Below are 72,089 nucleotides of genomic sequence, written 5' to 3' on the forward strand. Positions count from 1 at the left end.
TGCTGTCAAAGTTTTCAGCCGCTAGAGACTAGAGGGGCACCATAGAGCTTCACTGCAGAATGCAATACTTTGAGAAATGTGAGGCACCGCAATCTAGTTCCTATCCTCACTGCATGATCAAGTATCGATTCCGAAGGAAATGATTTCAAAGCTCTAATATACGAATTCATGCCAAGGGGGGACTTATACAGATTGCTATACTCAACCGGAGATGATGAAAACTCTTCAAATTTGATCCACATTACATTGGCTCAAAGGTTAAGTATTATGGTTGATGTATCAGATGCATTGGAATACCTGCACCATAGCAACTAAGGGTCTGTTTGTTTCAGCTGTTGTCAGAGGATTAACTCATGTCACAGGGATCCTGAGAGACCTCTTTTTAGAGATTCGGCCGGGGGGATGATCCTGAATAAGTTCGTCGGAGAGATAAATGAGAGTAAATGCAACGACCGGTGGTGGGGGTGATAATCTAGTGCAAAGAGAAGTAAATGCACCGGAATTTAGACAGGTTCAGGCCGCACGGGGGCGTAATACCCTACTCCTGTATGGATGTAATAACTGTCCTAAGGAAGTCCCTCAAGGATGTGCTGGTTACAAGAATATTTTTCTAACTAAGAGCTTGAGGCTCCTTGTTCTTGGGCAGGGACTGTCCTTTGTGCGTTGTGTTCGTCTATGGTTCCGTTCTCGCTACTTGGGTGCTTGCGGTCTCTTGTTCCCTTCTTCGATTCTTTTCTCTTCTGTGTTGCTGGCTCTTTTAAGCACTTGTCGGCTGTGACATGCCCCGAACGGGAAGGAGGGGGGCACAAGTTCCAAGATGCCATGACTGGGAAAGGCGTCATCATTCCTTCTGGGTGAAGTGACCGGGGGTGGAAAACGCGGCGCACGCCTGGTCACCTGTCACCATAAACGCCCTGGCAACGGGCGCCTTAGAGAGGACCCACCGGGCAGCCGCAGAGCAACCGACGTGCCTGCCCTATCTTGTTCCTCTGCCATAGTAGGGCGGCAGACGGAACGCTTTGATCCTGGCGATGTTATCCCGAGACACGCCAGATGATACGGGACGGGACCCGTGCAAATAATAACCCCACGCCTCTCTGCCAAAACATGGCAGGAACTGACACTGCGGCGGGGGCAGTTGGGGATGTCAGGCCACGCACGCTCATTAAATGTGGCTTCGGACCTCTGACTGATTGACACCTCATCGGCGGGTGCCTCGGGGGTCTTTCTGGGTTGTCGGGGCACCGAGTGCTTGGGGGTACTGTTCACCTCCCCGAGCACTCTCTCCCGAGAATGCCTATCCTTGTCCTCGGGGCACCGGGTGCTCGGGGTACTGTTCACTTCCCCGAGCACTCTCTCCCGATCACTCTTGCACAAACCGGGTGCTCGGGGGCTGCCACGTGCAACCCTGAGCACTCTCTCCCGAGCACTCTTGCCCGACCCTTCGGGGAACTGCGTGCTCGGGGGCTACCACGTGCAGCCCCGAGCACTCTCTCCCGAGCACTCTTGCGCGGATCCTCGGGGAACCGAGCGCTCGGGAGCTACCACACGCAGTCCCGGGCACTCTCTCCCGGAACTTGGCTCTTCTGATCGTCGGGGGACTAGGGCGCTCGGGGGTGACCGGGCACCTCCTCGAGCACTTTCTTCCTGGTACTTAAACTCCGCGGATCATCAGGGAACGGGGGTGCTTGGGAACCACAGACTGTGGCCCCGAGCACCTTCTCGCGGGACTTGAACTTTCCTCACCCCACAGGAGGGACCTCGCGGGATGGCGCCATGTGGCGGATGGCTGGCCTGGCCTCGGGACTCAGGGACCTCCGGTTCTTGATACACCGACAGTAGCCCCCGGGCCTATTGGTAGGCGACGGCACGGAGACTACGGATGGGCCCTTCGTCGCGAACGAGGCTGGGGCTATCGTGGATGCCACGTGGCAAGCTTTCAACAGGTGGCCCTTTAGATTCGGACCCTTGGTACGGCCCAACGGGGAGACGATTGGACGCGTTGTCCACACAACTCCTGAATGGCATGACAACGGGACGGGCGGCACGCGCGGCTGCCGTCCAGATCGAGGAAAATACGCCTGGCAGCCGCTGACGCTACACGACCAGTAGGAGATTCACCTGGCGGTTGCGTCGACCGAGGAAACCGTCCCGCCGAGTGCGCCGTTGGTAGGAGACATTTGAATTCTCTGAGATATAAGAGGGGGAGGGGAACAATCCGCCCCCCTCTTTACGCCATCTTGCGACCTTGCTCTTGCTTCCTTCGCGCTCCTGAGCCCTTAGAATCCCTTAGGCGATCAAAGCGCTTCTCTCTTTCTTCCTCTCCACCACCCAGACAACCTCCCCCTCCGACGAGATGCCGAGAGCCGGGGGAAGCTGCCGCGACAGGACTCCGGACAGCGTGCTAACGGAGTCTCGCTTGAAGAATGAGGAGGCGGCGGAGAAGGTCAGGAAGCTGCTGGTCCCCGAGGGCCAGCAGGGGGCCTCGGTGGTGACACCGGCGAACTTCTCGCTGGCGACGACCATCCCCGGTCGCATCGTCTTGTTCACATCCTTCGTGGCGGCCGGACTGGTGCCGCCGTTCTCGACATTCTTCCTCCAAGTCCTCGACACCTACGGCATGCAGTTGGTGCATCTGAGCCCCAACTCCGTCGTCGTGCTGGCGGTGTTCGCGCACCTACACGAGATGTTCGTGGGAGTGGCACCGTCAGTAACGCTTATTCGACATTTCTTCGTCCTGCGATCGGCCGGGAAGAAGAGAGGGTACTCAACGGCGGACGTCGCGGGGTGCTGCAATCTTCGGCTGCGAGACAGCATGGTGGAGTGGTACATCCCCCAGGTGCTGCGAAGCAAATGGGAGGAGTGGCGGCGGGACTGGTTCTTCGTCGACGTCGACCCCCACGACCGTCTCGCCCTACCGGAGGTGGCGGCGAAGCCCCAGAAGTCGACGTGGGAGGCGCCGCTGCCGGAGGATGCGAGGTTGGAGCTGGTGTTCGAGCGCATCAGATTCCTGCGTGACGCATGGCTGACCTCGGTGATGGTGGTGGAGGACTTCCTGCGCCGCCGCCTGGCGCCCCTGCGGGAGCGGGCCCGGCCATGCTGGCTCTACACCGGGCCCGAAGACATCACCCGGACCCAAATCGGCGCAAGCTGGGACCTAGGCCCGGCGGAGCTGAGGGGCATGATCCGGGTGGTGACCGGCGTGGAGGACACGAGCTGGGCGGAGCTCCCGTGGAGGGAGATGGCGCTCTGCGCCAACCCCGAACGCACGACGATCCAGGCGAAGCTCCCGGAGTTTGATGTCCAGGGGCTCGTCGACCAGCCGAGGAGCCGGAGCCTTGAGGCCCCCAAGCTCCCAGGGTTGGATGAGGCGGCCAGCAAGGGGGCCGCGAGCAGTCTGGTGCGGACCGGTGGCCCGGGCGCCTCGAGCAGCGAGCCGCAGGCCAGCGGTGGGGCCGCTGCGGGCAGCAGCCATCGCACCGAAGAAGGAGACACCACCGACAGTGAAACAGCGGCGGCGCGGGAGGACCGGGGGAAGCGCCCCCGGCTCTACATTCCCGTGCCGGAGTCCCCGCCATCGCCATCGGCGGTGGCGGCGTTCCCGGTTTTGGAGCCGCGCCTCGTAAGGATGGGGCCCGCCCCGGCGCCCGGAGACTGCGCAGCAGCCCCGCCGAGCCCCCGACGGAAGAGGGTGAGGGAGGACTCCGGGCCGGTGCCATCGGGCCCGGAGTTCAGGATCCCGGCGGCCAAGTGGCAGTACCGAGGGACCAGGACCACGTAAGTTTTGCCTTTCATTCCTTCTTGGGCGTGCTTCGCCCGAACTAAACTTTGATTTTGATTTTTCATTCTTCTACAGGCCTCCTTCGGGTGCCACCGAGGTTCGAGAAGCGCCGGCGCCGACGCTAGCACCCGAGCCAAGCCGACCGGCGGAGCCGGGGCAGGCAGACGCGGCGATGGAGGCGGGGACGGCGGAAGTGGCGGGCGTGTCGGGGCCAGCGGATGTGGCGGCCGAGGTGGGCATGACGGAAGCAGCGGCCATGCCGGAACTGGCGAACGCGGCGGCCGAGAGGGCGCCGGTAGACGTGGCGGCAGAGGCGGAGACGCAGCCGTCCCCCGAGTGCCCAGCGCCGGTCGAAACTACCCCGGGCGTGCCGAGCCCGGGGCGGATGATGGCGTTACGACCTTTGAGAACCCCGAACCCCCCGGAGGGGGCCCGCGGGGAACCCAGCGCCCAACCAGCGCCCGGCCGGCCTGCCGACCCCCTCTCGGTCACGATCGAGAGCGTCCGGGTGGCGGTCGAGCGGCTGGGCGCGGTGGTGGATGGGGAGGTGGCGCAGCTCGAGGCGGAGCACGCCACGCTGGCCACGGAGAGGGCGCGGCTTACGATGGCCTAGTGCTCCTTCGAAGCTCGGCTCGTCAGGGCGCGCGCCGCCAACGAGGAAGAGCAAAGCGCCATGGATGAGGCCCGCGCGGCGGCCGCGCGGGAGCAGAAGCTCTTGGAGGATACCCGTGCGGAGATCGCGCGGGAGCAGGAAATTTTGGAGAGCGCCCGCGCAGAAGTTGCGCGGGAGCGAGAAGACATCGCTCGCCTGACTGAGGCGTCGCGGCAGCAGGCTGCCGCGGCCCTTGCCAGGGAGAGGCGGGCGCAGGAGTGGGAGGAGGCGGTCGCGAACCGCGAGTGGGCGGCGAAGGCCCTCGAAGGTGACCTGACCCTTCGGGAGAGCGAGGTCGATCGGGCTCACGCCAACTTCCAGCGTTGGGCAGCGGAGCTCCAGAATACTGAAGGGGATCTCCGACGCTGGGAGGAGGACGTCGCCATCTGGGAGTTCGACACCGAGATTACGGCGGTGGACCTGGGCGCCCGGGAGGACTTGCTAACCCACCGAGAGGGTGAGGCTGCCGAGGCGGCCGCCGCCGCCGCTGTCAAGGAGGAGCAAAACGCTAAGCACGAGGCGGAGCTGACCGCCCGTGAGCGGGCTCTGTCCGAACTGGTGGCGCAGGCGAAGCAAGCCACCGGCCCTGCACCCGACGCCGGCTCTTCTGGCACGGCCCGAGGCCAGGGTCTCGAGGAGCAGCTGCGGACCGCGAAGGAGAAACTCGAGGCCGCCTTTGCCGCACAGGCTAACCTGCAGCAAATGTTGGAGGACACACTCCGGCGGATGCGGCGGTCCGTGGCGAGGGCCGGCTTTGGGCGACTCGTCGTGGACAAGAAGGGCGACGCCCCCGGACGATTCGTCCTGGAACTCCATCCAGGAGCTTGCCGCCCGGGAAGGACGCGGCTTGGCCCAAGCGGTGGCCGAGCACGTCCTGGCCTGCTACCGGAGCAGAGACTCAAACTTCCCGCTGGAGCCAGCTCGGGAAGGAGTAGTCGAAGCCGAGGGAGAGGCCGCCCGGGAAGCGGTTCGGAGCACTGCCGCCGAGGTGGCGGCCAGCTTCACTCGGGAAGCGCCGCCGCCGCCAGCCCCCGGGGGTGGCCGTGATGACTCTGACGCCGACTCCGAAGCCGACTCCGATTAGGCTTTTTGTAGCTTCTCCTTCTTTCATTTGTCTTTGACTTGATGTAAATACGGGAGTGATCCCTTAGAAACGCTTGTATTCCCCTTGTAAATATAATGCAAGCTTTGCTTTGGGCTCGCAACTCCGATATACTCGAGTACTTAGTGCTTCTTCTGATGTTTTGCCTTGATGCCCCGGGGAGTACTTAGTCGGTCCGACCCCGACCTTTCCGTCCCTGAGAACGAAGTCGTCCCGACCGTCCTTCTCGGCGCGTTCAGCCCCCGAGCCCTCGCGAGTCCGCATCGACTAAGTCAAGAGACAAAGACACGAACTTCCTTGCTCGGGAGATAGATCGATCCAGCACGGAACACGCCATGACCGGTGAACACTTTTCCATCTTGCGACCACTCAGTCAGCAGACTGGAGACACGTGCGGGCGGGAATGTGACCAAGAATCCTCATGGTTCGGTGGTGCCCGGGCTTAAGACGGACCGGACCAAGCACCGATAGCCCGCCCCTGAGGCCTAGGCTCCGGACTACTCGAGCGGCTCGAGCGGTAGGATTACCCAGGGCGCCCAGGGACTCGGTAGTGCTCGGGGCCCTAAAAGCGGACCGAACACCACGACCACCATGAAAAACTTCGATCGGACATTACCGCACGTACGGTACACCTTTCTATGGACCGTTCTGTCGTTCTAGGAAAAAGTGGACGCACGGTAGGGTTTTGTGCGCGAGGAGACCATCTCACCGGGCAGATTAGAATGCGAGGGCCCCCGAGGATGACTCGGGAACTAAATATTATTGAACGTAAATTCGTCTGAATTTAACCACTCACCGAACAGCCGTCGGCCTTTCGGCCAACCGATCCAGGAGGGGCGTGCGCTCCGAGCTCGGGGTGCCCGGGGACTTGGTTCCCTCAGCCGGGGTGCCCGAGCATCAAGGGGCGCGTGAGGAGCCCGGGGCCGGGTGATCTCGACCACTCATGCTTAAGCGGTAGGACCACCCGAGGACCCATGGGGCCGAGCAGCGACCTAGGCATCGAGGCCCTCGCGATCGAGCTGCCTTTGCTTTAGTTGTCGATCTGTGACTTAAGAGAGAATGGAAAAAATCCTTGTTTGGTGCGCTCTGTTAGTGCGGTACTTGTTATAGACTGCTCTCATTTTTGACCCGAGACGTCTCGAATACCCAGACCAGCGGACAAGAGCAGGCAAAGGCATAACCCAGAGGTCCTATGGTTCGGTGGTGCCCGGGTATGACAGACCAGACCGAGCACCGACAGCCCGCCCCTGGGGCCTGGGCTCCGGACTACTCGAGCGGCTCGAGCGATAGGATTACCCAGAGCACCCAGTGACTCGGTAGTGCCCGGAGATCTGCCACGACACCGAACACCACAGCCTACCACATCGGACGTAAGTCAACAGCAGCTGCCCGCGCGCATACCGATCGGGATTCTTTTATTAGCGGGGAAAATGAGAGAGCGAACTTTTCTCGCACAATCGAGCATCTCACCAAACAGATTAAACATATGAAATCCAGAAAAACGAAAATGACACACGATTGTACATTAATATTCATACTGAATTGACAACTTTTTACAAGGTTGGGTGACTTACCCAGCTAGTGGTAGCCCCCGGTCAACTTGGGCGGGGGGGGGGGGAGGGGGAAGCCCCCGACCTGGTTGACCTGAGCCGCGAGCATGGCCATCTATGGGTAGAACTTGCGCAGGTGCTCGATGTTCCACGGGTTGGGGAGCGGCTGCCCGTCTTCTGCTGCCAACCTGAAAGAACCTTCTCGCGGGACCCCGATCACGGTGAAGGGACCCTCCCACATAGGGGACAGCTTATTCTTTCCTTCGCGTGACTGGACGCATCGGAGAACTAGGTCCCCCACCTCGAGAGACCGGGCCCGGACATGGCGCTGATGGTAGCATCGCAGACATTGCTGATACCGAGCCGCCCGGACGGCGGCACGCCGCCGGCGCTCCTCCAAGTAGTCGACGTCGTCGCGCCTCTGCTGCTCCTGTTCGCCTTTAGAATAGGCATGCACCCGAGGGGAGCCTAGGGTGAGCTCGGAGGGGAGGACCGCCTCAGCGCCGTACACGAGGAAGAATGGAGTTTCCCCAGTGGCGTGGCTTGGCGTGGTCCGGTTAGCCCATAGCACGGCGGGCAGCTCGTCCACCCATCCCTTCCCGTGCTTTGCGAGCACGTCATTGGTCCGGGTTTTGAGGCCCTTCAGTATCTCCGCGTTGGCGCGCTCAACTTATCCGTTACTCCGAGGATGAGCGACGGAGGCGAAGCAGAGCTTGATGCTGAGGTCTTCGCAGTAGTCCCCGAACAGGGCACTCGTGAACTGGGTATCGTTGTCAGTGATGATCCGGTTCGGGACACCAAAGCGACTGGTGATGCCGCGGATAAACTGGAGCACCGTGTTCTTGGTCACCTTGATGATTGGGAACGTCTCCGGCCACTTGGTGAACTTGTCGATGGCGACGTAGAGGTACTCATAGCCCCCGATTGCTCGGGGGAATGGACCCAGAATGTCCAGCCCCCAGACCGCGAAAGGCCATGACAGGGGGATGGTGTGAAGAGCCTGAGCTGGCTGGTGAATCTGCTTTGGATGGAATTGGCACGCCCTGCAGCGCTGAACCAGCTCGGAAGCATCCTGGAGGGCTATAGGCCAGTAGAAACCTTGCCGGAAGGCCTTCCCGACCAGCGTGCGGAACGATGAATGGCCACCGCACTCGCCCTCGTGGATCTCAGCGAGGAGCTCACCGCCTTCTGCCCGGGAGATGCATTTCAGGAGTATACCGCCTGCGCTACGCCGGTAGAGATCCCCATCTACTATGGCATAGCGTTTGGACTGCCGAGCAACTCTTTCGGCAGACGCCTCATCCCTGGGAAGGAACTTTTCCTTCAAGTACCCTCGGATGTCGTCCATCCACGAGGCATCTTGAGAATATTCAGCAAGTGCAGCACACTCACCGGACAGCGGCACCCTGACGGGGCTTCCCACTGAGGGCACCGCCGGGGTCCCCTGAATTGAGTTCGAGGTTTCCCCTTCGTCCTGTTCGGCAGGCAGGACGGAAGGCCGTGTGAGTCTTTCTTCAAAGACTCCAGCAGGGACGCGCGCATGGGAGGAGCCCAGGCGGGAGAGCTCGTCGGCCAGAGTGTTGTCGCTGCGAGGGATGTGCCGCAGCTCCAGGCCATCGAAGCGCCTCTCCAGCTTCCTGACTGCTGCCACATACGCCGCCATTTGAGGATCCGTGCACTGGTACTCTTTGGATACCTGGTTGATCACCAGCTGGGAGTCTCCCTTGACCAGGAAGTGATGAATCCCGAGGCCCACCGCGGCTCGGAGGCCAGCGACGAGACCTTCATATTCCGCCATGTTGTTGGATGCGCGGAACTGCAGCTGCACGACGTACCGGAGTTCTTCACCAATTGGGGAGGTGAGAACCACTCTGGCCCCCGCGCCTTTCAGCGAGAGGGAACCGTCGAAGTGCATGATCCAGTACCCGGGCGCATCGTGCCCGGGATGTGCAGAAATCTCTTCTGGGACGACCTCGGGGACGGGTGTCCACTCTGCCACGAAGTCAGAGAGCACCTGGCTTTTGATTGCCTGGCGATTGACAAAGTGTAGGTCGAATTCCGCCAGCTCCACCGCCCATTTGATGACATGCCCGTTTGCCTTCTCGGTTCCGGAGGATGGATCCTAGTGGATACGTGGTAACCACCGAGACCTTGTGCGCTTGAAAATAGTGGCGCAGCTTCCGGGAAGCGATGAGCACGGCGTAGAGCAGCTTCTGAGCCTGGGGGTACCTTGTTTTGGCCTCCCGGAGGACTTCACTGACGAAGTACACCGGTCGTTGTACCCGGCGGGCCCGGACGGCGCCGTCACCTGAGGGGTTGTCGCAGCCCCCAAGCTCGGTGGTGTGGTCGGGGCTGACCGAGTGCTCGGGCTCTACTCCCTGGTTGGGAGGAGCCGAGTGCTCGGGCTCGACCCCCTGCTCGGGGGGAGCCAAGGGCTCAGGCTCGACCCCCTGCTCTGGGGGAGCCGCGAGGATGGGTGAGTGCCCAGGGGCGGCCGGGAGCTGGGACCCAGCACCTGGCCCTGCGCACTCGTCGCGCTCCACCACCAGCACCATGCTTACGACCTGGGGAGTGGCCGATACGTAGAGTAGTAGGGGCTCGCCTTCAGAGGGAGCCACCAGCACGGGTGGTGAGGTGAGGTACTTCTTCAGATCGCGGAAGGCCTGCTCGGCCTCCGGCGTCCAGTCGAAACGACCGGTCTTCTTCAGAAGCTTGAAGAGGAGGAGCCCCCGCTCCCCAAGTTTGGAGATGAAGCGCCCGAGGGCCGCCATGCAGCCGGTGAGACGCTGGACCTCCTTGAGTCGAGCCAGGGGTCGCATCTGCTCGATGGCCCGGATCTTCTCTGGATTGGCCTCGATTCCCTGCCTGGAAACCAAGAAACCGAGGAGCTTGCCCGCGGGTACCCCGAAGACACATTTCTCGGGGTTGAGCGTCAGGCGGGTAGTGCGGAGACTGTTGAAAGTCTCAGCAAGGTCGTCGAGCAGGGTGGCGCGGTCTCGGGACTTGACCACGAGATCGTCGATGTAGGCCTCGACGTTGCGGCCAACCTGCGATTCAAGGGTGATGCGAATGGCGCACTGGAAAGAAGACCCAGCATTGCGCAAACCAAAAGACATTGACATATAACAATAAGTCCCCACCAGGGTGGTAAAAGCGGTTTTTTCTTCATCCTCTACGGCCATGCGAATCTGGTGATACCCAGAGTTTGCATCTAAAAAACATAGAAGATCACACCCCGCAGTTGCATCTACAATTTGATCTATGCGGGGCAAAGGAAAAGGATCTTTAGGGCAAGCCTTATTTAGGTCGGTGTAGTCCACACACATGCGGAGCTTGCCGTTGGCCTTCAGGACGATAACTGGATTTGCCAGCCATTCGGGGTGGAGGACTTCTCGGATAAATCCGGTGTCGAGGAGCTTGCTGACTTGCTCCCGGATGAATTCCTGGCGCTCGGGCGCCTGCCGCCGAACTTTTTGCTTCACCGGGCGTGCGTCCGGGCGCACAGCCAAGTGGTGCTCAATCACCTCCCTAGGGATCCCGGGCATGTCAGACGGTTGCCATGCAAACACGTCGGTGTTAGCCCGGAGGAAGGTGATGAGCGTGCTTTCCTATTTGCCTTCCAGGCCACTGCCGATGCGGATGACCTGGGAGGCGCCTTCGCCCACCACGACCTCCTTCGTAGGAACAGAGGCGTCGGCGGTGAGTCGGGGTTTGGACAAAGAGGGTCCAGGGCCCCCTGTGCAGCCTTCGGCCTCGGCCTGGGCTGAGACCAAAGCCATGTACGACATCTCGGCGCAGGAAATGGCGCCGCCGGAGTCGGTGGTCATGGAGATGGGGCCTGCTGGGCCCGGTATCTTGACCGTGAGATACGCGTAGTGCACAGCCACCATGAAATTGGCGAGCGCCGGACGCCCGAGGATGGCGTTGTAGGGGAGGGGGAGCTCCGCGACGTCGAAGAGGATGTTTTCCGTGCGGAAGTTGTCCCGACTCCCGAAGGTTACGGTTAGCTCGACCTGCCCGAGGGGCAGGGAGTGCCCGGGTGTCACTCCGCAGAATGGAAGCGACGGCTTTAGACGCCTGAAGGACACCTGCAGCTTTTCGAAGGCCTCCTTGGAAAGGAGGTTGAGGCCTGCACCCCCATCGATCAGAACCTTGCCGACCTTGACATTGCAGATGGTGAGGGACACTACCAAAGGTAGTCGCCCCACGCCTGCAGTACTGGAGGGGTGGTCGACTATACTGAACGTGATCGGAGCGTCCGACCATCTCAGGGGCCTCGTGGCCTCCTCGCTCGGGGTTGCCGAGCACACCTCGCGCCGCATGGCCTTGATGCCACGCCGCGAGGAAGGCGTGTAGGCGCCTCCATCGATGAAGGCGATGGTATGCTCAGGTTCTTGGAAGCCGAGATCGGCGTTGCTGGGGGCGGCCTCAGCGTCGCCTCCCCCGTGGGACTCATCGCGCTCCCGCTGGCGCTGCTCGACGAGGCCTTTGACCGTACGACACTCCGTGAGATCGTGCCATCTGGTCTGGTGGATGGGGTACCATTTGCCTGGCTCGGGCACTACGGGAGCGGGGGCTCTCGCTGGAGCAGGAGCCTGGGCGGGTGCCGGGGCTCTTGCGGGTGCTGGTGCCCTTGCAGGTGCCGGGGCACTCGCGAGAGCTGGAGCCCGAGGAGGGGCCCTGGCCGGGGCCCTTGTGGGCGCGGGCCGTCTGTCGGCGGCCGCCCGGCGTTCTTGCCGGCGATCGGGCTCTTGGGTCGGCCTATAGGCGGGGCCCTGGGCCGGTTCGACAGGAGCGGCTTCGCGCTTTCTTCTCTTTTTCTTTTCCCGCCTGTCAGAGCGGGAAGAACTTGGCTGGTCGGCGGCGGGGCGCGGAGCATGCCACGCCCGGGCCTCCGCCGCCTTGGCGCACTTGTCGGCCAGTGCGAAGAGTTCCGCAGTGGTCTCGATTTCGTGCGTACCTAGCTTTTTGAGCATCCGCTCGTCGCGGACACCCTGCCGGAAGGCGATGATGATAGCGTGGGGGGCTATCTGCGGAATGGTGTTGCGGACCTGGCTGAAACACTGAATGAAGCGCCGTAGCGTCTCCCCCTCCTGCTGCTTGACGGCATGAAGGTCGCACTCCAAGCGGGGGCACGTGAATGTGCCCTGAAAATTAGCCACAAACTGGTGGCAAAGGTCATCCCAGAAGCTAATAGATCCTGGGGGTAAGTTCATGAGCGAAGAACGGGCGGAGCCCCTCAAGTCAACATGGAAATAATTTGCCATCACCTTTTCACTGCCTCCGCCCACCTGGACGGCCGTAGTGTATATTTGGAGGAACTCGACGGGGTCGATGGACCCATCGTACTTCTCCGGCAGCTCAGGGCGGAACTTGGAGGGCCATTTGACCCGTCGGAGCTCACTAGAGAAGGCACGGCAGCCGGTGCCGTACCCCGTAGCGCGGGCGGTGCTCCTTGGCGGAGAACGCCGGCGAGCCAAGGAATCCTGGCGATCGTGGGCCGGAAAAGAGGAAGCTTGGTCCTCAGCCTCGGCCTCCTGCCGGGTTTCCCGCTGGCGCTCGAGAGTGACGCGCGTATCTTCGTGGCCCCTCTGCTCATTGAGACGCAAGCGGAGGTCCTGGGCTTCGGACGCGGCCAGGGGGGTGGCACTCCGCCTAGAGGCCCCCCCGGCCTGTGCGAACGTTGCCCATTGATGGGTCGGTTCGGGTGGCACCACGCTGGGTGGTGGCGCGAGAATTCTCGGCCAGCACCTGGCGGCGAGCGGTGCCGACCAGGGCAGCGACTTCTTGGATCCAGCGTCCTTCCGGGGTTTCCGGAGTCGCCTGAACAGGCGGATGCCTGAGGAGAGCGTGCGCCGCAAGCAGCGTGCTCCCGGGGCCGGCCTCGCTGAAAGCGAGCCTACGCCGAAGAGGCACCTGGCGTTGTCCAGAGGCGGACCTGGTGGCCGGAGTTTCGGCCACCTGCTGGGGGTCGAATGGTGCGTCGGCGGCGGCTGCGGCCCTGCTGGGCCCAACGCCTTGGTCCCCTTGGGAGGGAAAGCCGCACGTGCAGATTGCGGCTGCTGCTGGGACACAGCAGCAGCTAGGACCTCCTGTGCGAGGGGCTGCATTTCCTCACTGGAACTGGAGCCGAAACACTGGAGGCGGTGTCCACTGGCCATTTTTTCTGTGGAAGAAAACAAACAAACAGATTCAGGGATGTTCCCCCCTACCTGGCACGCCAGCTGTCGGAGGATTAACTCCTGTCGCAGGGATCCTGAGAGACCCCTTTTTAGAGATTCGGCTGGGGGGATGATCCTGAATAAGTTCATCGGAGAGATGAATGAGAGTAAATGCAACATTCGGTTTTGCCGCGCGCCGCCCTGCGCCTCGCCGAGTGCCACCGCGCCTGCTGCGCGCGCCGCGCGTTGCCGAGCCGCCGTCGCGCTGTGCTGCTGCGTTGCTGCCGCGCGCCGCCGTGGTCTCCCGATCTCCCTGTGTACTGACCGAGTGACAGAGAAGAAGCAAGCAAAACCAGCACAGGAAGAAGAAGCCAGTAAGAAAAGGAAGAAAGAGAAAGAAAAAAAAAGAAAAAGAAGAAAAGGGAAAAAAATTTGGAAATTTCGGATTTTCGTCGGATTCGTCGTCAATCCTTCGCAGGTGGTGCAACCTCACGTCACGACTAGTGCCCGGCTTCATCGTCGGTAAAGGCAAGTGATTGTAGTGAATGGCTACGCTTTAACCTCTTATTGGATTGCCTACATTCCTTAATTACAATGCATTCATCGAATCTGAATAACTGATGATGAGATGGTTACTAAGTTGTTTACGTTTCCAGAAGTTTACTCGATGATTGATTTAAGAAGTGCAGTAAGCACGATATGCCATTATGCAGTTGTTCATTATTGTTTTATGCAATGTTTAATTTCGAAGTCTCAAGCATATTCCGGAAGTTATGATAGTTATGCTTGAAGCACGTCATACATATACATCTCATGCATTGGAAGTTTGTCGTCGTCTTCTGGCCGCGACCGTACCGGTACAGTACCGTATGTTACCCGAGGAGGGGTACGGTGCACACCCTTACGTTACCCGAGGAGGGGTAAGGGTGAGGAGAGCATGTCATGTGCATGGTTATGTCTTCTTATGAAATTCAATGGGTTATTTGCATCAAATCTTATTTCCTTTAATTAGCTTGTATATAGATATATATGCGGCTCTGAAGGCTTATACCAACCGAATGTTAAATGATTAATGTTATCGTTGGACTTGCTTAGTCATAATTGTTTCTCCTAGTGTTGGCGGTCTGTTTCATTACTAGTTTCTATTTAGAATTGTTAGCACATTCATCTGTGGCTAATAGCTTTTGCAAAGTACCTTTCACTTGCTGAGATTTTCGAATCTCACCCGTGTTTTCTTTCCAGGTTCCTTTTGAGGTGTCAATCGCTTGCGGGATGGGTAGCTACACGTCGCCTGCACGTTTACCTTCTCTCTTGGGCTAAACTTGATGCTCTGTTAGATTTTGTCTTTTGCCCTGTAATGTATATAATGAGTTTGATGGTGGTTCAGTTGTTTGGTCGAGGCTTGTACCTCGTTGCTAGGATCTTTGTTTTGCTAGTGTGATATTCTATATCTGTTCTGTCTGGTGTTGTTGCCTGTTATACCTCCACTTTTAGGGGGGGTGCTGCTGAAATTTTCCCGCAGCTTTCGACAGATTTTGTAGGTTGGCCTTAGTGACCCTCCGGGCTTGTTTTGGTCCCCGGGGTGTTACAGCATGTTAAAAGTCTGTAATACCATCAACTGTTTTGGGTGCACTGTTTACCATTTTGTAGCACGTTTATCATCCGATTAAACTTGTAGCATATTTCTAAAATACTAAAATACATAATTAAATAGCAAAAGATACATCATCTCATTTTATAGGATCACATCTCATTAACTAGATGGCATAGCTAAATCGCTAGCCAACAGATTTGATACAAAGAGATCACATCTCATTACCTTATCTGAACAAACCTAGCAGCCTAGCTAATTAACATCATTGCATTTTCAGAGAAAGAGATCATGTTCAACCAACAGGACACCGTCAATGTACTGTCACCAACAAGACAAAAGAACTAAAGAAGCATTAAGCAATCCATAACTCGATACAGTAACCAAAATGACAATTATGTCGTCCATCAATACATGCATACATGTCTTTTAGAACACTATTAAATTCTTCCATTTCAGTTTGATACACGTCATGACTATAGAACTTCGTCATGTAGCCTTCTTTTGCTTCTTTGCAGCAGTCCATATGAGCACTACAGAACTATAGATTTCCTACAAGTGTGGAGCATCCGATTCATTCAGACTCATCAGGATCAGAGTTGATCTGCAGCAGTTCATTCAGAAGGGAAGAGCCATGTTGGATTCATCAGCCTGCCATCTGGTGGCCGAAGGTTGCCCTCTGATATTTCTGCAGCAAATGGGTAGCAGCGGAAGGAGGCGGGAGACGAACAACATCCCGGGAGAAAGCATTCATCAAGAAGCACCGGCCATCATCAAGTATCGATTCCGAAGGAAATGATTTCAAAGCTCTAATATACGAATTCATGCCAAGAGGGGACTTGTACAAATTGCTATACTCAACAGGAGATGATGAATACTCCTCAAATTTGAACCACATTACACTGGCTCAAAGGTTAAACATTATGGTTGATGTATCAGATGCATTGGAATACCTGCACCATAGCAACCAAGGAACTATTGTTCATTGTGATCTGAAGCCTAGCAACATTCTTCTAGATGAGAACATGATAGCTCACGTAGGAGACTTTGGCCTTGCAAGATTCAAAGTCGATCCGACAGCATCATCTCTCGGTGATACAAACCCAACCTCTTCGATTGCAGTACGGGGAACCATCGGATATGTCTCCAGGTAGTGGCTAATTTCATCTTGTATTATGTTGCCGTATATTTTTATTTACACTCTTACTTGAACATGTGAATTGGAACTGAACTCTTCATATATTACACTATCTACAGAGTGTGCAGGGGGTGTCCAAGTCTCAACAGCCGCAGATGTTTACAGCTTCGGAGTTGTTCTCCTTGAAACATTCATCCGAAGGAAGCCAACAGATAACATATTTAAGGACGGATTGAACATTGCAAGGTTTGCAGAGATCAACTTCCCTGACAGGGTATTGGAGATTGTTGATCCCCAGATGCTACAAGAACTGTACCCCGGCCAAGAAACTCCAGAAGCTGTCGAGGTAAAAGGTGCACGATGTCTGATCTGTGCGCTTAACATTGGATTGTGTTGCACAATGCCATCCCCCAGCGAGCGCATGAGCATGCAGGAGGTGGCTACCAAGCTGCATGGGATCAGGGATGCATATCTTAGAGGAAACTGAAGGCGCGGTTCAGTAATTTCTGAACAATTTACCGAAAAGTTATCAACACTCACATCACATAGAATGTGTGTGCCGGTTGCTGTTTAGTGAGATCGATCATTACTCTTTCGGATACACACGTGGTGGTTCTTTGTATTGCGTACGTGACAAAACAAATAGCAAGGTGCTGCGGTACATTTTATGTAGTGTCAGTAGTACTGCTGATAAAGCAAACTGAAACGTGTTTGCTAGTTTGCTTTTACAACATATATGTATTTGTTCCAGTGCTTACCCTGAAGAAGATAATCTGTAACCATTCATTGGTTGGGAGGTGAGCAAAGTATGAGCATGATAAAAACATCGCGATCACATATTTGGTTTTGCAAACTACAGATTAGGAATGGCAATCCTGCCCGTGAGTTCGGGTACCTTTGGGTACCGCGTACTATGGAGTTGGGCATGGTCATTTGCCGACGGGCATAGAGGGTCGGGTACCCACGAAGTAGTGAGTCGGGCATGAGTTTTATAATCTGCTTACAGGTCTACCCGATAACTTACAATGTTTGTCTAATGTCCCGATACTCTCTAGCTCAGCCCATTTATCCGGCCAACCCTAGCTTTCCTTTAGTAATTCTAGGATAGAGTATTTATGTGGGCATTGAATAAAACATATTCTCGTTAATATTATTGTTCTGAGTCATGATTTGTTTCTCTTGAGATGATCTTGGAAAATGTTTTTTCTGGGCTGGCCAGGAAACCCACGGGTAGAGGTGCAATTGGTTTGGATACAGACAGATATCATTGATCCTATATCTTATCCTATTTTTTTACTCGAAGTTGAAGTCGGGAATGGATAGTGCCGAATACAGATACGAATATGGCTAGTTTCGATCACGAATGCAGATTGATATGAATCAAATATGTGACGATTCGAATACAGACAATGTCGGATGCAAATACTTCTTCGGATATTAAGTAAAAGTAATAATGTATATATGGCATATGTTATGATTGCTGACTATTCCACATCTCCAGCAAGCCGAAGGAGCTCCCGTGGTCAACAAGGCCCAATTCCGTCCAATCTCTACTAGGACTGAGAGAGGAGGCCTAACGAGCGTCGAATCTCGCCGCCGCCGCTGCCCGCTCCCCTTCGGCGACCCCACGTTCGATCAACACCAGCAGAGACAACTAGGTCCTTCCTCTCTACCCGCACCATCTGATCTCTGACGCGCCCTATCCCGTATGGGCATGGCTTCACGCAGCAGTAGTAGCAGAGGGTGAAAGAGAGGGGGAAAATGGGTGGACTCATGCTCAGGACGGAGGAAGGGAAGAAATTGTGGCACTTTTTCCATCTCATCCGCAACTTTTCAGGTCAAATGCTTGATCCCTGAGGTACATAGGACCACAAGTCTATTACCTATATACAATACCATTAGAGACAACTAAAATAATTTTGGGATGATAGTCTTTGTCTATTTTATTTTTTCTTTCTTTTTGTGTAATTTGTTTTTCTACTACAACTATGGATTTCTAATCAACTTTTGAACACAATCCTCTCTGTATTAACACTGGTGATTGGTTTGAATACATGTGTGGGTTCAAGGAGAAAAATGTAGTTGGACAAATCGTTGTACTCTCCCCTTTCAAGATCATCGGAGGACATCAGCACACTATATTCTCTAGAGCTAATTGATTGCTGCTCTGCTGTGTATGTGTGCTCGCGCGCGCGCATGGCAAGTCAAGCCGCCTCCACTTTCTGTAGTACCTTGTCAATAACAGCTGTGTTGATTGGGAGGTTACCATGTCAACAGCTCATCGTCTAAATAGCGGAATTAAAATAGGCCCGTGAAGTTTACGCATCAACGGAGCTTTCATCTTTGGCAATAGTCTCATGGATGGCGCTTTCTCTCTTTTCTTCGTGGAAATTGGGTCACCACGGCAACCGTCTTTGACGAGTTTAACTGAATTAAAATCAAGGAACACCTGCTGCATCTATCTATCTACATATATGTAGCTTCCTCATCCCGGCATGATGCCCCGTTGATCACCAGCAATCTCTCTATCGGTGCTTGCGCCACGCGGCCGTTCGGGTCACTGAACCGCTAGCTTCTCGGAGCGATGGTCGCTGCATGCACCAACAGTACTAGCTGTAAGCACCTCTTGTTTACTTCCTATCCCCGGCCGTTTTAATTTGTTGTCGAGATAGCACGGCTTCGTTGATTTTCCTCCCTAGCTAATAATCTAATTCGTTTAGCTTTAAGCTTTAATTTTGTTCACAAACTGCACGTGTGTTGCCGATCGGATGCTATTTGTGTGCTACCTATCTAGCTAGCTATTTGTATATGATAGTTAAACTTTATGTAGTAACCGGCAGTGTTACTTTTGTGTTCTATCTTGTTGAACAACAGAAATTTCAAGTCTTCAGACAAAGGAAAAGCTCAAGTAGTAGAAATGAAAAGAAAAAACACCGCCGGGTACTTCACATTCAAAGAATCTGAATGTGTACTTGCTGGCAATAGTTCCTTATTAATATTTATCTGAAACTTTCCCTAGTTTTTTCATCTGTGCATGTTGTCATGATCTGAATTCAACCAAGGCAGCTAAACTAGCCAAAGGTCACTGCAATTTGAACAGAACTCTTAGTGCTCACGGCTTGCAGTGCGCAGTGCACTAGTGCAGAGGCTGTCAGCTGATCAGAAAACTAGTTTGTGTCCTGGAACTGATTTGATCAGCTGCCGCTAGATGTCCCCTTTCTCTGATTCTTTGATCCTTGAGGCTCCTTTTTTTTGTTCTTTCAGCAATGTGATCCTTGTACTACAATTGTAAGGTTCTGAAGCAAATTCTCATGTCAACTCTGAATGGCAGGTCATACATAATATTCATCCTGTAGTGGAGACTTCCACTTTGTGTTCAACACTGCTGAGCGATCGAACAGAACGTGAGTTCCCACAAGGGAAAATCTGGGGTAGAAAAAAGGCATCGAGTCATTCAGGTACTGCACGAGGATTTTATTTTTATTTTTTCCTAAATGTGAATGTTTATGGACTATCTAAAATTTCACTCCGGTAAGAAAAAATATTCTAAAATTTCACTTCGTTCAATCAGGGTAGCTAAGCAGCCATGACGGCTAGTGCTATGGTCGGACAACTTCTTTTGGTGCTCATGGCTTCAAGTGCACAACTCATCATCTGCAGCTCCTTATATGGAAACGAGACCGATCGCTTGTCACTACTTGAATTCAAGAAGGCAATCAGTCTCGACCCACAGCAAGTCTTGTTGTCTTGGAATGATAGCACCCATTTCTGCAATTGGGAAGGTGTCATGTGCAGGAGGAAGATCCCGCGCCGTGTCACTTCTCTTGACCTTGGAAATCGAGGTTTAGTCGGGCACATCTCTCCTTCACTCGGGAACCTAACGTTCCTAAAACACCTATTCCTAGCGACAAACATATTCAGTGGAAAAATCCCTCCCTCCCTTGGTCGTTTACGTCGCATCCGATATCTCTACTTGAGTAATAACACATTTCAAGGTGAGATACCTGACTTTGCAAATTGTTCCAATCTCAATATGCTATGGCTGGATGGCAATCGCCTTGTTGGACAACTGCCTACATATGCCAATCTGCCTCCTCGCCTTCATGACTTTCAGATTTTCAAGAATAATCTCACTGGAACCATTCCCCCTTCCATGTCTAACATCACAACGTTAACTCGGCTCAATATCGCTTTTAATCAGATTAATGGAGAAATCCCGAGTGAAATTGGGATGCTGCCCATGCTACAATTATTTGACTCTGCTGGAAATAAGCTATCGGGAAGGTTTCAACCAGCCATCCTTAATTTATCTTCTCTTGTTAAACTAAGTCTTGCCTCCAATTATCTGAATGGAGAGTTGCCATCCAATCTTGGTAGTTCATTGCCCAATCTACAGTTTTTTTATTTAGGTGACAACCATTTTAATTGGCATATCCCAAGTTCATTGACAAATGCGACTAAGCTATTCGCGGTGGACATGTCATCTAATAATTTCACTGGGGTGGTGCCTAGTTCTATTGGAAAGCTAAAGGAACTCACCTGGTTGAATCTGGAAAACAATCAATTCCAGGCACATGACAAGCAAGACTGGGATTTCATGTATAGCCTAAACAACTGCACTGAGCTGCGTGCGTTGTCATTGTATGGGAATCAGCTCGAAGGAGAGATACCAAGTTCATTTGGCAACTTTTCCACGGGGAATCAGCTTCAAGAGTTGTATATTGGAAGCAATAGAATATCGGGGGATTTTCCTACTGGTATAGCAAACCATCGTAGCCTGAATATTATATCGTTCGGGGAAAATCAATTCACAGGTGCCATTCCAGAATGGCTAGGAACTTTGAAAAACTTGCAAGAATTAGACTTATCTGACAACTTATTTACTGGGTATATTCCATCCTCCCTCTCGAACTTATCTAAATTGGCACAGCTCGCTCTAGACTATAACCAGTTGAAAGGGAAGATACCCCCAAGTCTGGGAAACCTCAAAGCCCTCGAAATATTGAGAATTTTCAATAACAATCTCTATGGTAGGATACCAAAGGAGATTTTCAACATTCCTACAATAGTATATATTTCGTTATCTTTCAATAGCCTAGATGGACCACTCCCTCTTGAAATAGGCAATGCCAAACAACTACACTATCTGTTTCTTTCGTCAAATAACCTGTCCAATACTATTCCTGACACGCTGGGTAATTGTGAAAGTATGCAAGGTATTGAGCTGGACCAGAATTATCTTATCGGCAGTATTCCAGCGTCACTAGGCAACATGCGCAGCTTGGAAATACTCAATATGTCTCACAACCACTTATCAGGATCCATACCACAGTCTATTGGTAGTCTGCAGTATCTTGAGCAACTAGATTTGTCATTTAACCATCTTGATGGTGAAGTACCTGAAACAGGTATATTCCAGAACACAACTGCTATCAGGATTGACGGAAATAAGGGGCTTTGTGGAGGGCCAGCAGTTCTTCACCTTCCAGCATGCACTGTTACACCTCCAAGTTCTACAACTAAGCACATGCGATCGATAGTTTTCAAAGTAGTGATCCCATTAGCAAGCGTGGCGTCACTTGCTATGGTCATTACAGTTGTCTTGTTATTGTGCATGAAAAGACAAAAGAGAAAATTTATGTCCCTCCCTTCTTTTGGTAGGAATTTTCCCAAAGTTTCTTATAATGATCTTGCAAGAGCAACTAATGGATTCTCCACATCCAATTTAATCGGCAGAGGAAGATACAGTTATGTGTACAGAGGTGAGTTGTTTCAAGATGGAAATGTGGTTGCTGTCAAAGTTTTCAGCCTAGAGACAAGAGGGGCACAAAGGAGCTTCATTGCAGAATGCAATGCTTTGAGAAATGTGAGGCACCGCAATCTAGTTCCTATCCTTACTGCATGCTCAAGTATCGATTCTGAAGGAAATGATTTCAAAGCTTTAATATATGAATTCATGCCACGAGGGGACTTACATAAACTACTATACTCAAACGGAGATGAGGAAAACTCTTCAGGCTTGTGCCACATTACTTTGGCTCAAAGGTTATGCATTGTGGTGGATGTCGCAGATGCATTGGAATATCTCCACCATAACAACCAAGGAACTATTGTTCATTGTGATTTGAAGCCTAGCAACATTCTTTTGGATGACAATTTGACAGCACATGTTGGAGACTTTGGTCTTGCAAGATTCGAAGTTGATTCGACAACATCATCTTTCGGTGACTCAATCTCAACTTATTCGATTGCAATAAAGGGAACAATTGGATATGTCGCTCCAGGTAATGATGACCATTTTTTTATCTTGTCTTGTGTAGCTGCATGTGTTATTTAAAATTGTTTGAAACATGCATATTTGAACTGAAATATTCTTATACACCATCTACAGAATATGCAGCGGGTGGTGAAGTGTCAACTGCTGCAGATGTTTACAGTTTTGGTGTTGTTCTCCTCGAATTACTCATCCGAAGAAGGCCAACAGATGACATGTTTAAGGAAGGTCTGAGCATTGCAAGGTTCACAGAGATGAACATGCCTGATAGGGTGTTGGAGATTGTTGATCCCCAGCTTCAACAAGAGTTGGACCTCGGCCAAGAAACTCCAGCGGCTGTCAAGGAAAATGGTGTACACTGTCTGATCTCGGTGCTCCACATTGGGCTGTGCTGCACCAAGTCGTCCCCGAATGAGCGCATCAGCATGCAAGAGGTGGCTGCAAAGCTCCATGGAATCAAGGATGCATATCTCAGAGGAAACCGAATAAGCTGATCAATGATCTTAGTTTTTTCCTGAATAATTTACGGAAATACATCAATTCTCTCTCTGGTTAAGTGATCTCTTATTGTCTATTTTATTGAAATAAACAAGTATTTCTCGTACTATTAATTACGTGAGAGATGGCTCTGTAAGATATTTGTTCTCCTTGATGCAGATATGTAAGGTACTACACTGCATTTTATATGTTGTCAGTAGTAGAACTGACAAAACAAAGGACTCAAATTAAATCGGTGTTCGCTGGTTTGCTTTTGCAACATGTATTTGGTTGGTCATGTGCTTTTATAACGAACAGAGTCTCTATATAATGGTTCCTTTTACAGTGACAGATCAGGGTGGTAAGATTCGGGCCGTCGTGATCTTAGTGGGGGTTGGGCCAACATGGCCCAGTGCTGAAGTCTCCAGCAGGCCGAATGAGCTCCCGTGTTCAACAGGGCCCAGTACCGTCCACCGTCTGCTGGGCCTGAGAGAAGAGACCTAATGATCATCGAATCTCGCCGCCGCCGCCAGCTCACCTCCGGCGACCCCGCGTTCGATCAACACCACCAGACGACTAGGTCCTTCCTCTCGCCTTTTCGACTTCATTCCGCTACTTTTCAGATCAAATGCTTGATCCCTGAGGTACGTAGGACCACAAGTTTATTACCTATAATACCAATGGAGACAACTAAAACACATAGATGGCTGGGTGAGATTCCAAGCCAAGAAGGAAGGGAATTGCCACCTACCGCTCTTGATCATGCCTCACCAAATCCGATGATGGTCTTTGTCTATTTTATTTTTTATTTCTTTTTGGGTAATTTGTTTTTCTACTACAACTATGGATTCTAATGTGCGTTTGAACAGAATCCTCTCGGTATTAACACTGGTGATTAAAATAGGCCCTTTCATCGACGGCGCTTTCGCCCTTTTCTTCGTGGAAATCGGGTCACCACGGCAGCCGTCTTTGACTTCTGTATGCCTTGGAGTTCGACTGAATTAAAATCAAGGAACACCTGCTGCATCTATCTATCTCCTCGATCATCCCGGCATGGTGCACCCGTCGATCACCAGCAATCTCTCTATAGATGCTTGCGCCACGCGGCCGTTCGGGTCACTGAACCGCTAGCTTCTCGGAGAGATGGCCGCTGCATGCACCAGCAGTACTAGCTGTAAGCACCTCTTGTTTACTTCCTGTCCCCGGCCGTTTTAATTTGTTGTCGAGATAGCATGGCTTCGTTGATTTTCCTCCCTAGCTAATAATCTAATTCGTTTAGCTTTAGGCTTTAATTTTGTTCACAAACTGCACGTGTGTTGCTGATCGGATGCTATTTGTGTGCTGCATATATAGCTAGCTATTTGTATATACGCTAGAGTTACTGGAATAAACGATAGTCAAACTTTATGTAGTAATCGGCAGTGCTACGTTTGTGTTCTATCTTGAAAAATTGAACAACAGAAATTTTAAGTCTTCAGACAAAGGAAAAGCTCAAGTAGTAGAAAAGAAAAGAAAAGGCACCGCCGGGTACTTCACATTCGAAGAATCTGAATATATGTGCTTGCTGGCAATAGTTTCTGAATATTTATCTGAAACTTTCCCTAGTTTTTTCATCTGTGCATGTAGTCATGATCTGAATTCAACCAAGGCAGTTAAACTAGCCAAAGGTCACTGCAATTTGAACAGAAATCTTGGTGCTCACAGCTTGCAGTGCAGAGGCTGTCAGCTGATTAGAAAACTAGTTTGTGTGCTGGAACTGATTTGATCAGCTGCTGCTAGATGTCCCCTTTCTCTGATTCTTTGATCCTTGAGGCTCCTTTTTCTTTCAGCATTGTGATCCTTGTACTACAATTGTAAGGTTCTGAAGCACATTCTCATGTCAACTCTGAATGGCAGGTCATACATGATATTCATCCTGTAGTGGAGAACAACACTGCTGAGCGATCAAATAGAACGTGAGTTCCCACAAGGGAAAATCTGGGATAGAAAAAAGACATCGAGTCATCCAGGTACTGCACGAGGATTTTTTTTTTGTTTTCCTAAATGTGAATATTTATGGGCTATCTAAAATTTCACTCCGGTCCGAAAAATATTCTAAAATTTCACTTCTTTCGATCAGGGTAGCTAAGCAGCTATGACGGCTAGTGCTATGGTCGGACAATTTCTTTTGGTGCTCATGGCTTCAAGTGCGCAACTCATCTTCTGCAGCTCCTTATATGGAAACGAGACAGACCACTTGTCACTACTTGAATTCAAGGAGGCAATCAGTATCGACCCACAGCAAGTCTTGATGTCTTGGAATGATAGCACCCACTTCTGCAACTGGGAAGGTGTCATGTGCAGGAGGAAGATCCCGCGCCGTGTCACTTCTCTTGACCTTGGAAATCAAGGTCTAGTCGGGCACATCTCTCCTTCACTCGGGAACCTAACATTCCTAAAACACCTATTCCTAGCAACAAACAGATTCAGTGGAAAAATCCCTCCCTCCCTTGGCCGATTGCGTCGCCTTGAAACACTCTTCTTGAGCAACAACACGTTCCAAGGAATCATACCAAGTTTCGCAAACTGCTCCGACCTCAAAGTGCTGTGGCTGGATCGCAATAATCTAGCCGGACAGTTTCCTGATGTGCCTCCTGGCCTTGTGCAGCTGCAACTTTCAGCCAACAATCTTGTTGGAACCATCCCTTCTTCGCTTGCCAATATCACGACGCTGAAAGGGTTCAGATGTGCTGTAACACCCCGGGGATCAAAACAAGCCCGGAGGGTCACTTAGGCCAACCTACAAAATCTGCCGAAAGCTGAGGGAAAATTTCAGCAGCACCTCCCCTGAAAGTGGAGGTATAACAGGCAATAACAAACCAGACAGAACAGATATAGATGTTTCGCGGATTCGAAACGTCAAGCGTTTGAAATTGTATTTGAAATTATGTATGTAATATTGCGGGCGTGCCAGTATACAGAGTATACAAAAGACAGGAGAATGTAATAATCGAAAACATGTAACTTTATTCATTCATGTCGAAATCATAAAGTACAGTTTCTCATATACATTTTTACTCCACAACGCACACGCTATCTGACTATCTTCACGATCTAGCGATTGCTTTGTCTTGGTTCCCGGGGCTTCGTGAAGCTCTCCGGTTAATTACGCCCGTCTTCGGGCTACCTCCGATTAAGTGCGCTGGCGGTCGTCATACCGAGATCGTCTCCGAGTCTGCAAGGCTGTAGTCACACGCAACAAAGACCAAGCAAAGTAAGCGTTAGCAATCAAAAGTAGTAAATAACGGGATCACAGTCTAGCATGAGCTTTTTTGACCGTTTTATATATCCCGGGTCATCATCGGCCACATAGGCCTCAGAATTGTGTTTTTATGAAGAGGTGGGCTAGGAGCGCGACACGACGCATAGCTTCGACCGAAAGCAGCAGCGAGGCCACAATCGGGAGCTCCGACGTTGTGCTTGACTCACTAACTCACTCTTCGGGCCTCGGACTTGTCCTCATCAGCCGACCGAAGGCAACGTGCCACAAAGGCTGGGTAATAACATGTGAGCCACAAAGGCATCAGCCATAGCACCGGACATCCTTAAAAAGGATTAGGTCTCTAGCAATATCATAACTTAATACTGGGGCAACCTAAAGAAACCCACACTTCGAATTTTCTGCACCATATGATCACCAAGCAGCCGGCCAACAACCCATTGACCATGCCATGGATTCGTCTAAGAGCATAAACATTGCCACCATACCATCAATTCACAAAAAGGTAATCTCATCTGGTGGTCATCGGCCAAGCTCAAAATCAGTAAAGCCATCCTACCATCAGGCCAGCCAACAACAGCAGCATTGGGCAATGATCGGGACAAGGGCAAGCCCGTACTAACCACATATCAGTGGCAACAATTATCGCATGGTATGGCAACAGCATATCGATGAAGTGGACGAGGGCCTCAGTTTTATCATCACCGGCCTACGGCAAGAAGCACAATGGCACGAAGGCCGGGCTATCACAGAACAGCGACGAAGCAAAGATGAATCACAGCGACCGGCTGGAACATGTTTCGAGATCGACGACACGGCACCGGCACTGTCAGAGGCTCGCCGACTTGGCCATGGCCAGGGGTCGAACGGAGCATGGTGCCTGATATCAGTACACATCAGTGGAATGCGCAACAGCCGGGCCTCGGAGGGCACAACGGCAAGCAGTGGTAGCCGGGCTCATACATAAGCACAACGGCGACATGCATCCAGAGAACATGAACACAGCGGCATGATGGCCGGGCATCAACACAGAGCAGGAGGAAGGAAGCACACGGCACGGCCGGAGCACCGGCTACGACGGCACGGCCGGAGCACCGGCTACGACGGCACGGCCGGGCTAAACTTGACGGTGTGACGGTATTACCACACTGGTAGCGGCGGCCATGTGACTCAGCACGGCGTTCGGCAGGCAGGGAGCAACGGTGCGGGCATGGCCCTCCGGCCAGCAGCATAGGCTTTATCGACACACAGCCGGGGCACAGGCTTCAACGACGCGTGGCCGGAGCGCGGGCATCCGTCGGCATGCGGCCAGAGCACAGGCGTCAGCGGCGCGTGACTGGCACAGGTCATCTTCACAGCGTGACGGCCGGACACAGGCAGCCAAAAACAGCAGCCGGGCCTCGGTTTTAACCTCATCGGCCATGGCAACACAGGTGCACGGCACAAAGGCCGGACAGAGCACAAGAGAGGATCGCTACCGGTCGTGCCTCAGATTTCATCACCGGCCACGACGACGGCACGAAAGCATCCGCATGGCACGATGGCCGGCCATCACATAGCATCAAAGGGGAAGGAAATCACAGCTGGGCCTCACCTCGGGGCGCAGACATGGTGATGATCGCGACCGATCGGAGACGCGTCCTGGCAGCACGGCTTTGACGCAGCAAAACTCCCCTCTCTCTCTCTCTCTCTCTCTCTCTCTCTCTCTCTCTCTCTCTCTCTCTCTCTCTCTCTCTCTCTCTCTCTCTCTCTCTCTCTCTCTAGCTCCCTCTCTCTAACGAATCGATGCATCTTCTTATATAAGCACCAACCATGAGCCACTGGATGCGAAAATCCCGCGATTCGGTTGGGGATTCGGCTCAAATCAGTTGGGATTCGTGGGGAAATTGTTGGAGATAAGATGGGGATCCCGTTTTAAGTGGATTTGGGGGCGATTTGGTGGAGATAGAGGGGGGCGGCTACCGTTGGAGAGAGAGGCGGCTCTCCTGGCGTGCGTGTGCTGCTCAGTCTGGAGGAAGGAGAAGGCCGATGGGGCACCTGGGCCGGATCGGCTAGATAGGAGAGGGTCCGGTGTGGGCCAGCTGGGCCGGAGGAGAAGAAAAAGGCCGGGCCGGCCGAAACAAAAGGGGCTGGCCAGGCTTTCTCCCCCTTTTTTTTTATGTATATGAGTATGTATATTTGTATGCGGGTGCAAGTGTATGTCAAAATGGCGTCATACAATAGAATATCACACTAGCAAAATAAAGATCCTAGCAAACGAGGTACAAACCTCGACCAAACAACTGAACCACCATCAAACTCACTATATACATTACAGGGCAAAAGACAATATCTAACAGGGCATCAAGTTTAGCCCAAGAGATAAGGTGAACGCGCAGGTGACGTGTAGCTACCCATCCCGCAAGCGATTGACACCTCAAAAGGAACCTGGAAGGAAAACACGAGTGAGATTCGAAAACCTCAGCAAGAGAAAGGTACTTTAACAAAAAGTCATTTAGCCACAGTTGAATGTGCTAACAATTCTAAATAGAAACTAGTAATGAAACAGACCGCCAACACTAGGAGAAACAATTATGACTAAGCAAGTCCAACGATAACATTAATCATTTTAACATTCGGTTGGAATAAGCCTTCAGAGCCGCATATATATCTATATACAAGCTAACTAAAATAAATAAGATTTGATGCGAATAACCCATTGAATTTCATAAGAAGACATAACCATGCACATGACATGCTCTCCTCACCCTTACCCCTCCTCGGGTAACGTAAGGGTGTGCACCGTACCCCTCCTCGGGTGACATACGGTGCTGTACCGGTACGGTCGCGGCCAGAAGACGACGACAAACTTCCAATGCATGAGATGTATATGTATGACGTGCTTCAAGAATAACTAACATAACTCCCGGAATATGCTTGAGACTTCAAAAAAAAAAACATTGCATAAAATAATAATGAACAACTGCAGAATGTCATATCATGCTTACTGCACTTCATAAATCAAACGTCGAGGAAACTTCTGGAAATGTAAACAACATAGTAACCAGCTCATAATCAGTTATTCAGATTAGATGAATGCCTTGTAATTAAAGAATGTAGGCAACCCAATAAGAGGTTAAAGCGTAGCCATTCGCTACAATCACTTGCCTTTACCGACGATGAAGCCGGGCACTAGTCGTGACGTGAGGTCGCACCACCTGAACAAACACACCATTAGTACAACGATGCCACAACGACGAAGTAGAAGAGGACACACGCTAATACGCCAAAAGCACCTAAATCAATTACCGAAAAAGAATAACGTCCACGCCATCGGTACGCCTATATTTCGGAAAACTAAACAGAAAATTGTATCACATGAAATGATACACTATTTCCAATTCAGAGTCGAACCAAAATTCTCACTAATTAGACTTTGCTCCGATGAACGAAAAGAATACTTCGACTCAGATGGCGTATCTTCGAATCAACAACGATTATCAAAACGAATCAAACTATTGATCACATGAAATGATACAACACGAATTGCTTGATTTGATTTAATCCAACCACAAATGTCCAGAAATTACCGAGAAATCGCCTTCGAAAGATTGACGACGAATCCGACGAAAATCCGAAATTTCCACTTTTTCCTTCTTTCTTCTTTTTCTTTTTTTCCCCTTTTTTCCTTTTCTCCTTTTTTTTTCTCTCTCCTTTTTCCTTTCTCTTTCTTCCTTTTCTTCCTGCTTCTCTTCGTCCGGCTGCTGGCTTGCCTCTACGGCAGCTGTAGCGACGCAACAGGGGGGGGGGGGGGGGGGGCGGCAGCGGCGCACGGCGCAAAGCAGGCGGCGCCGCCGCGGCAGGAGCAGCGCGCAGGCACCGCACGGCGACGGCGGCGTGCAGCGCCCAGACGCGCGACAGCCCGGCGCGCGGCGGACGGTGGCGCGGCGCAGCGGTAGCTCGGCAGCGGTGGGAGCTCGGCGACGAGCTCGGGCGCGCGCTGTGCGCGAGAGAGAGAGAGAGAGAGAGAGATGATCGCGACGGCTCGAAGTGTCTGGATGGATCGGGTTGAGGACGGATCCATCCGGCAATTATCTCTTTTTTTTTAAACAACGAACGGTCTAAATTTATTGGACTTGCTACGGGTCGCAAAGTGCCTGGAACGGACATATGAATAGCAAAATGGGTTCGTCTCGACGAGATGAACGCAACCACGGTCTCCGATCGTCCATACGAGTAACGGATCAAAAGTCAACTTTTTGGTCAAAACCTTTTTTTTCTCTCTCAAAAAAAATTCAGTATTACATGTGCCTTCAATAATATCGAGGGTAGTATCCCGAGTGAATTTGCAAGGCTGCCAGAACTACAGAGGCTGTACGTGGGTAGCAACAAGTTGGCAGGCAGGTTTCCACAAGCCATCCTGAATCTTTCAACTCTAATTGGCCTTAGCCTTAACACGAACCATTTAAGCGGCAAGGTTCCATCCAATCTCGGTAGCTCTCTACCCAATCTCCAATTGTTCTCAATAGCCGGCAACTCCTTCCATGGGCATATCCCTTCTTCATTGATAAACGCTTCGAATCTATATGATATTCGTTTGTCAAATAATAGTTTGACAGGGGTGGTGCCTAGCTCCATCGGCAGACTTGCCAACCTCTCAGAGTTAAATCTTGAGAGGAATAGACTCCAAGCACGGAACAAGCAAGACTGGGAGTTTCTGAATAGCTTAGCCAATTGTACTAAGTTGCAAGTCTTGTCGATAGCGGGGAATCGGTTAGAGGGCCTGGTACCAGGTTCGTTGGGTAACCTTTCCATTCAGCTTCAGAGTTTATATTTGGGGGGGAATCAATTATCAGGGGGCTTCCCTTCCGGCATAGCAAGCCTTCGTAACCTGATCCTTTTGGGATTGGATTACAACCAATTTACAGGTGTGGTTCCAGAATTTCTCGGATCTCTCAAAACCTTGCAAAAATTGAGCCTATCAAACAACATGTTTACAGGGTTTATTCCATCCTCCATTTCCAATTTATCTCAATTGACAGAGCTCCTTCTAGACTCAAACCAATTCGTTGGGATCATACCACCAAGCTTGGGAAACCTTCAAGGCCTAACAATAGTCAACATTTCCAATAACAATGTTCATGGTAGGGTGCCAGAGGAGATGTTTGGAATTCCAACACTAGTGCAAATTGGCTTATCATTCAACAACCTTGATGGACAACTTCCTACAAAGGTAGGCAACGCCAAACAACTGGTGTACTTGCAGCTTTCATCAAATAAGCTATCTGGAGATATTCCTAGCACTCTGGGTAATTGTGAAAGTTTGGAAGACATTGAACTGGACAATAATATTTTCAGCGGAAGCATCCCCGCTTCATTAGGCAATATAACAACCCTAAAAGTTCTCAATTTGTCTCACAACAACATAACCGGGTCGATACCAACATCTCTTGGAAACATACAACTTTTTGAACAACTAGATTTGTCATTCAACAATCTTGAGGGTGAGGTCCCAGCTAAAGGAATCTTCACGAATGCGACTGCTATGAGAATTGATGGAAACCAGGAGCTTTGTGGTGGCCCGCCCGAGTTACACCTACCTGCATGTTCTGTCAATCCTTTGGGTTCAGCTAAGCACAAGCTATCAATTGTACTGAAAGTAGTGATCCCAGTAGCCATCATGGCATCACTTGTGGTGTTAATTTCTATTCCATTGTTCCTCTGGAGGAGAAAACAGAAAACAAAATCTGTTTTTTTGCCCTCTTTTGGTAGAGAATTCCCCAAGATTTCTTACAATGATATTGTCAGAGCAACAGAGGGCTTCTCAACCTCTAATCTCATTGGTCAAGGAAGATATGGTTCTGTTTATCAAGGAAAACCATTTCAAGATGGAAATGTGGTTGCCATCAAAGTCTTCAGTCTAGAAGCAAGAGGTGCACAAAAGAGCTTTATCGCAGAATGTAATGCTTTGAGAAACGTGCGTCATTGCAATCTAGTTCCTATCTTAACTGCATGCTCAAGTATTGATTCTAATGGAAATGATTTCAAAGCACTGGTGTATAAGTTCATGCCAGGAGGAGACTTGCATAACTTGCTATACTCGAGTCAAGGCAGTGTAAACTTTTCAGATTTGAACTATATTTCACTGGCTCAAAGGTTAAATATCGTGGTAGACGTATCATATGCATTGGTGTACCTACACCATAACCTCCAGGGAACGATTGTTCATTGTGATATGAAACCTAGCAACATTCTTCTGGATGATGATATGGTAGCCCATGTTGGAGACTTTGGACTTGCAAAATTCAGTGTTGATTCCACATCATCTTTTGCTGACTCGAATTCGACTTCTTCCGCTGCAATAAAGGGAACTGTAGGATACATTGCTCCAGGTATTGTTCACCTTTACAATTTATTCTCACTAGGTATGACAATGATGAACTAAACTCTTTCAATATGCAACCTACAGAATGTGCCGGGGGCGGTCAAGTTTCAACTGCGACAGATGTTTATAGCTTCGGAGTTGTTCTCCTCGAAATATTCCTCCGAAGGAGGCCAGCAGACGACATGTTCAAGGATGGAATGAGCATCGCAAAGTTTACAGAGATCAACTTCCCTGATAAGGTGATGCAGATTGTTGATCCACAGCTGCTGCAATGGTTCGACCTCAGCAAGGAGACCCCAGTGGCCATCAAGGATAGTGGAGTACAGTGTCTACAGTCTGTGCTAAATATCGGACTCTGTTGCACCAGGCCGTCCCCGAGCAAGCGTATCAGCATGCAGGAGGTGGCTGCTAAACTGCATGGGATCAGGGATGCATACCTCATAGGAAACTGAAGAAGCAGTTCGGCTACTTCAGTAGTTTCAGTCTTCTCTGACTGATCTGCAGCAGACATCATTTATCAGAAAGCATGTGTATGTCTTCCCTGTCTGATATATATCTCTTGAATAAAAAATTGGTTCGTAACCACAATGTGCGACCAGAAACTTTCATACTGTGATAAATTGTTCTTTTGTTTTTTAACCAAGGTGACAAATGGTTCTGGAAAGACATTGTTTCTGGTGTCGGAATTTGCTTCAAAGTAAGTAGTGTTTGGTCCAGCAGGTTTGAGGTGTAATGATAATGATATTTCAACGCCATTTTTTCCTTAATTAACCGAGCAAGCCAGCCCATCAAACTTTTCTTCTTATTAATACAATAGGCAGCTTTCTTGTTGGTTCATTTTAGAAAAAAAAAATCAACGCCATTTTTAAGCTTTGGAATATGTTCATGGACAAGCTGAACATTGCAAAATCCAAAATTCGGTGAGATGAACTTCCCTGATAGGATATCAAGAATTGTCGAATGATAGATGATCCGAACTACTAGGAGACCAACATGATTTCTTACTAGATATTTCTGTAGCCATGAAGGAGAAAAGCTTGGAGTGAACAAACAACACCTTCTGCCCTCTATGCCGACACACGCAAGAGTCGGCACACCACCTCCTCGCTAAATGCAGATACACAAAGTGTGTGTGGAATTCCATTTCCTCCTGGATTTCGTATCCGCAAACCCAGCCAAGCTCCTGGCCTCCAAGTAAATCGGTGCACGAATGGTGGACAACCATCGGTTCCGCGCAAGTTCCAAAGAAGAAAAAAAAGTAAGCTGATCATCATCCTGCTGGTAGCGTGGGAAATTTGGGAAGAGCGGAACGCAAGAATTTTGTAATACCCCGAGTATTAAAGAAACATAATGTGAAAATTATGAAAAAATAAGATGTTGACCACGCAAAGTCCAAAATGGGTGAAACATTGACTTTTTGATCTGTAGCTTGGATGAACAATCAGAGACCGCAGATGTGTAGATCCCATCTAAAAGAATCCATTTGACTATTCAGATGCCCCATTTGGACACCCGGTGGATCCGTAGCGAGCCCAATAAATCTAGACAATTGGATAAAAGAAAATAAAATAAAAAATGACTAACCGACCGACTCGGTCGGTCGGCCGCCTCTTAAATGGGACCGAGCCGCCGACCGACCGACCGAACCTGAGCCCCACACGAAACCCTAACCCTAACCTAGCTTGCCACACGGCGCTGCCCTTTGCCCTGCGTCGATCGCCGCCATCGCCGCTCACCGCCATCGCTCACCGGCGTTGGTCCTGCCCAACCGCACTACAGCCGTTGTCACCCGCCCTCACGCTATCATTTGCTTGTCGCCCGCCGCCCTTGTTCAGGCCACCGGTAGCCGCGGTCGCCGGCCTTGCTAGCTCATCGCGTGCTCGGCCACCATGTCTTGTGCCCCGGCAACACTGCTGCGCCGTACAGCAGGGAGAGAAGGAGGAGGCAAGGCAACAGAGAGAACAGAGGAGAAATGAGGAAAAAGAAAAGAAAGAAGAAGAGAATGGGGAAATTCTTGAATCCGTGAAATTCGACGGTGATTCATCATCCTCGCTGCGAAGGTGACTTCTAACTAGTCACTACATGCTTATAGATAAATTTGGACGGTCGATTTTATCGCTGGATGCATGATTGGAAACTCGATCGGTTAGCAGCGAGAGTAAATGGAAAATTGAGATTAATTGGTGTCAAATTCGGCCATACAGTTAAAACAAATGTTGTAGGTCTCGTTGATATATTTCTAAAGGCGCTGGTCTTGTTTGATTCGGATAAATGGTTTCGGAGAGACGGGCAAAACAGTGCTGTCTGGTAAATTTCCATCGGCGCAATGTTCTAGTTATTTGTTTTTGACCTAGTTAGGTTGAGATATCACCTAAGACCATAAAAGCAAAGCGTAGGAAATTCCCTATAGATGCTCCAACTATATTTAATTGATCAAGGGGGAGTGTTATGAATAGATATTTTTAGATATAACCATGTGATCAATTACCAAGAGTTGTGTCTATTGAGAAGAGATGTCTTTCCAATAGACATGTCCTCTCATCATGTCTTTTCACCATGTATAAATATGTAAACACCATGATCAATAAATACAAGAGTTCATTGCTTTCATCATCTACTTCTTTGTCTCTTTACATTCATTTACAATAGTTTAGTTGACTGTCATGCCTAACTCGAGTTGTGGAAAATTGTAGAGGTGGAGCTAGCAGGGAAGACTACCGGAGTCATCATCTTTGCACGATGGGATCAACAACACAGAAGACCAATCAAGAACAGTAATTTTTCATAAGATTCACGGAATTTTGTCGGGGTCGCATGATCACTACGTGAAAAAGAGACATGGGTGATGGGTGATAACCCTCATGGGTGACCGGTCACGCATCCGTCACTCCGAACGTATCACTGATGAGTTATTATGGGTGACGGTTACAGGTCCGTCACCAATGTGGTCATAGGTGACATGTCACAACTTGACCCATCACCAATGAATATTATAGGTGACGAGTCATAACAGTGACCGTCACCTATAACTGAACATAACTGACGGGTCGTAACAGTGACCCATCACATATGACTGATAAATGTGTTTTGCGTTTTTTAGACACGGAAAAGTTTTAAAAAATATTTTTTTTCCACCTGAGAGTCACCCTAATACAGGGCTCATCGCATATGCCCAATCCACATCATTTTCAGATATATTTTAGTCTTTGTATTTCGTGGGACTCGAACCCACACCTAGGGCCTCGCGCGCGACTCCCTTACCACCTCAGCTATCACATGCTTATGATAGAAACTAGTTATGTTATCCTTTTAACCTTTGTTGTCGAAGGTCATAGGTGATGGGTCATAATTGTGAACCGTCACTTATGCAAGTCATTGTGACCCGTCACTGATGATGTTTTTTCCGAAATGTTGATCTAGAGTGCTTTTAGTAAAAATGGTATAACTTTTGCATACGGACTCTGATTTCGACGTTTTTTGACTCTACGGACATCTACAGAAAAAGTTACATCCATTTCTCCCTAACTTTGTTGGGTTCAAAGAAGTTTTTAAGCCAAAAATAGCTTGAAAGATTGAGTTCTCGTCCTCGAAAGTTTTTGCACCGTTTTCGGAATACGTGTTTGTGTCCATAGCAGCCACCCCTTACATCAAACTTGAGCAAAATTGTACAATAATTCCTATTCTAGTGGTGCTGAGGTGAGAAAAAATAAGAGAAAAATAAAAGAAAAATAAAAAAATTAGCATCATATACATATATATATATACACACACACACACTCCTAATGAATAGAGAAAAATAACATAGAATACACATATATCTGAGTATATGTTTGTACTACTATACATATATATATACACACATGATATAAATCAGGAGTACATGCACTTTTACACCACGTAAAATAATAGCTCTATATATCGATCATGTACATCTATAAAAACAACCATAATGTTGTGTATATATATATCTACATAAACCTAAGTATATGAATACCTAAGGGTATATATACACACAATACATGAAATGATAGCTCGATGTATTGATCAAGTCATTGGTGATAGGTTACAACTTGATCTGTCACTAAGGACTGACTACAATGGCCCGTCACTGATGAGTTAGTCATTGGTGATGGGTCAAGTTGTGACCTATCACCAATGACTAGCTAGGATGACCCATCACTTATGAGTCATAATAGGTGACAGGTCACAACTACGATCCGTCACTTATGACTGACCGAGGATGACCCGTCACTTATGATAAGTTATAAGTGACGGGTCACAACTATGACCCGTCACTTTTATCATCAATGACGGATCATGCTATTTCATGTCTCTTTTATCTGTTTTTCACGTAGTGGATCCCAATGGAAAAGGCTAGCTTCGCCTCTGGCGAATTATATGTGGTTACCGTTTGGATTTCGACCATATGATCTGCCACAAGTTTGACAAATATGTGTGGCAATTGTTTCATTTACTGCCAAACTTGCTATAATCACCTCAACATATGAAATGGTGAGGTTACACTACTACAGAACACCCCTGTACTGTCGGTTCCAAATTGGCTTTCACTGCTGGTTTTGGAACTGGCAGTACATAAGGGACAGTGAAAGTCACACCCCTTTCACTGCCGGTTGAGGTGGTTCCAGGAGCCAATAAAAGAAATTGATCCGGCTCGATTTCAAGCTGGCTTGATTGCCACCACCGCCGTTGCCACCATTGTCGCGCTTTTGAGCCTTCGTGCCCCCGCCGTGCGAGCTTCGCCGCTGCCACGACCACTCACTTTGAACAGATGAACCCATTTCCCCTCTTTCGTTCACATCGAACACAAAAATCATGCTTTATCTATACATATACAGAAGGCAACAGGTAAACATGAAAAAGTCACAATTTCTCTAAAAAATCTCGAGTGTTGCGGCATTGACATGCTCCTGGCTGGCGCTGCTTCTCCTTCTTCTCGACGACGTTGGCCAGCCCGCCATGGAAGCCGCCACCTAGCGCCCGGCTCCGCTTCCTTCCGCCGGTGACCCGTGGCGGCGGCTTGGCTTATCTGCACCTCGCGAAGGCGGAGGTCGCCCTCCTCCTGTGCGGTGGCAAGGGAGCACGCAGTGAGGCCGAGCTCGTGCCGCGCGGCGGTGACCTCCTGCACGAGCGCCACGTGCGTCGCAGCTAGTCGCTGGTTCTGCCCAAGCAACGTGTGCGCCTCCTCAATCTCTGCGCCGAGCCACTCCTCCAGCGCCACCATGGGCACTCGCCAGAACCCTACTGATGACGCGACCATGGGCACAGGTGGTGGCCATGCGCAAGGGGGCGAGAGGTGGAGGCCGGTGGGGGAGATAAGGTGGAGAGAGAGAGAGCTGGATGTGGTGGGTGGATAAGGCAGAGAAAGAGCTAGCCGGACGTGAAGATAAAGGCAGAGAGAGAGCCGGAGTGAAGGTTTGCGAGCCAAACGCGGAGTGGAATGAAATTTTTGGTCCACGCACCTCTTTACTGTCGGTTGGTCCTATAAACCGGCAATGAAGGGCATCATTGCCGGCACAATTTATCAGCCGGCAGTGAATCCCCTTGTTACTATTGGTTTATAAGCTATTTTGATTGATTTTTCTCGCAAGACGCATGGACTGGTAGTAAAGCACTATCACTATCGGTTTATTAGGATCGGCAATGATGGGTAGGTATATATAACTGGTTTTGTAGTATTGTTATCCAACTCATAAACTTACGGCTGCACAAACAAGATAGCTGATTACTGCAATTAAGTAGCTACTCACGACACATTACAAGTAGCATCCAAAAATAATATAAATTAAACGAATAAGAAATTTGATTCAATAGTTAAAGGAAGAAAAGAGAAGGATGTAGTGAGCTTCCCTAAACAACTATAGGCCACTTGGGCCGAGAAGCCCATGGGGCGGCGGGCAGCCGTACTACGACTCAAGACTCAAGAGTGCGCTCGCACACTGAGCAGGTCTCGCGCAGGGACTTCGTCGTGCGGCGGAACTGCGGAGACTTGTGCTTGTGCCGCTCTCTTACCTTCTGGATGAAAACGAGGTGCCCTCGTCTTCCTCTAATCATTTGTGATCCATTTTGCACTCTCGACCTATCTTCATCTTCCATCAGTGCTAGCCTCCGCCGTTTGGTTCAATCTCTGTGCTCTGCACTGCAGCCTTGCTGATCTCCGCGTACACGAGGTCCTCGAGGTTGCCGCCGTGCTCTGCGTTTCCTCGAGGGCCAACGTGGTCGCGCGATTTCTTTGGGGATGACCGCGGTCTTTTTCCTCTGTTTCGGACCCAAATGTCCCAGGGCGGTGATTGCAGCGTGCTTTTTCTCTCGCATGTGCGGCGCGCCGAAGTTCTGATCGTTCGCCAAACCTTAGTCGAAAATTGCTGTGGCGATGCATGTGGCAGACGCCTACCTTTCTGTGGCTCGCCAAATTGCGGAGGCCGGAGGCGAAACAAACGAGGGCCTAACAGGTTGTGGCACGCCGCGCTTGCAGCGTCCAACCAAACGCGCCCGTCATATGCAGTGTTTGTTGGATTGGAAGGAAAAGACACCATACATAGTGGTGTCCAACTCAACTGCCGTGTATATCTGAATACATGAGGGTGACTACCGGCTATACACGGGACAGAGAACAGAAGCTCTGCCATTTCATGTAAGACGCGCCGTATTTTTAGGAAAAACGAGACTAAACTTACAATACTCAATTAATTAGGGAAATTAAGCTAAAACCATGCCCACAACAGACAAACGACCTAGCTTAAGTAGACCTGGAGTACCCACTACAGAAATCGTTTTTAAAGTCAGCTTGTAACCATTTTAATAGGCGGGACTTGAACCGACAGCAAAAAGGGGACGCTAAAGCCGACTGCAGTAACACATATTACAGTGGATCTGTAGCTTGAACTGATGGCTGCAACGTAAGTACTGCACTCGGTCTCTGAGATAAACCTACTGCACTATGGAAATATTGCAGTGGGTTGGAAACACCAACTGACTGGACTCAGCCAAATATTATAGTGGGTTTACCACACCAACTGACTGGACTCTCCCATATATTACAGTGGATTTGTAACAAAACCCGACAGCAGACTACAAAGTATTGCAATGGATTCATGGGACCTACAGTCGGCACTCTACCAACGTTTACAGTAGGTTTATGGCTCCAAGTGACTGCAGTCTATCACAAAAGGGCAGTAGGTTTTGCGAACCAACTGACTCTACTCAACCTAATATTGCAGTATGTTCTTTACACACCCTGACTGTGCAATTTGGAACATTGCAGTTGGTTCTTGGCTCGATGACTACTGGTAATCGGTATGAGATATGGAATTGACTGTACTAGTAGTATTAAAGTGGGTTCCAAAACTTTCGACTGTAAGTCACCTCCGGAAAAATCGTTTTTGTATTAGTGATCTTAACATGACCCCATCTGCGTCAACAAGCCGACTAAACACACTAACCGACACATGCCAACCCGTCGATATCTTGACATCACCGCCATGCAACACTCTCCGCAGACACCATAGCTCCATTGGCATGACCAACAGCCTATCGGTCCCAAGTCAGTGGTTCAACAAGGGGCAGAAACTTCAAAGCGATGTCTCCAAGGGAGACACGACATTCAAGATGCGTCATCGTCCATCCGTGATGGAAGGATGATATAAACCTAATCGAATAATTCTACGATCACGCTCTAATTCGAGCAGCCTGATACCAATAGAGTCTCAGGTGCTACCACAACTGCAAGGTGTGGGAGCGAACACTGGTCATAGGCGACCTCATTCTTAGACAGATTCAGAATAAGGCAGGCCGAAACAAGCTCTCTCCCAAGTGGGAGGGGCCCTACAAGGTGGTCGATATTACCCGACCTGGTGCGATCAAGTTAGCTATGGAGGATGATCGTGAATTGCACAACTCTTGGAATATAGCTCAGTTGCGCAAGTTCTATGTATAAGGCTGTTCGAAAACGAGCCATTTTCTCTCTTTTTTGCAGGATCTTCCAGACGAGCGTTGAATATGACTTGTAAGTTTTTCCAATTTGAAGAAAAAATTCTCTGTTTTGCAGTATATCCTGGACAAGAACGGTCTCCCGTCGGCTTGTAAGTTTTTCCAATTCAGGGGGTCAGACCGCCTGGTTGGTAGCTTTCCTGCCGACCAGACAGTGGGGACTAGAGCGATTTAGTTTTTCCTTTGTTAGTTTCCCTTTTTTACGCTGTCACTTTATTTTGGAGGGTCGCTCATGGAGCGAGTGCCAAATCAATGGAGAAGGAATGAAAACTGTCGCTCGATTAGTATCAGGGCTATGGGCAGCTGATGGATACCGACCACGAGGCCACAAGTCAAAACTCGGGTCAAGCACTGGTCGCCACCGAAGAGCTTGTAGGGCTATGGGTTTTCCTAGGCACCACAGACCTAGCTAGCGAGTGATATGAGAAACCAGGATCCCCTCTAGAAGTAACAAATAATCAGAACCTGCCCACTGCACGAGCACGGGAAAATTTATATAAAAATGAGTCCTTGAGTACAAAAAGACCGCTTGAATATTGCCCGGGGACTAGTTCTAATGATTTTATTCAGTGTCCCTAGATTCCAAAGATGCCCCTTAGTGGGTCGAACCGAATGATCCAAAGAAGGGAGCGAGCTTCATACAGAAATGAGTCTGTGTGGTCGCCAAGCTCAACCATAGTCCTCTGAACACCGTCAAAACCTACAAAGACTACTGGAGCAAGGTTGAGGTCGGGGAAGTGGTCGCTGGCGTAGGCAAGGGCAAGGTAGGTGCCGTAGACTCCGACCTCAAAAAGGTGGTCACCGATGGTCTCACGAAGCCTATGCTCAAGATCACCTGCCTCCTTAGAAGCCGCTAAGAACAGTCGATATGACCGGTCACGGTATCCCCAGGAGTTGGGCGAACTTGAATACTGGTGGCCCGGAGCAACGAGTCGAAAGGGGTGAATGCCTGACTAAGAAAATCGTAAAAGTATGCCTGCCATCAGTCGTTCTCCCTGGTCTCCCGCTCCAAGTCCCTTTGTACCACAAGCAGTTACTCTCGACAAGCTGGCCAAAGAAACAGGTCGCAAAACACGTAGGAGTCAGCTGGTCGGGTCTTACTCGGCTAGCCTATGACTACACGTGACTTAGTCCGTGGCAAGACTGGCACACCATGAAGATCGCTCTGAAGGATCTCTCGCTCGACCACAAACCCAAGCTCACACTCGGCCACCACCTCCCGACTGCGTTGGTCGTTGGTGTCATCGATGGTGGTGGTCGGAGGCTCAGAGCGAGCTAGTGACTCAATTATTTCAGGGACTCTACGACCACAGCAGCAACACAAGCCCATCAAAGAAATGAAAAAGGTCAATCAAATATCATATGAACTTAAATTACAGACTGGTGTTTACTCTTCCTCAGTCTCCACCCGGAAGAGAGACCCTATGAACTCCAGTGGCTCTTTGCACTCTGCCTCCAACTTCGCCTCGGCTTCAGGGCCGACAGTCACAAACCCCTCCCGGATGATCTCAAGGTTGAAGTCAGGGTCATGGCAGCGGTAGCACCAGATAACATACCCTGCTGCAGTTTTAGCCGCTTTCGCCACATGCTCCGCTGTCCTCGCCGCAAGGATGCTCGAGAGCTGGTGAACTTCTCTGCCAAGACATTGATGGAGTAGGCCCAGCCCTGCGCTGACCCTTCCTTTGGCTCGATGGCTTCCAGCCTGATGCTCCTCAGGGGCCCCCGCATAGCCATAAAAGCAGTTCGAAAAAAGCCACGAGTTGTCCGCTCATCCTCCATCAGCTTGGAATGTCGAGCGACGAGCTTAGCCTTCTCCTCTACAAATGCGGTTTTCTCCTGTTGAAGTGTGACATTCTCCCGCTGAAGCGCACACCTCGCCTCCTTTTCCTCGGCCACCAGCCTCTCTAGCTCGGCACATTTGCGGTCTGTCGCCTCCTTCTTAGCGATCAGCTGGTTGATGGGGGCGGGGAGGCTAGCGACCAGGGAGAGCAGGTCGAAGGCTGGAGCGGGCCCCCCGATAGGCTCTGATGGCGCGGGGGTCATGATGATCCCTTCAGGAGGCGTCGGGACCGCGGTTGGCTCGGGGGCTGGAATGTCCAGCTGAGGCACCAGAGGAGGATTTTCTACCAGAGTCGTTGATGGGGTGGAGGACCTGCAGTGACAACAAGTTGCGGAGCCAAGAAAAGAACTCGAAATGTCTACGCCTAACCGGAGGACTTACTGCATGGTCGGAGGGGTGAGCACAACTCTCGACTTCACAAAACCACTGAGTTAACCCAAAAGGGAGGCCACATCTGTCGTCTGGTCGTGGGCAGACGATGTCCCACAGGCGCGTTTTGACTTTTCTGCAGAAGCTGAATCCTCCTTCGGTCTTTTCTCCCCTTGTGCGGAGACTCGAGGAGTAGACTAGCCGGCCCCAGTTGACTCGAGGAGTGACTAGTCGCTCCCTTGATGGTCGGCACCGCTCATCATACCTCCGCCTGTGGTTGACTTTTGACTATGAGCAGTCTGGTCATCCCCAGCTAGCTCAGGGCGAGGCTGGTCACTCCTCTGCTGACCAGTACTGCGTGCAAGGTCTCCACCTATAGTCGATGTCTGGCCCAGGGTTGTCTGGCTACCTCCGCAACCAGATGTGTTAGAAGCGTGACCAAATCAATTAGGAGGAGGCAAGGCCGCACCCTGTTGGGCTCCCAGGTGGAGGTCACGATGAACTCCACTCCCTAAGGCGGCCTGACCGGAGGCCTCCATGACCTCAGGAAGACACTGCAATGGCGTCAACTATGAAAATCCAGGTCATAGGAAGGATCAGGGGTGAGAATTGTGGAAATGCCCAACTTACCCTCCTGTGTTGTGCTCTCTCTGAAGGGGTAAGATCACACAGCGGAAGGGCGCCGGCCGGAGGACCATCTTTCCTCGGAGAGCCCGGCATTAGGATTCGAACCCGTGAGTCAACGGCATCGTCAGTAAGGTCTGAATAACAAAAGAGGTGTGAGAGGTCTCACACTTTTTGGAAGAAAGAGCGATACCAGGGAATCGACGGCAGGGTTGCCTATGAAGCTCTCCCGGGTTTCATTATTCGGCCCAGAGTACATAAACGCCGGGTGCGCTCACCTCTGCAAGGGACACAACCGGCGCTTGATGTAGTCGAGGACGGTGTCCAACCCCGTCAGCCTGGATTTTTGAAGCTGGCCAACTCGTTTGGCCAGGGCCAGTAGCTCTAGGGTGGTTGTGGGTGAATTCCCCCAGTTCTTCATGACTTGCACTGGTGTGCTCAGCACACGAAGGTTGTCCAAGGAATTATCGACCGTGAGATAGAACCAATCCTTCCTCCAACCTGACCACGACGGCTTGAGGCCTACCTCAATGTAGGAGTCTGCGGCGCCATCACAAAGGCGGAACCCACAACTCCCGGTGGCCAGCCCGGTCACCGACCGGGCTATGTAAAAGAACCGAAAGAGGTCGAGGCATGGCTCGACCCCAATGAAGTTCTCACACAGATGAGCTGACCGGGCTATGTAAAAGAACCGAAAGAGGTCGAGGCATGGCTCGACCCCGACGAAGTTCTCACACAGGTGAGCTGACCGGGCTATGTAAAAGAACCGAAAGAGGTCGAGGCATGGCTCGACCCCGACGAAGTTCTCACACAGATGAGCCAAAATGCTCAACATGAGAATGGAGTTGAGGTTGAGATGGAGGTGGCAGATGTTGTAGAAGGAGATGATAGCGGTGAAGAACTCGGAGAAGGGCGGCACAAGGCTCGCCAAGAAGGACGAGACAAACGACACGATCTCCCCTTGGCGGGGGGCAGGCACGCTCTCCTCGAGGCGGTACCATGTGGAAAGGCGGCGGGTGAGTAGGCTGACCTCGTGCAATGCCTTCAGGCTCGCCGTGTCACACTTGGATCTGGGGAAGGCGGAATCGCTGCCGGGGCGTGCCATCGGATTAGGATGGAAGATGCTGCGAGGGCAATGATAAAGATAGAAACGGAGGAGGAGATGAAGAGCTCTGAGCGCAAAGAGGCTTGGGGACGATGGATGGAGGTGAAAGGATTTATGGGGAACCATGGGCACTTCTATTTGAAGGGCCACCGTGGTGTCTAAGCCATCGTGAGGTCCGGTCCATTCGAAATTCAAAAAGCCACACATGGAGAACCGAAATTCCCTCGGGTCTGACGGCAATTAATGCCTCCCTCTCCCACATTCTCTCGCTCTCCCATGTTCCCTCTCTCTCTCTCTCTCTCTCTCTCTCTCTCTCTCTCTCTCTCTCTCTCCCTCTAGACTTTTAACCTCGCCTCAGGATGCGGTGTCCATAGTCGACCGCTGAAATCGGCAATGTCAGTGACCGCTCCCTAGGGTGGGCATATGTTACCCTAGACCTAAGTGGCGTGACCAGGCCCGACTGCGATCACTCGTCGCGCCTCATCTGCGATAGAGCTTGGGGGCTACTGTCGGTGTATTAGATAAGGGGTGCCCCTCGAGGTAGGCCCCACATAGCCAGTCAGCAGTCGGTTGTAGATATTTTCAGGACCTCACCACGCGACTAGGGCAGGCTCTGGTGACCAGCCCCTAGTCACAACAGGAAACCCTGTGACTATGTTTCATTGGGCGCATGGCAGGTCCTCACCTAACTGGTTAAGTCTCATTTAATGCTGACCACTCAAATATTTCCATTCCCTAGGCACCCCCTTTCGGCGAGCATGGTCGTGGGATGGCGTGGTGTAGCAATGACCCATCCCACAACATTTAATGCTGCGGGACGGCCTGACTAGTGAGCGTGACATCGTTCGGTGATGGTACACGGCATGCAGGATGACCAGAGCAGGGTGGCGTGCATACCCACCATCATGATGAGCTAGGAGTAGCTAGGATGCATTGAGTATAGGTCTGTCGCTTGGTTTGGCACGGTCCATTTGTATCAATATCTTGTCCCCTGATATATAAAGAGGTGGAGACCTGGGTGGACGAGAGACTTGGATCTGTTTAACACACTCCATAAGAAAATACACAGGATATAGGGCTATTATCCCACGGGAGACCTGAACTTGGATAAATCCTTGTGTTCTTGCACTACTACAGAAAAGCCCAACACTGCCGGCTCTAAAGTGGCCTTCACTGCCGATTTTGGAGCCGGCAGTGGGTAACGGGTAGTGATAATCGAGTTATCACTGTCGGCTGAAGCCTTCAGCCAGTAGTGATAGTCGGTTATCACCGACAGTGATAGTCTGTCCCCGATTTGAGTTTTTGGAGTCGGAAGAATTAAAAAAAAATTGCACCTGAGGAACCCCCGCGCCCACGCTCACGCAAGTCACGTGATTTTTCGCGCGAAATATGCACACGTACGGTTCACAGCACTCGGACCCAGGACCTCTTAGCTTGCACGATACGTCCTTACCATCACACCACAGTAATTCTAGTGATTGTATTAGTATATGCAATCCTTTTGACCTCTTCTGTATAAAACTTCAAACAATTATTTGGATATATAAATGACATCAAATGAAAATATTTTCAACTACAAAGTTGCAGATCTCGTCGAGGGCTACAAGTTTCATATAAAGTTTATCCTCATCTGACTTTGTATGAAAAATTTATAAATTTTTTAAGATAAACTATCATCCGACTTCAAATGATAATTTGGACATTTAAATGACTTCAAATGAAAAAAAAATCAACTACAAAGTTGTAGATCTTGTCGAGGGCTATAATTTTTATATAAAGCTTTTCCCCACCCGACAAGTCACTCAACCAGGCACTGCTCACCCGACCAGTCATTGCTCACCTGTTATCACTGCCGGTCCTTCTTATGAGCCGGTAGTGATACCCCTTATCACTGCTGGTTCATAACATCAGGCGGCAGTGATACTTGATGAACTATCACTTCCGGTTCGTAGCTAGAACCGACAGTGATAGTACAGATATCATTGCCGGCCGGTGCCCTCACCCGGCAGTGATGCTACAACAGGGCATCACTGCCGGCTTAAGTTATTGGCCGGCAATGATGCCCTTCATCACTGCCGGTTCGTAAGCCACATTGGCTGATTTTTTCCACACGGCTTATGAACCGGCAGTGATGCCTCATCACTGCCGGCCCATTAAGTACCGGCAGTGATGGGCCGGTATATATGGTCGGTTTTGTAGTAGTGTTGAGTCCCTTCCACACACACATCCTCCAGAAGCGTAGATCAACGCGTCCATTGTCCGGTACACCCCGGATATATTGTCGGAGATCAACCCTCGACAGTGCGAATCAAAACTTGTTTGAATGTTTTGTAGCTATTACCTGTTGGTTACCTAAAAGGCTAAAACTCAAAGCTGCTCGAGTCTTATTTCTGATAGGTGATATTTTTTCACGCAGTTAGCACTTAAGTGCTGCTTTCACTTATTTATTTGTTTTACTATTAACCTTTGTAAACCTCATTTGTAGTTCAATAAAGTACCAAGACAATCACAGTTGACACTTGATGCTAAGTTTTCCTGAAAATAAATGTTGTTACTCAATTTGTTTAGAATCCAATTGAATTTACCGAAAGAGAAAATCCATGATGGATGGCTTTGGCGAATAAGTCGGAAGAAAATCCTATGGGACCTGGTCTACAGCTCCATCAAGCTGGACCCTCTCCACACAGCGACACGTGATGACACTAATCTTAATGCACCCATCCCACTAACCAGGCCCATTAATCAAGAGATTCCATTACCGATTCCTGCCCTTTACTTCTAATCATGATCTCCCTATCGTAATTCTCTAAAACTTCCATCTCAAGAAGACGATGGCTTCGTTCGAGCACGACGTCATGCTCATGGCGGCCTTCGATCATGACGCGATGGCAGCCGCCTCGGGCTTCATCCACAACAATGGTCCGGCTGGAAACGGGCTTCATCGCGACGACATCGCCAACGCCGTCTTTGACCATGACGACGCTCTGGATGGAAAGGGCTTCCACCATGACTACATCACAGGCGTCGGCTCCAGCCACAATGGCGCTCTGACCGGAGAGGGCCTGCATCACGCCGACATCGCCGATGCGAGCTTAGACTACAATGGCGCTCTAACCGGAGAAAACGCTGCAGAGAATTTGGAGGTAAGCCACAACGATCTATAGTTGTCTTACTGATGCTAGAACATTCAGGTTTATCAAAACTGAATGGTATATACATAGCTAACAGGAAAATGCACTCTCAGTTCGTCTGATGGTCACTTGTGGGATATTTTCTTTGATTCAATAAATTTATCACTAATTTATGTACTTAATGTATGTCTATAGGTGAACAATCAAAGTGCATCCTCAGAAAATATACCAACAGTGGGAATGTGCTTTGCATCTGAAAAAGAGGCTCACAACTTCTATAATTCTTATGCTAAAAAGATTGGATTCAGCATCCGATGGTGCCATAGGAAACAAAGAGCAGATGGCACTATATCTTCAAGATATTTACTTTGCAGTAATGAAGGTAAGAAGGGTATTCATCCAACTCATGAAACAAAGAAAGAACAAGCTTCTTCAAGAACATATTGTGGGGCTCGTGTTCAGTTCTCCATCACCAGGGAAGGTATTTGGAAGATACAAAAAGTTATACTTGAACACAATCATTCTTTTGTAAGTCCGGATAAGACGCATATGCTTAGGTCACAACGTCAAATGTCAACTGCTGATCAGCACATAATGAAGAAAATGCGGGCAGCAGGAATCAAGCAATCTGAAATATTCAATTTCTTTGAACAGTGGTCTGGCGGAGCTGAAAATGTTAACTTCTTACAAATTGATTGCAACAATTACATTAGAAGTGAGCGCAAGAAGTACTTAGAGACCAATGATACACAAACACTATTGAAGTATTTAAGGGATAAACAAGCTCAAGACCCTTCATTTTTTTATGCTGTGCAAATAGATGAAGAGACTGGCCGGATATCCAATTTTTTCTGGGCTGATGGACAAGCTATCATGGATTACTCTTGCTTTGGGGATGCAGTTTCTTTCGATACGACATTTCAAACAAATAAGTTTGAAATGCCATTTGCTCCTCTGCTTGGAGTTAACCATCACAAGCAGACTATTGTTTTCGGTGCAGCATTATTATATGATGAATCCGCTGAGTCATTTGTGTGGCTTTTTACCACCTTCCTGCAAGCAATGTCAGGTAAACAACCTGAAACAATTTTTACTGATCAGTGTGCTGCAATGGCAAAGGCGATTGTTATGGTTTTCCCAGACACAAGCCATCGTCTCTGTTTGTGGCATATCTACCAAAATGCTCCAAAACATCTTAGCCATGTAATTGCCAACCACTCAGAATTTCTTTCGGAGTTCAAGAAATGTGTGTATGAAGATAGGTCAGTGGCACATTTTAATAAGGTATGGAAAGAGTTGTTGATTAAGTACAAAGTTGAAGGAAATTCTTGGTTCCAAATATCCATGGAGAATTTACAAGTCTGCTACTTCAAGCTCACCGAGATGCTACAACACTGTCTACTGTTAGGCGATTAGATTTCGATGAAGGACATAGTAGAGGAAGGTTGAGGAGTGACTTTTCATCATGATCAAGAGCTGGAGCACGAGTAGCAAATGGCAGTAGCATATTTACTTGAGCAAAAAAAAAGATCGCTTTTCTTGTGATATTTTCTTTTTATTTTATTTTGTATCGTCCAGTCAATGTGTAAACTGTTTGTGATTGCATAACTGACATACCAGATTAGTGAGAGTACAAACATTCAGTCATGACAGAACAAAACCATAGTGTTTGCCAAGATCAGATAAAAACAAAGTTTGGAGAGCAGAGCGTTATGCGAAACGAGTACTACAAACTTGATTAATATACAAAATCTCCAAAAGCAAAACGAGTTGCATGTGTGACTAGTGAAGTATGTTCCATCTAGCTAGTAATTTACAGAGGGTAACAAGAAAGAGATTGGATGACTGCTTAATACAGTGCTACAAACTTGATTAATTTAAGGTCGCAAAAAATAATTGATTAATTTACAACATTGAGAATGAACAAAGGTGGAACAATTGTGACTTGTACAAAAAAGCCTGCATGAAGGCAGGCACGCGCCCGATGAGGTATTCGGCGGGAAGGAGCAGATCGGGGACGGAAGCCATAGTTGTTTTCCGATTCCCATTGTATACCTGATGATTGCATATGGTAATAGGGAATGGATAGTTGGTTTAATGGAATCTCTTGATTAATGGGCCTGGTTAGTGGGATGGGTGCATTAAGATTAGTGTCATCACGTGTCGCTGTGTGGAGAGGGTCCAGCTTGATAGAGCTGTAGACCAGGTCCCATAGGATTTTCTTCCGAATAAGTCATAGTGTTTCTGCTATATATGGAATAAACTCATCGTGTTCCATTCTTGCCTTCTGTTCTTATTAACGCACAACTGGGCTTCTGCGAAAAAGAAAATTACTTATGTATTTCATTCTGAATGAAGTTACTGGTAGCGAGGATGCAAATGTTTACTTCTATGATTTGGCACGTCCAAAGAACTCTTGTGTCAATAAACTACAGGTATGTCTAGTGCTTGCTCTATTTGGCACATCGTAATATTTTCATTCCACTGTTGAGGCACCAACGAGACCATTCATATTCCTGAAGGGTCATGTTTCTCCAGTAATTGGAGTGGCCTGGAATCATGGGGAAAATTTGCTGGCCTCATCTGATTCAGATGGTACAGTTATTGTATGGAAGCGAGCAAAAATTAATTAGAGTGATTCCACATCACCAAGGATGCTTTTATACAGCAGTTGCTGGATGCTCCCAGTGAAGGCATTGTTTTCGTACATTGTACCTCCACCATATTGTTTTGTTTGTAACATAACCACAGGGCGGCTAGGGGAAAGAAGATTGTATTTGCAGAATTATAGGTTTCCCAGTAGAGTGTAAATCATTCCTCCCTGTATATCCTGTACCATCTTTTTAGGACTGTATCTTGTATCATTCACGATTTTGTTCCCTAATTACATTGATCTTGTTGTTCAGTATTAAAAGATGCAGTGGATACATTACTTTTCCAGCTTGGAGGTGGGCGTTGGTAATAGTGCTGGGGAAGGCGGAAAGCGAAGGCGAGGCGCCGCCGCGGTCGAGCCAGACCGGCCGTGTGGCGTCTTGGGAGGTGGCGACGCTTGCGGTGAGGAGGGGGGGGGGGGGGGGGCGAGCAGCAGAGGCCGCGGCGATGGGGTCGGGAGACGGACGGCATGAGTTGGATCAGAGGCGTTGCCTCGTGCGGCCGAGGTAGGACTTTGGAGTTGGACCGTGCGGTCGAGTTCCAGCTTTGCGTCTGCCTTGGGCGTGCATGCACCTATTTGCCGTGTACGCCGTGCCGAACTGCTGATCGATTTCCATCGTCGCAGGCTTTGAAGTCTGAAGTCGCAGAACACGTCGACTCCCTCCGCGGCCCGGCGTGGTCTGCCGGACCTAGTCCGTGATATCTTCTCTCCTTACGCTTTGCTTTCTTGATCCTTGGACTGGATTCCATTGACCAGCTTACCAATTTTCATGACTTTCGTCGCTCGTTTGGTTTGCGTGGCCACATGATCAGACGGACCATCTGACCCAAAAACCGAGCCTAACAGCTCGCTTGGATGGCGTCACAGGACCATCCCGTCCGTCGCCATGCAGTCTTTTGCAGCCAATGCAGCAAGCCTTTTTCTCTGGACCGGGCCATCCGATGGAAAACCGTCCTCCGGAGCGAGAACGGCCCGGACGGCCTCATCCACCAAACCAAACGCGCCGGTAGCACTGGCTTTAGAGAAGAACTCCCTCGACCAGCTTTCCCCAACAGTAGAGAGAGGCGACAGAAGGGCGATTTCCGCTCGTCGTCCCCGACGCCGGGAGAGGAGGAGGTCGTTCTGCTGCAGGTAATAGTGCTAGTAGGTTATAGTTTCTGCTGTTGTAGGGCTGTAGATCTAGGTTTTCGGTATCTCTTGGTGATTCAGTCGCCGGAGATCTTTTGCTTCCACTCCTTCTTTCTGGACTACGGTTTGGGTTTAGACGTCGTCCACGGCTTTATGGAGGTGTAGTTAGTTTCCTTGGTTCCTCCCGGTGTCCATGCCACTGGTGGCTCGCTCCGGTGAGGTCCAAGTTTACCATATCCCGGCGAGGCCGGGTTGGGTTTCCATCCCCTTTTTGGGGTTTTTCGTTACCTCGTTTGCGATCTTCGATGCACTGGCGAGGGATGCGTCTTCTGGCAAATGGCATCGGGTCACAAGCTGGAGGGGTCAGATCCTTCCGCACTGAAGATGCAGCTGGAGGCGTCCGTTCCCTTCTTGTCCGGCGTGGTTTGCGTAGCCCGTTCGTTCAGTGTTGTCAAGGTCCGTCTCAGGCGAGCTGTCTGTTATGGTGCAAAAATTTACGTTTTCTCGTTGGCTGAAGGAACGGCTTCCGGTTTCTTCTTGAATGTGTTACTCCGTCCTCCTCCGGCGGGGCGATTCCATGTTTTGGTGGCTCGTTTGGAGATGTATCAGTGGTCCAAACTATGTAATCGGGGGTTTGTATTTTCTATGCTTCATCAATGAAATGCCAACTCGGTTCCTCTCAAAAAAAAAAAAAAAAAAAAAACGCGCCGGTAGTCATCGTACGAAGCTGAGCTTTTTTTGGAATGCCCCTACATATTTTAGTTAGAAAAGCTTTAGTAACAGGGATTGTGTATTTTTGGTGGGATTTGTTTCATACAGCTGTGATTCACAAATGCTTCCAGCTGTACAAGATCGATATAGCCAGGAATAAATTCACTGGGGTGGTGCCTAGCTCCATTGGCAAACTTTCTAAACTATCTTGGTTAAATCTCGAGTTAAATAAACTCCGAGCAAGCAACAAGCAAGACTGGAACTTTATGGACAGCTTAGCCAACTGCACTGAGCTGCAGCGTTTCGAGGTAGACGGGAATTGTCTAGAAGGCCATGTTCCAAATTCATTAGGTGTTTGGGGAATTGCTACTAAGGACCCCCGGGGGTTCGGGTCCGAAGACCATCAGGCTTCGGGGCGGTTTTGGAGGTTATGTCTTCGAACCTCCGAAGCTTTCAATTCTTCAGAAAGATCAACCAGGAGGGGGCCTGCAGGTCACCCTTAGTGTAGCGAGGTGACCGGTATTTAATGCTGGTGCAGGTGGTGACCGTTTGACATAATGATGCAAGTGATGGCCACCTGATACGATGACGTAAGTGGTGGTTGCCTGACACGCTGGTTCAGTGCGGCGTCATAATGGACAACCTATCGCTAGAACAACTGTCTTACCAGCTGTAGGGATAATTTACTGGGCTAGCCCGCTCTCTAGTTATATAGTATAAGACATATATCCCTATTTGCCTCCTATGGGCACATTTGTATATTTACACTCTGAATATCAGTATAAATACGAACCCTTAGCCATCGAACCAAGGGCAGAAAAAAGATTGCTCAGACAACCTTGGTGTTCCCTTCTTCAAGTTTGAGCCATTCTTGTGACTTGACTCTCGTTGCACTTTGTTTGTGGAAGATAATTTCTTTCATCAACAGTGGCATCGTCAGTGGGGACAGAATAAGTGTAGAAGCACTATGAGAGGTAGGATGCTACCAAAGAATAAGACTACCGGGGCGACAACCCAGGCGGTCGATTCCCCAGCCACGCCCGTGCGAAGGACCATGTGGCCGCCGCACCCAAACTCACACTTCACCGACGCCAGCCCCTCCACGGGCCAAAACGAGGACCCCGGGGTCAGCGGCGGTCCAGACATGACCCTGGCTGTGGTTGACACCAGGGACCCCGCCGGTCCGGGGGCCCTGCGACGGCAACAAGGTGCGGACCTCGGGGTACCCTGGGGGCCTACGGCTGATGCCACAGCCGCAAGAGCCGCTGCGGTCGGCCAGCAGGCACACGTAGCGGCTCTCCTGGCTCAGCTGAAGGAGCTGCAGACGGCCCTGCGAGCAGCACAACCACCTATCCACACAGCCGTTGTAGCACCCGTAGCGGCTAACGCTGCGCCGGCCTGGGCTCCGAGGGCCAACGAGGGCCTCGTCGTCATGACACATCGTCACCATGCGTTGTCTGCGGTCGACCAACAGGCAGTGGAGCTACAGACCCGTCGACGCGAGGCCCCGCTCCTCTACTCTGACTCTCCCCTTCTCAGACGGGTTCTGAACCCCCAAGCTGCCTAAATCCAAAGGTGATTTGGACCCAGAGGAGTTTACTCGCGCATACGCCCTCGCCATCCAGGCCAACGGAGGCAGGCACGCCACCATGATCAAGTGTTTTCCTCTCGCTCTGGAGGGGGTAGCCCTCTGGTGGTTTTGGGCGCTTGAGCCCGGGTCCATTTATGCCTGGGCCCAACTCAGAGACTCATACTGTAACAACTTCCAGGGTACCTTTGTTGAGCTGGTAACCTCTGGGGGCCTGTATGCAATTAAGCAACAGCCCGGTGTGAACCTTCGGTAGTACTTCCGGAGGTTCACCCAAACCAAGGCCTAGGTAAAGGGCATTTCAGAATCATTAGTCATCGATGCCGTAACCCAAGGTCTGGCCTCCAGACCTCTCTTCGATCGGCTACATCGATGATCGGTGCGCTCGGTGAGCACCCTTATGTGCAAAGTCTAGGAATACGTACGGGCAGAGGAAGAGCGGCCCCATCGGGAGGTCATGCTTCTCGCCACGGCCCTCAGCGTCGAGCATTAGAAGCCGACCTCGCAAGTAGGCTCCTCGCATGCCCCGCCGCCTCCGTCGGCATAATGGGGCTCCAAGGAGGCTGAAGGCTCCGGAGTACGAAGACCCCAGCAATGGCAACGATGTGTCGTTCACAACATCGCGCAAGCCCAAGGGGCTCTGAACCTGTCCCGTTCCAGGGGGCGCGGCCGGGGACGCTTCGGAGCCTTCCCAGAGCGGCAGCGTGCCCCGGGCCGACAGCCAGACAAGGGATACTAGTGCACTCTACATGTGGCAGGATGTTCCCACAACACCGAAGATTGCCGGACCCTCATCACCTTCCAAGAATTCCTCGAGAGGTAGGCAACACGCGCGGCAGGGGACAGGGCCGGTGACGAGCAGCGCGGGGGTTGTAGGCTGGCAGCAGGCCGCCAGATTGACCACCTGGCCTTGCCAAACCATCCCTCGCTGGCTCTACCTCCGCCACCGCCGTTGCCCACAGTGCAGCACGTCGACGAGGGGGATCATGCTAGGCAAGTAGTCCTCGCCATAACAGGAGGTGGACCTTCTAGTGGCTCCTCAAAGCGGCAGTGGCGAGACTATGCACGGAGGGTCAACCACGTCGGGGCCACCAACACCCATCGCCAAATCCCCAGATGGGCCGAAGCCCTGATGACTTTCACCTATGATGATGCTATAGGGGTAAACTTCCCCCATATCGACACGCTAGTCATCACCACCAACATCGTTGAGGTTGAAGTTCGGAGGGTGCTGGTCGATGGGGAAAGATCCACGAATATCCTCTTCGTACATGCCTTCGACCAGCTCCGCATTCCGGAGCCGACTCTCCCTGGCCCGAAGGCCTCTTCAAGGATTCAATGGGGCTCCCCTTGATACTCCAAGCGCGACATCGAGGCTAACCCCAGCAAAATCCATGCCATTACTGAAATGACACCCCCACCAATCTGAAGGACGTCCAACGCCTGGCCGGTCGCCTGGCAGCCTTCAGCTGTTTCCTTGCCAAGTCCACCGAGCACAACCTTTTGTTCTTTAAAACGTTGAGGGGCTCCGGGCCATTCACATGGACAGCGGAGTGTCAGGATGCCTTCGAGGCCCTTAAAGCTCACCTCTCCAGCCTCCAGACACTCGCCATACCCCTTGCGGGCCAGGGGCTCCTCTTGTACGTATCAGCCTCTGCCTCCTCCATGAGCGGCGTACTCATACGGGAGGAGGAGAAGGAAGGCCGCTCTATTCAGAGGGCAGTTTACTACATTTTGTAGGTCCTAGCCGATGCTAAGACACGCTACATGCAGCTCGAAAAGGTGGCATATGCCCTCCTGATGGCCTCCCGCAAGCTCCGGCGCTACTTCCTCGCCCATGACATCACTGTACGAACCTCATACCCCCTGGGCGACATGTTCCGGAATCGAGAGGCGACGTGATGCATATGCAAGTGGGCAGTAGAGCTAGCACCCTTCGCGGTGAGATTCATGGCCTGCACGACCATTAAGTTATAGGTCCTGGCAGACTTAGTCGCCGAGTGGACTCCCCCATCCAGAGGACCCCCGAAGGCTCCTCCCCAAGAGGACCCCTGGAGGCTCCTCCCCAAGACATATGGACAATATATGCTGACAGAGCATATGGATCCAATGGCGCAAGGGCCGGAGCCATCCTCATCTTCCCGATAGGCCAGCAGGCAGCATTCATAGCCCGTCTGGAGTTCAAGGCCACCAACAACATCACCGAGTACGAGGCCGTCCTCCTCAGGATCTGTAAGGCTTGGGCCATAGGGGTCGCCCGGATTATTGTCAAAACAGATTCATAGGTTGTTGCCAGGCATGTTGATAAAAGCTTCCAGGTCCAGCATCCAGAGCTGTTAAAGTACCTCGAGGCCATCCGCAAGGTCGAAGGGTTCTTCTAGGGCATCTCAATACGAAGCATACCTCGCACAGACAACCATCAAGCAGATGCCTTGGCAAAGGCCGCAGCCGGAAGCGGTGTCCTCCCTTCGGGGGCCTTCTTTGAAGTCCTCAACAAGACAGCAGCAGGTGGCTCCCACGAGGTCGTCGCCGTCGTCCTACCTTTTGGGCCTCTGGACTGGAGGGCCTCTCTCTTATCCTTCCTAAAGAGAACCAAAGAGCCTGACGACCCGGTTGAGCTCCGACGTAACCTACAGCGCGCCAGGGGCTACCTCCTGGTGGATGAAGCCCTTTACAAAACTGAAGTTTCAAACGATTATTTGGACATATAAATGACTTCAAATGAAAAAAAAATTCAACTACAAAGTTGTAGATCTCGTTGAGGGCTACAATTTTCATATAAAGTTTGTCCTCATCGGAATTCATATGAAAAAGCTATAATTCTTTTAAGATAACCGGTCACTCATTTTCACAGGCGATTCCTTATATGAATTGCCTGTGAAAATGACCTTTTACACAGGCGGTTTCTTATATTAACCACCTGTGATAATTATCACATTTTCAGAGACGGTTCATATAAGGAACCGCCTATGAAAATATATTTTCACATGCGGTCCATAACCACAGCGGACCTCTGCTAACTGCGCAGACGGTTTTTCAAATGAGCCGCCTGTGAAAATGCACTTTAAGTATCCCGAAAAATAGTTTTTGTAGTAGTGACATATTCTAGTGTAGAAGAGGCAATGTTTGGTATAACAGCTAGAACACAATGGAGTGAAGCAAAACAAAAATGACTAGCTTCTAGATATCTTACCAAATAAATACAATATCGACTCAACTCATCAAATTAACAAGTTGCAATCAAATGGGTTTATAAACATTATATCTAGTTCTTTGTTATTTATATTAGTGCATATGGTTGATGTACATTAATTGTAATTGTATGCACCGGCTTGGTCATGGTCTAGCATAGACGTACACAGCATGACAGCAAGTAGATGTGAAAGCCTGATCCCCACAATGTATTAGTTGGATTCCAACTCAATTTTATGCTCCTGTAATCACAAATTAGCACCCTTGTGTACATCGATAGAGTCTTCAAAACACGATTTTTCATATGCAACATGTTTGCAAAACATAGTAAACTATAATATTAAGTTATTTCACGTGGCAGAGATCTATACATGCCATTTTCATGTGTTACACTTAAATAACTATAACGATATCAATAGGCAATGTTTAAAATATTTGTGCGCCCTGAAACATAGCTTTATGTTCTACTGGAGATCACTACCACACCTAGGCAAATCATTGACGGTTCGGAACCATTTTTATAGTCATATTCTGAACCATCGGTGATGAAGTGTCAGTGATAATCATGGGATTATCACTAATGGTTTGGATTAAAAACCGTCTGTGACAAACTGCATGCATTGCTATGATTTTGTTGTTCCACTTTTCCTAATTTTCACCGTGGATATGTTTTGCCGAGTACTTGAACACCAAGTTGTAAGCAAACCATTTGTTTCAACTAATGTGAAATCAAAAAAATTCACTTATAAAGGCCAAAAATGCTTTACATTAATTCACATTTACTTGGGCTAATTTGATAAGCTATGAGAACTAAAAGTACCCATATATTTGTTTTATTAGAAATCAACACAGTTAATCACTAAAATTTAGTATGCATGGTGAATGATTTTTTGAAAACTTAAAGCACCATTTGTTGCATGATTCCTAAACATTTATCATATGGGCATGATTCCTAGTCACATGAAGCTTTTTACTATATAGATATATGTTAGTAGAAAACTAAAAAATATTAGTTGTAAAAGTATTTTTCATGAAAAGTCTAATATTGATATATTATCATTGATGGTTCTTTTTTAAAAATAGCCGGTGATAGTAATCGTTATCACTGCCTATTTTGTTACAACCGTCAATAACACTATCACGGACAGTATTTAAAAAGAACCTTCAGTAATAATAGATGATCATAGAGACGGTTCTAGCCGTGGACTTTATTATCAGGGACAATTTGGATGGTTGAATCATAAGTTTATTATAGACGGTTTTGTCTGTAATAGACCATGGTTTTGGTAGTAGCGGAGATTATCTAATAAGTATTTCAGACTAAGTACTGGCTTGTTGAACGAGAAAACCACTGGAGAATTACCATGCTACAATTAGTACTCTCTGAGGACCGGTGACATTCTAAAAGCAGGATGAATTAAGGTTTCTAGAAACTATTCGGCCCAATTTAACAAGATAAATCTAAACCAATTTTTATCTAAAGGTACTCTATGTTTATTTAGTGTGTTACTCTCTTACAATAAAGTTTTGCATCTTAGGTTCCAATCCTAAGATAGAGAGCACAAACTCGATGAATTTTCCTATGATATCGGTGAGTTGCTTTCCCCTTAGTTCATGTTGGAGCCCCTCGCAAGGGTCAAGCTCCTTGGTTGGATAACTCCACAGTTCTTGCAGGTAGAGCTCCTCACACACCGGTGAGTCTCCCACTAGGCACACCCAGATACTCACCGCCGTCTTCACTATGATAGTTCTTTGCCACTCCAGTACGGGCCACTCATCTTGCTCATAACGCTTGTGCCCGCTTCACAAACTCGGTTGGAGGGTCTCACAAGATTTACCCCATCAAGCCGTCTAGATGTAGACAAACACGAAGAGTAACAAGTGTGGATCACTCACTTTATCCAACTCTAAGCTAACCACCTAGTTAGATGCATACTAAGCCTAAACTAGCACTAAACAAGTTCTTAATCTTATGCTAATTATCTTGATCTTCAATATCTTCACTTGGGTAGTAAGAGCTCTCAAATATGTGTAGCAACACTCCCTCTAACTTCAGCAACCTTCAAATGGCCGGGTGATGGAGTATTTATAGGGTCAACTCCAAAAACTAGCCGTTGGTGGAATCTGCCCAGAAACTCCAGTCACTGTATGATATGGTGATCCCTCCAGTCGACCGTTGGAGCCTTCTCTATACTCACCGTATGATTCGGTGATTTATCTTCAAGAGCCACTAGTTAACAAACTCTATCTCACGGTACGGTGCCCACCATATGATACGATTACCTCACCGTATGATACGATGACACTGAAAATTTTTGTTGCTTTCTGCATGTCCATCATCATATGTTACAGTGACCACCACCGTATGATATGGTGACTTTACTATATGATACAGTGACCTGTTTTTTAAAAGAACATATCCAATTTAATCCATCTCAAATCCCGGTCCTTGTAGCTTCTCTGCCTTGATGTCTTGAGTCTTCCTCTAGTATATTAGAGCTAGTCAAACCTAGTGTGCATCATCTACTAGATAACTAACTTAAAGATACTAGATCAAGCTAATAAATCCAAACCCCTATTCATAGTACGGTAAAAAAAATGTATCTACACAAATAATACTCTTAACACCATGATCACTTGTCTAAACAATATGTTCTTATATCTTCATTAAGCTCTTCTTTGACTTTGATGTTTATTCCTTTGAGGTGTTTAAAACTTCAAGTTTATCACATAGCATCTATAAGACTAAACCTTATATACTAGCAAATAACGTTAGTCACATTGACTATATTAACACTAATCACCAAAATTATATTAACCCAATACTAAAGTCATTGATCTTCCAAACTTACAAAGTCAAACAAGCACACCAGAAAGGTGCCAAGGTCCGTGCTCTGTTTCGTGAATCTTATCTTGCAATCGTCATTCCTACCAATCTTACAACAATTGTTCTCTTCGACTATTCATCATTGTGGACACGTATTCTCAAACTCGTCTTTTATATCGGCGCCGAACTGACAAAGCCGGCCATGTTTGTACGCCAGAACACGCATGCTGCGGGCCAACTTGGTCCAAGACGGCCGCGTCCCGACACCCACAAGAAGAAGAACCCAGAGCAAGATAGAGAACAGGGTTCGGCACAAAACGTCAAAACAAACCGGACGACGGAAAGGCTCACATTGTCACATGTTCAAGCATCTCATTGTCAAAGATGCCTGATCCGTTGTAAGTTCCCATGGACCCCACAAGGCCCCCAACTAACCTATAAATACCAAGCTCCACGCATAAACCAAAGGCCAGGTACCACAGCAAACCACAGTTGAAGAACTGGTTAGCACGCAAACCCATCCTAACACTCTCTCTTTCTGTTTCAGCCCCCATTTGATCAGCTGTAGACTGTAACTGCTGCCATTTTTGTAGATTTACAGGCTTTGATCGGACCGAATCGGCCGAAATGAGCAGCAACACGAAGACGTCGTGGCCGGAGGTGCTGGGGCGGCCGGGTGAGGCGGCGAAGCAGAAGATCCTTGCCGACCGGCCGGACGTGCAGGTGGTCGTGCTGCCCGTCGGCTCCATCGTGACCGGTGACTTCGACTCCAAGCGCGTCCGCGTCTTCGTCGACCAGGCCGGCGACGTCGCGGAGGTCCCTAAGATCGGCTAGGGCTTTGATGGAGGAATCATGCAAGTTGGCCACGAATAATGTTCGTTGCGGTGATGTGTCTCGTCTATGTGGTTTATCGTGTATACCAGCGAACAATGTTGTTACTTCAGTTTGAATAAACAAGTGCTCGTGCTAGACTGTCAGCTCAAATCAAACCAATTCCAGCACTGATTACAGAGGGATTAGTTTTCAATTGTAGAATCTTGATAATTCAAACATATTGATAGAAAAGTTTGGCTGTGGAAATTCTTAAAACATCAAATAAAAAGGAATGTGGGACCAGTTTGAAAGAAAATGCTAGCTTCTGTTCAATGGTCAGAGCTAGTGGATATAACCAAGGCAAAACTAGATTTAAAAATGGTTGCTGACAGCTCGGCCGGCAGCTTATTAAAAGTCGTCTACTTCGAGTATCACGATGATAACGAGAAGAGATTTCCCTCGATCCTTTTCTTCGCTTGCAGAGTACGGAAAAATAGCATGTCGTAATATAATACAATTAATTTCTAGAACCAAACTTGTTTGGATGGTTAGTAGAGGTGTTTGTACTTTAACCCACTAAGAATCAAACCCTAAGCTTACCCTTTATGTGTCTTACCAAAGCGGCAACCCACCAGGGATCAAACCCATATTTGCTTTTTTTTTTTATCTCACTAAGGCAAAATTAGCTTTCAGTGGTAGGCGACTTACCCATTAATAACGAGACGTTTGTAGTAATTTCATCAATCTCTAAGCTCTACATCTTCGGTCTTCAGTAGACGCTGTGTAAGTGCGTACATATGGTGGTGTGAGTGTGTGCATGCGTCTGCGGGTTATACTGTGTTTAAAAAAAAAAGTTTTTTCTTATTTTTAGAATAAAAGAATCTATTTTTTGGTCTAGTGAATAAATAGATAGAGCCTAGTTCTAATTTTAGTAAAATAAAAAGCAACGAGCTTAACTTCTTAATTACGCCTGTTGGTGCAAGAGATCACACCGACGACACCACGGCCCGTAAGGGAGCGAGCATAGACGAATTTAGTCTGTTCCAAAAGATTGTTGGGAAGATAAAAGCTTTCTTTTCAAGTGAATTCAACAAGCAGTCGTCTGGTTTCCGACGTGTTTTATGGAGCCTCCCTAATTTCAGCTCCAACAACTCACTGTTCGTAGGCCCTATTTGGATACAATGTTTTTTAGAGTTTTGGAAAAATACCATGGTTTTAAAAAAAAAAAATTTGGTTTTGGAAAACTAAGAGGTGTTTAGATGTAACAAATCTTGTAGTTTTGAAAAACTTGGTATTCCTAAAATTATCACTACTACAGAACTGGTTATAGATGACGGCTTATCACTGTCGGTTGTACAAGAACCGGCAGTGGAAATGTATCACTGCTGGTTCTTAATCTCACACGTCTGAAATATAATGGAGCTGTTAAGAACCGATACTGATACCGATTGTCCTTTGAGTTTTTGGAACTCCAACCAGGACCCTTTTTTTTCAAAATTAAGGTATTGCATGGCTTAGTTTCTAAAACTGTAGCTTCTAAATACCATGGTTTTTTGAAAACTACGACAACAAACAGGCGCTTATATTGCTCATATCAATGACAATAGAACTATGCTAAGTAGTGACATCCAAAGAAAAAAGAGGAAACAAGTGGCAAATTTGTACACCACCAAGTATTCGATGGCATAGGAGATGTCTCAATCATGGAGGGTGCATACTACTTCAGGGCTCAGGTTAGGCGCTAAATCAAAGAAGCCAAGGTATCGAAGGAACATCAGGTTTCCAATGTTACTAGATAACTCCAAAAAGTTCAGTTTTCTATTTCATAAATCTTCCAAACATATTTTTAGTGTGGGGCTAGGGGAGGAGGTCCTCTAACATTCTCTTTCGGCTCAAACTAGTCCCTGATCCGATGCGGAGTGCCACATGTCGTGCTTAGTCAGCGATGAGTCACTACGTTTTTGCGGTAGCCATGTGCATACATGCAAAATATCCGTTGTACCCCTCCTTTATCCCTACTAACCAAACAAAAACATTGAATTGGAGTCCCATTTCCATTTCGATCAGGATTTGGATTTGAGGTCCAATTCAATTCATCCATTGCAATTCTGAGAACCAAATGGAGCCTTAAGGGATTAAACGTTCATTCACTTTGGTTTGTTTCCTTAAGTTCATGATCCTTAACCCTCCCTGTGTCCGATAAAGTCCTTAAAAGAGTTTTCCCAATTTCCTGAGAGCTTCGAATATTTTAGAAAGACAATAGAAATTAATTTGGATTTATAATAGATTTTCTATTAATTTCTCATGCTTTAGAAAACAAATCACATAATTTTTTAATAACTCATATTTTATTTTTTGGATCTTGCTTAACTTTGTTTCTAGGTTATTTTTATTTAATAAAGCAACAAGCATGAATTTTACTCGAACCTGCATATGTAATCACTTGCTTTCTCAATAATATCTTTATTGGCCTTTTTCACTAATGTTTCACACAACTTTCTGGCTGCAAAAAAAACACCTTCTTACAAATGCAGAAAAATATACAATGCTGTACTATTTTCATATAGCAGCTTTTACCTCAATGATGCTTTAACACTCTGAAGCTTTACACAACTTTATGGTGAACTTGCATAGATCTTCGCCACAGAATCTTCTTATCATGGTGTGACTAATCTATAGCTATCTCATTTTGTTTGCAGCAATCCAAATGTTGTGATCTTACAATTGAGCCCTCTGAACTAGCTGTCCTTTCACTACTACAGAACATGATATCAGTGACGGTTCAAAATCATCATCAGTGACGGGTATTGAACCGTCACTGATTACTCGACATTGATAGTCTACATCACTGTTGGTTCATGGTTCTAACTGACAATGATATGTGTATTATCACTGTCGGTTGGTTTTTGGTTGGTACCTATCATTGCTCGTCAGTAAAACCAACCGGTAGTGATATTTGTTTCCCACCCTTTTTAAATTTTGGCTGTTGCCACTAATAGTGTGCCCATTTTTAAATTTTAGCTGTTGACGTCAACAGTGTACGGTATATTTATAAATACACATATAAATTTAATTCATGAGATGTTAAATTTTATCATAGCATATATACACAAGCACATATAAATTTAAGTCATAAAATATCAAGTCTCATCAAAACATATATACACCGCATACATATCAAGTTTCATTACAACAAGGATAAACAATTTAAGATTTCTTGCTAATCAAAGGACCTGAACTCTATCTTTTCTTGTTAGATGAACGTACCGAGATTGACCAACTAATTTCATGGTACTCACCGAGTAAATTGATGACATGGTTATTGATGAACCTGACAAGTTCTTGAAGTGCGTTGATTTTAATAGGCAAGAGTCGATCTGTGGCCAGCTTAAGGAGCTGCAGTTTCAAGAATTGAAGAAATCAATCCTTATAAACACGTATCAGACCTGAAAATTAGTCATCAATATGTATGCTGCCTATCTCAGCATCGGTCTCCTAGAGCGACGCGTCTCCGGTGAATCCGTGCATGAATTCCCATATATAAAAGTCACATAAATTGTTGCCTGCACCCTACTCCGTACAAGGAAAGTCGTGTCAGACTATCCATTCTTTCGCGTATAGCTAGTGTCTAACACTCTTCTTGATGTATCGTGTATATACTCTGTATGTGTGTGGTTATTATCATAAGTAGACTTAGATTCAATCAAATCAAAGATTACAAGAGCAATAATGAAATGATCGAGTTTACCATTGTAACAAGTCAATGACGGGTTGGTAGATTTCTTTTAGATTATTTTGTGAATCTAAGATAATGAACTTGCTAATGTCTGGCTGGATGTTAATAAGGAAGATCCAGTGATAACTGCACATAGGTCACCATATGTTAGTTAGTCCTAATTCCTAACGTTGTATTGTAAAAAAATAGAATATTCATGGAGCAAAAAACATACTTTGAATTGCTCAAATAGGTCACTATAGATTAATTTTGTACTCCAGTAACTAATGGAGTTGAACCCATCAAAACGCAGACTTTGAATTGTTCTGAGCTTTTGTAAACAGGCGAGAAACTCTAAACAAACATAGATGAAAATGGAGAAATCATTGCCCTGCCCTTTTAGCTAGAGATGGAAGTATGTTCTAGACACCTAAATTGTACACCCTAAAATTAATACGAAGGCCACAATTCAGAGGCACGAACTATCCGTATTATCTCTAATCCAATAATTAGCATCAAAAGTTATCTCCACATATGCCAATTTGTAATCACCGAGCTTTTTACACATCCTTCACTTTACTGTTAAACACACACGTGAAATCCATGTTGCATAATGAAAATAAGAAACATTTATTTAAATTTGTGAAAATTAGAAAAGTTTCATATTGCAATTTGTTTCCTCTGTTTATTAGTTGGAGCAAAAAGATCATACGAACAAAGATCTATATCACAAACAATCTTCATGGTGTCACTACTTAAAAAAATCCTCTTCACTGCCGGTCTATAAAGGAGTTTCACTGCCAGTTTTGGAGCTAGCAGTGAGCAACAGGTAATGGCCGGTTGGTGACTAGAGCCGGTAGTGATAATCAAGGTTTCACTATTGGCTCTAGCCAAGAGCAGGCAGTGATAGTATCACTGCTGGTTCGTGGCTACACTACTACAGAAAGACTCATTCGTGCTGGCTTATTAGTGCTGGTTGGTTTAAAACCGACACTGATAGTGTATTATTGTCGGTTCGTAACACAATCAGAAAAAAACTCATCCATTTGGATAAAAACCGGTATTGATAAGTATTATTAGTGCCGGCTTATAACAAAAACCGACACTGATAGTATCAGTGCTGGGCTTTTTTATTAACGGGCGCTGAAAGTAGGAGCCGAACCCAAAATTTTAATTATATGCGTTTAATGATTCACCGGCTCACGCTCGGCTCTCTCTCACGCCTCTCTCTCACACACTCTAGCTCTCTCTCTCTCTCTCTCTGTTATCTCTCTCACACACTCCGGCTCTCCTCCCCTCGGCCCCCTCCCCCCTTGGCCTCACCGCCAGCGGCCTCCGACCTCCCCATCTCCTCCGCCCTCGCCCTCCTCGCCGGCCTCCTCGCATGGGGGCGACGGGACCCGACGCGGATGGCCTCTCCGACGAGCTCACGAGGGACTTCTCCCTCAGCTGGATCTAGGCGAGGAGGAGGCCCGGGAACCCACCAGCGGCATCCTCAACGAGCCGAGGTGCTAGATTCGTGGTGGCGGCGTCCTTGGCGAGCAGAGGCCCAGATCCATAGCGGCAGCATCCTCGGTGAGCATGTATGAGCGGTGGATTCTCTTCGGATTGTGTGTGTATGAGCGGTGGTTTGTTCGTCTGATTTTGTGTGTATGAGTGGTCTGATTTTGTGGATTGTTCGTCTGGATTCTCTTCGGATTGTGTGTGTATGAGCGGTGGATTGTGTGTGAATTCTCTTCGGATTGTGTGTATATGAAAGGTGGATTGTTTGTCTGATTTTGCTTGTTTGTTCGATTGTTCGTCGGATCGATCACTGGTTTGATGTACATGAGCAGTGGATTGTTCGTTGTGTTGATCAGCACAGCAGCGACGGGGGGCCAGCGGTGACAGGGCCGGCAGCGGGCTTGGCTCAATGCATGAGCCAGCTCGTTTGCCGGCCTTTTTCCTTTTTTTTTCTGAAAACCCTCATCTGTGTCGGTTGTAAGCCGGCACTGATAGTGCTTCGACTATCAGTTCCGCTTATGCAGTGCCAGTTCTAAAACCGGTACTGATAAGGTTTTGAAACCGACACTGATGACCTATTTTCGTATAGTGCTAGAGCCAACAGTGATAATCAAGTTTCACTGCTGGTTCTTTTTGAATGGTTTTTTTAGTGTCAGTCTTTGATACAAAGTGGCAGTGATACTCCATCACTGTCGGCTCGTAAGGAACCGGCAGTGATGGACCGGTATATAAGTCTATTTCTGTAGTAGTGTGTAATGGCTTCCACCCATAATTATTGTCCTCACATCAAATCAGCAACATATAATTATTGTCCTTCTCACAATCAAATCAGCGACGTATAAATATTATCCTTCTCACATCAAATTAGCTAATTGGCCAAAGATCAATCTGAAAATTATATGTGAATTGTTTCACATAAAATATCATGCCATAGAAGAAATATCGATATTCGCTCATAAGGCTCAATCGTTATGGATTCTTGATATAATATAAAAAGATTATGTATGATGAAGATGTCTTATCAAATTCTGCTTATGTCATAAGACTCATAACAAGTATTTTCACAACAACTAATATATCTTGCCAGTCCTATATACAGCTCTTCAACTATCAAAATTTCATTCGGTATCAAAATTAGCTTCCACCATGTCTTGAAAATCAGCTATCCCAAATACCTTCATACATCACATATCAAAATTGAGAAGTAAAATGTAAAGAGCTACAAAGAAACAACTCACTCCAGACATCACATCCGCTTCCACCATGGCTTGGTGGCGGCCATGGCAGGTGATGGAGGTGGGCCGATGGCGGTGGCGCGCCATGGTGAGAAAGAGAGAAAGGGGAGGGGTGTGGGAGCTTCACCTCGGCTTAGGCGAGCTCGTGACAGGGTTGGTTTGGATCGGGGACGGCCGGAGTAGGGGGTCGACGGAGATGGGGGGCTCGGGCGGTCAGCCGTGATGAAGAAGATGGCCGCGTGTTGCCTCCTGCTGGCATTTGGCGTCGGGGTTGCGTGGAGGAGGTCGCCGGGGAGGAGGCCACCGGTGTCAGGGTCGCATCAGGAGGAGGCAGCGGTCGGCTGCAGGGCGGTGCTTTGGGGAAGAGGTGGCAGGGCGGCACTTCGGGAGGAAGCGGCGTCGGGCTGAATGGAGCGAGCGAGGTCTGTGGCTAAGTGTTGGCTATATAGATAAGACATCAATGTCGGTTCTAAGTACTAACTGGCACTGACACATGTATCAGTGCTGGTTCTAGGTACAAATCAGCATTGATACATGTATCAGTGCCGGTTATTACTTAGAACCAGCATTGATCATTTTTTTATTTTTTTCTCGGAAAATATTCTTCTATTACATATTTTATATGCATTTATTTAATACATGTCCTTAATACAATCTCATATATTATGTCATATTCTTGTATTACATATTTTGTTACATAAGGCAATGTGTATAGTTGATAAAAAATTAAGCTTCTTAGTTAATACATGCCCTAAATATAAATTAAAGCATATTATTACTCCATACATGCCCTCAATATAATATTTGGACACAGTACAATTTTCAGCTTATTTTTGTGACAGTTAAATCATACACTTTGAATATTTGGATACAATATTCAAGTAGCTTTCTAATGATGTTTGCGGCGTGCCTTGATTGTGGATCAATTTCAAATAAAACGATGTCAAAAATTAACTTATTTGGTTAAAGCTTCACAACTTCAAAGTAAGTTATTTGGCTGCTAAAAAGTTGTACACGTAGAAATCAAGCATAGATATATAGTCTACTATCTTAGATTGGTAATAAGTGTCGTAGCACACAGAATCTACGGAAATGTATTAATAAACTACACAAAAAAATTGTTCAGATACTTCAAAGTAAGTTACAAGACCCACAATGATGTTTTCAGCAACAGTATAATTTGCAGGTCCTTTCTACGACAATCAAAGCATACACTTCGAATATTTGGATTAGCTTTCTAACGATGTTTGCTGTGTGCCTTGACTGTGGATCGATTTTGAGCAAAACAACACAAAAGAACAACTTGTTTGGTTAAAGCTTCACAACTTAGACTATTACTCGGCTACTAAAAAGTTTGAAGACGTAAAAATCAAACATAGATACATAGTCTACTACCTTAGATTGGTAACGAGTGTTGTAGCACACAGGATCTATGAAAATGTATTAATAAACTACGCAAAAAATTGGTTCGGATACTTCAAAGTAAGTTACGAGGTCCACAATGACGTTTTCAAAAGCAGTAAAGTTTTTAGCTCCTTTCTGCGACAGTCAAAGCATACACTTTAAATATTTGGATACAATATTCAATTCTCTTTCGAATAATGTTTGCGGCGTGCCTTGACTGTGGATTGATATCGAGTAAAACAACACAAAAAATTAACTTGTTTGGTTAAAGCTTCACAACTTAGACTATTACTCGGCTGCTAAAAAGCTTGAAGATGTAGAAATTAAGCATAGATATATAATCCACTATCTTAGATTGGTAACGAGTGTCGTAGCACACAGGATCTACGGAAATGTATTAATAAACTACACAAAAAATTGGTTAAGATACTTCAAAGTAAGTTACGAGGCCCACAATAACGTTTTTAGAAACAATACAGTTTTCAGCTCCTTTCTACGACAGTCCTTGAAGAACCACGTGATGCTCCTCCTTATTAGTTACGTCCAGGTCCTTTACATAGAGGACTTGTGCAATATCCTTGGCAAGCATGATTAGTTCTTCTCTGTATCCGACGAGTTTCATGTCCATGGTAGGCATACCGTATTTGTCGACCTTGACTTCCCTTAGGAGTCTGACCCATTGGCACCGAAACAGAGGGACCCTCAACTCGCCATATTCAAGCTCCTAAATCTCTTCTATGAATCCATAGTAGGTCTCCCTATTGTCAGCACGGTCATATGCATCAATACGGACACCGCTATTTTGGTTAGTGCTCCTATTGTCTTGTGCTCTCGTATAAAATGTATAGCCGTTAATCTCGTATGCTTGGAATGTATGAATCGTAGTTGATGGGCTATTAGCCAGTAATCCCAACTGAGCATTGTCAGTATCCTTACCCATCATTTGTGTACGTAACCAATTACCGAAATTATCTCCGTGCTCTCTTGAGATCCAATCCTCTGACTTCGTTGGATTTATGGAGCGTAGCATGCTCACGTGCATATTGATATATGGGCCTACTACAACTAATTGTTGTGAAATGTGCTTGAGTGAATAAAAAATGAACTTCGATATGGATTGAAGTATGACCTATTGTCTCTTTCCCCTTTAGACTCCCCACATAGCGAGATATAAGCATACCAATCATGTTCAGTTTCATGTAGACCTCCTCCATAGTCCACTCTTGGGCAATGCAATTTTCTGGACGACCACAGTTATGAACATATTTCTTCAGAACACCCATGAACCTTTCGTAAGGATACATCTGATGCAGAAACATGGGGCCAAGGATCTTTATCTCACCCACAATGTGAACAATTAGATGGGACTTTATATAAAATATGTTGAAGAGAAAATAGTCTCAAACTGACATAAAGTATGGACCACATCTTCCTGCAGCTTTGTCAATTTGTTCGGATCAATGACCTTTTGTGAAATTACGTTAAAGAACGAGCACAGCTTTATGCTTGGGTCTCAGACCTTATCCGGCAGAATACCACTAATTGCAATTGGAAGCATCTGCGTCATCATCATGTGACAATCATGAGACTTTGTGCCAACTAATTTCTTATCTTTCATGTTTACTAAGCTCCTGATGTTGGAGGAGTAACCAGTCAGAACTTTGACATCACGAAAGCAACCACACATGCTGATCTTCTCTTCCTTGCTCATAGTGTAGCAAGCTGTGGGAATTTTATTTTTGCCATTGTCTAATTGTATTTAATGTAGGTCCTTCCTGAGGTTCATTTCTTCCAGATCCAGCCCTGCATTTAGTGTGTCTTTTGTTTTGCCAAATATATCTAGTAAGGTACCAATAAAGCTATCAAATAGATTCTTCTCCACGTGCATGATGTCGATTGCGTGTCGGAACATAAGATACTTTCAATAAAGTAGCAACTAAAATATTGATCTCTTTTTTCACATAGGAGCATGTTTTCCAGCCGGGAATTTTGTACTGCCTGACCCCTTTCCAAGTACAACTCTAAGTTTCTCCAATGCGAATCTTTAGAGCTTGATGAGGTTCCACTGTCCTGTTAAAAGCTTTTTTATTTTTACGGTATAGGTGATCCGGACGAAGGAACCTACGGTGACCCATGAAGATCATTTTCTGACTGTTCATTAGCCGTCGCCCCCTTGTTTCCTCCAAGCGTTGAACACATCCATTGTACCCATTTACAGTCTGCCCTGATAGGTTACCAAGAGTATACCAATCTAATATCATTACGAACAGCACTGCGCGTAGGGTGAAATTCTCACGTTTGTACTCATCCCATACCAATACGCTATCTTTCCACAGTACAAGAAGATCTTTAATCAATGGTTTGAGGTACACATCTATATCATTGCCTGGTTGATTGTCCACTAATCAACAAAGGTATCATAAGGTACTTCTGCTTCATACACATCTAAGGTGGAAGGTTGTAGATATAGGGAGTCATGGGCCAAGTGCTATGAGTACTTTTCGTGTTGCCGAAAGGATTCATCCCATCCGTACTCAACCCGAACCTTATATTTCTCACTTCATCTCTGAATATCTTGTATTTTGTATCGAATCTCCTCCATTGCATTCCATCAGCAGGGTGTCTAAGCATTCTATCTTTTTTGTGCTGTTCGGCATGCCATCACATCAACTCAGCATTCGCTTTGTTAGCAAACAATCGCTTCAAACGGGGGATTATAGGGAAATACCAAACCACCTTAACGGGGGAGGGGGGTCTTTTCTTCTTTCTCTTCACCCTCACACCATCGCTCTCAATATCATCAACGTTGCGCTTGTACCGTGGTGCATTGTATACGCGACACGCTTCCAAGTCTACATCCTCACCGCGAAACAACATGCAATCGTTTCCACATACATGTATTTTCTCTTCTTCCAATCCCAAGAGGCAGACAACCTGCTTGGCATGGTACGTGTTTTTGAGCAACACATTTTCCTTTGGAAGCAATTCACTCAAGAATTCTAACAATTCATTGAAACCCTTATCAGCCCAACCATCGCTAGCCTTCATTTGCATTAGTGTCAGCACCACATGCAACTTATTGTGCTCATCTTTACAGTTCAGGAAAACTGGTGTTTTAGAGTCCTTTACTATGCGCTAAAACTTTTCATGTTGTCTTTCACTAGTGAAGTCTCCCTCCCCATCGCGCAACATTTGTGCTATGCCGTCTTCATTGTTGCCAACAAAAGTATCGCCTCCATCATTCTTGATAAAAGTATCTTCGAACACTAACATATCGAAATCTTCGTTAGCCATCATATCATTGTATCTATCTTCTTCGACTGTTGGTTGCTCTTCATGCACAACCTCTTCAAGTTCACCGTGTTCAGTTCAACGGGTATAGTCAGCCTTGAAACCCCCACGAATTAAGTGTGCACGAATCTCCTCTATGTTTGAAAATAGCTTCTCATTCTTGCAATCGACACACGGACATCATATATAGTGATCGGTACACATCCTTTTTGACTTCTTGTACACCATGATAGCCCTAAAAAAAAGTCTCAATGCCATTAAAGAATTCTGGCCCGCGATCCTTGTACATCTATGATCGGTCCATCTGTAAATCATTATAATTAAACTCATACAACTTATAATCATTAAGCATTTCAAAATATAGAACAAATTCATTAAATTACCTCGCATCTTGATTGGTCCCTATTTGAGGGTCCATCTCCTTCTGGTACTTGGGCCTGGTCGGGGGACCCGTCTTCCAAAGGCTGCCGTGTCCGATTGCGACCCGTGGATAGATGTGTTATCCCTACAATACAGCATTCTATTAATTGTGTTAAATTCACTACGTTGATTAATGAATAGAAGAAATCTATTAGATTAATATTTAAATTCAAGATTTTAAAAA

The 72,089-nt window shown here is 48.1% G+C and overlaps 2 protein-coding genes, 1 long non-coding RNA gene and 1 pseudogene across 5 annotated transcripts; all 4 read left to right on the forward strand.

Annotated features, from left to right (window-relative positions):
• Positions 1–13,448: 13,448 nt before the first annotated feature.
• LOC133886188 (uncharacterized) lies at positions 13,449–14,696 on the forward strand. Its single transcript, XR_009903363.1, has 2 exons — positions 13,449–13,768; positions 14,489–14,696. It is a non-coding gene; the product is annotated as an uncharacterized LOC133886188 (long non-coding RNA).
• Positions 14,697–15,358: 662 nt separating this feature from the next.
• On the forward strand, positions 15,359–16,747 carry LOC133886187 (putative receptor-like protein kinase At3g47110). The gene is made up of 2 exons (XM_062325923.1): positions 15,359–15,987; positions 16,095–16,747. The coding sequence occupies exons 1-2, from the start codon at positions 15,978–15,980 to the stop codon at positions 16,460–16,462; spliced, it is 378 nt and encodes a 125-aa protein (XP_062181907.1). The 5' UTR covers positions 15,359–15,977; the 3' UTR covers positions 16,463–16,747.
• A 1,687-nt stretch (positions 16,748–18,434) lies between these two features.
• Positions 18,435–23,001, forward strand: LOC133886791 (probable LRR receptor-like serine/threonine-protein kinase At3g47570). 3 transcript variants are annotated; one of them, XR_009903425.1, is made up of 5 exons: positions 18,435–18,590; positions 19,307–19,433; positions 19,547–22,259; positions 22,367–22,800; positions 22,907–23,001. XR_009903425.1 is itself a non-coding variant. In XM_062326629.1 (4 exons), exons 3-4 carry the CDS (start codon positions 19,562–19,564, stop codon positions 22,741–22,743), a joined length of 3,075 nt encoding a protein of 1,024 aa, XP_062182613.1. In that variant the 5' UTR covers positions 18,435–18,590; positions 19,307–19,433; positions 19,547–19,561; the 3' UTR covers positions 22,744–23,001. The 3 variants fall into 3 exon arrangements, 2 of the variants coding, with proteins under 2 accessions (XP_062182613.1, XP_062182614.1); XM_062326629.1 differs by having other exon boundaries at positions 22,367–23,001; XM_062326630.1 differs by having other exon boundaries at positions 19,552–22,259; positions 22,367–23,001.
• A 149-nt stretch (positions 23,002–23,150) lies between these two features.
• Positions 23,151–33,029, forward strand: LOC133886793 (receptor kinase-like protein Xa21; annotated as a pseudogene).
• Positions 33,030–72,089: the final 39,060 nt, after the last annotated feature.

Source organism: Phragmites australis, chromosome 12 (assembly GCF_958298935.1).
Source record: "Phragmites australis chromosome 12, lpPhrAust1.1, whole genome shotgun sequence".
NCBI classification, from domain to species: domain Eukaryota; kingdom Viridiplantae; phylum Streptophyta; class Magnoliopsida; order Poales; family Poaceae; genus Phragmites; species Phragmites australis.

Bases quoted from the DNA above. Each gene is read 5' to 3' on its own strand.
- LOC133886791 (XM_062326629.1), top strand. From the start codon at position 19,562: ATGACGGCTAGTGCTATGGTCGGACAACTTCTTTTGGTGCTCATGGCT. The intron at 22,260-22,366 runs GTAATGATGACC...CACCATCTACAG, and splicing joins AATTGGATATGTCGCTCCAG to AATATGCAGCGGGTGGTGAA.